Source organism: Carya illinoinensis, chromosome 5 (assembly GCF_018687715.1).
Source record: "Carya illinoinensis cultivar Pawnee chromosome 5, C.illinoinensisPawnee_v1, whole genome shotgun sequence".
NCBI classification, from domain to species: domain Eukaryota; kingdom Viridiplantae; phylum Streptophyta; class Magnoliopsida; order Fagales; family Juglandaceae; genus Carya; species Carya illinoinensis.
Window position 1 is genome coordinate 47253015 of NC_056756.1, and position 72089 is coordinate 47325103.

The following is a 72089-nucleotide window of genomic DNA, read 5'->3' on the forward strand; positions in this document are numbered from 1 at the left end:
GAAATAATTTTAAAACAAATCCTTATGCTCTAATCTTTGAAGACTGACGAATTAATGTGCAAAATTAAATAAATATTTACAAATTCGTATTAATTTAGTAGCATTCTAAGAACTTCAGGCTTGCATGTGTCATAGCATGATTTATAAATATGAGACCCACTTGTTACCTGAATGAAGAAAAAAGCTCCTCGAGGACAACCCACCAGTAATCACGTGGATTGGGATTATCTAAACCAAAATGAAGAAAAGTCAATGGTCAAGTCGTGCATTGACTTAACAGGCCGTGGGCGTGAAGAAGATGCCAATGACTTGAAAAATCAGCGCCAATAGTAATGAGCATATTTTCCACAAACCATCGATATCTTACCTCGGAAAATGTTAGGAATTTGCAAAGTTGTGTAAACAAATTGAATTCGTACGCCGTTAGACTTCACCGAATCGTCGAAAATCAATTTTTATTTGTTTAATTTTATTATCATGACGCTGTCTTTTCAACATCAAGGGGCCCGTCTTCTATATAGTGGTTGAACCCGTCTTCAATGGGACATAGATTATGCTGTCTACCCCAGCTTGCAATTAATTATAAGATTTCTGCGTTGCGTATATATTGGGATAGAAAAAAATGAAAAAGAAGATTGGCACTGTTTTCATTCCTATTTAAAAGAAAAACATATTTTATTTTTCATTCACAAAAAGTTTGTAAATCACAAAGTAATTGAAAACATAATATCGTTGTCAAATGCCAAAGTTTGTAGAAAATTTATGATTTATTGTTTTCAGATATATAGCATCATAATTTCATTGCCAAATGCGAGCCCCTATATATTGGTTTTTGCTTATAGTTAATGCAGCACAAAATAATTGGAAACATTTATTGGGTTTGTGGAGTTTGGTTTATTCTTGTGACAGTCCGATTTGATGACCCGATTTGACAATGATGTTTTGGTATTAGAGCATATCCCAACTAGAAATTGCAAGTAGGCATGAATAATCTATAGAAAATTAAATTACTTAATATTCATTAACTTAGAATTTTAATAAAGACCATTATGAATACTAAAGTATTAGACTAGTAACTACTAACATCATAAATATACTTATAATTAATTATTTTTTTAATGAATAGGTCACATAATCCACATTAAAGAACTCACTTAATTTTAATTTTATTAATTTAATTAATTTTTTTATATTAATTTATCTAACAAAAAAGAAAAGAGGAAAAAAATGTTCATAGCTCAAATGGGACCGAATCAAACCTATTGAACTAATAGCTAATGGTCCAGTTTAGTCCTTAGAGGTAATCGATTTGGTCTGGTCTGATCCAGAGAAAGGGTTAACTGAAATTTTCAGTCCGTGACCTCTCGAACTAGACCCACACCTCTACTTGTATCAAATCTTGCAACTTTTAAATTTATGAATGTGTTTTAATAATTAATATATCAACATTTCATATTCCTTATTCTCCTATGCTTATAAACTGGTGTATGGAGGATCATTTGCACAACACACAATAAATTTAAAGTGAATGATATTGAGTTCATGAAGAGCTAAGTCTATATTGCAATATTTCAATTCTCTTGCTACTCTCTCTTTATTTTACAACAATCATATCGTTTTGAAAAACAAAACAAAGAGAAGATTTTCGTAAAATATAGAAGTTAGGGATCTATTTCATAATTACGTAATATAAAAATTGCAGTATTCATTATTTACCTCTTCCCACATCACCTCTTTGGTAGTGCATGCCATAGACCCCAAATTTGTGGTATGCCCTCACAAATAAACCGATTCTTTAATTCTAAGTAGCACAAACGTTTACAGTCTTGATATTTGTAATGGAAGATAGTTGATCAACACTAGATTTTAAATTCTTTGATATAGGAATTTCAGTTTTCTGTTAAGATCTATTCTACCAAGCTCCTCAAACAAATCAATTTTCAAGTTTAGTTCTAATTCTTATTTTGGTTACTTTTAATTACATAATTTAATAGTTCAAACTCTACTGAAATATAGGGAAATATATATCTAACTCTCTCTCTCTCTCTCTCTCTCTCTCTCTCTCTCTCACACACACACACACACACACATACACATCCTTGATGCCTAAAAAATCATTTTTACAATTATCAATTTCTAAAAGATGAGAGAGCTCTTTGTATACATCTTGTAAAAGTTGAAGAAACTAAAACCTTGTCCTTTTATTTTTCATGATATTTATTGCAAACAATTCTTTTGAGATTTTATTTTGAGTAAGTTGGACAGATGAGTTATGGTCATTGTTGTAATCTAGCAATTTATGAAGGCCCATCACATATCAGTATGTCTCAAGGCCCACAGAGTAAGCCCATCCCTAGAAGAGTGTGGAAAACCTCAAAGCCTTATGTCTCTCTCACACACACACACACAAAGCCCACCCCCAATACATGGGCTTCACTACTCTTTATAGAAGAAAATTGATGGGCTTTGTTATTTAACACATCCCTAGCAAAATTACTAAATTACGGAGATCTATTAGTTGTTGTTGTCTCTTTCAATTATTTAAATGGATTTGATTAATTATTTCAGGATTAAAACTAGTTTTGATAGATGCCCACTTTAATTTTTAAATATATATATATATATATGTATACCATATTGAACAAAGAATAATAAAAATAAATTATTAAAAATTCAAAAAATATGTATGAAATATTTGTTATTTTCCATATCTCATCTTAAATATTTATTTGTCTTTCATTCCACTCCCCCACACCTCTCTTATTTTCTCTATTTTGTCCAATAAGGGAAAGTACAATTTTATTTTTTGAAAATGTATGATCGCTAATAAGAGATGAATTTACTTAAAACATAACTATTAGAAAGTAATATTTTGAAAATAAGATAAATAGAAAATGAAAAAAAAAAAGAGACGATTTTTGGAAAGAAGGAAATGAGAATGTTTATATACTCCTCCAACTGCATATATAAACAAGTTAATGCAAATCAAAGTAGTAGTCATGTGTGAGTATTATGTATGCATGATCTCTCTTTCTCTTCTCTTTTCTTCTGTGACGAGATGCCAGTGTAGGGATTGTTTTTGGGGCATTGAAAGAGACAAAGATAAGGCCTCGTGATTTTTAAGAAATATGTTTTAATTGCTAAAAAATTTTATAAAAATAAATTCATATATAAATCATGTTTTTGGATGCACGTAAGATCGTAATATAATTTTCAAATTTAATATATCATATAAGATTATAAAATTATTTTTATTGTAAAATAAATTTAATATATTATATAAAATTATGTTAATTTGTAAATTTATAGAAATAAAATTTGAAAAAAAAAAATAGCATTGCATGCAGTAGAAGCATAAGTCCAAATATAATAAAAGAAATGATATTTATAATAGTAAAGTGTTTAAATATTATATAATTTTTTTGAAAAAAATAAATAAATATAAAACTTGCGTTAAAAAAATTAATTTCCTAATAATAAACTCGATTACTTTCATTGCATGCGATTGGCCATTCTAGTACTGCTGGACTTAGCATTAATACATGATCATAAGCTGACGAAGACACACCAGACAAAACCTATCGATGAAATTTTGTTTGTTTATAAAGTAATATTAAAACATTATTTGTTGTTTGATTTGTTTGGTCTGATCAATATGACAATAAAAATTTACGGTTAAAGAAAAATAATTAGATTTCATAGTTAAAAAAGCAAAAGCCATATAATTTTTATGAAAATAATAATTCTTTTCCTATCATTTTGATTAAAAAAAAGAAAAAGAAAAAGAAAGAGAAGACTTTCGTAGAATATAGAAGTTAGAGATCTAGATATGTTTTCCTCTTCTCTCATTGCATTTTTTAGGTAGTGCATGCCATAGACTCCAAATTTGTGGAATGCCCTCACAAATGACCTATTCTCTCATTCTAAGTAGCACAAAGGTACTGATCAAATAAATCAATTTTTAAGTTTAGTTCTAATTTTAGTTTTGGTTACTTTTAATTACATAATTTAATAGTTCAAACTGTAGCAAGATATAATATATATATATCTAACTCTCTCTCTCTCTCTCACACACACAAATATATATTTAAATTTTTCAAAAAAAAAATCATTTCTATGAGCATCAATCTCTAAACGATTAGAGAACTCTTTATACACAACTTATAAAATTGAAGAAAATAAAAATTTTCAAGATATTTATATGCAAACAATTCTTTTGAGATTTTATTTTAGACCAGGTGAAGAGATGAGTTAAGATCATGGTCGTACTTATGCAATTGATGATGGCCCATCACTAGCTAAACCTATATCAATATGCCTCATGGCCCAGAGAATAAGACCAGGAAAACACAAAGCATGTTGCTTCTCTCTCTCAAGGCCCAACCCCCAATATACGGGCTTCACTAGCACTTCTTGTCTCCACTTTGTTGAATTAGGAAAGTACAATATATATATTTTTAAAATATGATCACTAAAAGGGGATGATTTGTTTTTTGAACATTAATTAATATTAGAAATTTGAAAGCAAGAAATGAGAATATTTGTATAATCAAACTATTTTCTTCAAAGCTTTTAATAGTATCAAAGTCAAACCCAATTAAACGTTCAAATCCAAGATTCCAAATGCAGCACACAAACGCTTAACATGATTTCTTGTGGCCAGTGTGAGACTCTGAGTGTATGATATGAGTATTGTGAGACTCTCCTAGTTGTGGTTTAATTATGGTGAGCTTTGTGTAATATTGCATGATTTAGGCCTACATATATACATATATATATATATATATATATATATATTTGCACTGACTCCATATATCTTTCATCTGTGAGCTGCTTCAACGTTCGTAGCCAAGCCCACCCTATCTCTTTATGCTAATCTGTATGTTATTTATCAATTAGCAATGGACACGTACAATTTTCACAACATCTTGAGCTGCATGGGTGGGTGCACGATTCATGATTTTCTTAAACCTGGCCAATTTATTTATATATTTTTAGCAATGATGCTAATATTCATTTTTTTTCAGAAACAGGAATAAACAGTACTTTATAATTTCCTGATCAATGATCTCAAAATAATTATTGAAAGTTGAATCCGATGTAAATAAAACTAATTTGCTATATATATATATATATATATATATGCCTATCCAATTACGTACCGTGTGAGGTCTGTTGGAATAGCACTGTCATATTGAGTGTCAAGGAGCTTTCGGCCACGTGCTGGGAGACAATACATTTATAGAGGTCGACCCCATCTTCTATCAACGTACGTAAAGGAGGGTAATTAATTCCAGGGCAGGTATTGGGAGAAACCTGTGTCCATGGCAGGATTAATAATTGCGAGACCCACTTGTTAGCTGGTTGAAGAAAAAGGCTCCTCGAGGACAACCTACCAGTAATAATGTGGATTGGGATTATCTAAATTAACTAAAATGAAGAAAAGTCATGATCAGGTCAATGTTTGTGATTTGTTTATTTTTAGAGATGAGATAAAATGAATTGAGATTAATATTAAAAATTAAATAAAATATTATTAAAATATATTATTTTTGTATTGGAATTTAAAAAAATTATATTGAGATTTAAAAAAATTAAATTATTTATTTTATTTTATATTAGAGTTTGAAAAAATTATAATAATTAAATAAAATAAGATGAAAAATTTAAGGAAGTGACAGGCCCAAGTCGTGCATTCACTTAACAGGTCGTGGGCGTGAAGAAGATGCCAATGTTTAGAAAAAGCAGCACCAATAATCAACATGTTTTCTACTAACCATCGATATCTTACTTGGGAAACTGTTAGGAATTTATAAGGTTGTGTAAACAAATTGAATTCGTAGGCAGTTAGACTTCACCGAGTCGTCCAAAATCAATTTTTATTTGTTTAATTTTATTCTCACGCTGTCTTTTCAATATCAAGGGGCCCGGCTTTCATATAGACTAGTGGTCAAACCCGTCTTTAATGGGACATAAAATATTATGCGGTCTACCACAGCTTGCAATTAATTACAAGATTTCTATATTGCGTATATATTGGGGTAGAAAAAAATGGAAAAGAAGATGCCAATGACTAGAAAAAGTAGCACCATTAATGAGCATGTTTTCTACTAACCATCGATATCTTACTTGGGAAACTGTTAGGAATTTGTAAGGTTGTGTAAACAAATTGAATTCGAACGTGGTTAGACTTCACCGAGTCGTTCAAATCAATTTTTATTTGTTTAATTTTATTCTCACGTTGTCTTTTCAATATCAAGGGGCCCGTCTTTCATATAGACTAGTGGTCAAACCTGTCTTCAATGGGACATAGAATATTATGCGGCCTACCACAGCTTGCAATTAATTACAAGATTTCTGTATTGCGTATATATTGGGGTAGAAAAAAATGGAAAAGAAGATGCCAATGACTAGAAAAAGTAGCACCATTAATGAGCATGTTTTCTACTAACCATCGATATCTTACTTGGGAAACTGTTAGGAATTTGTAAGGTTGTGTAAACAAATTGAATTCGTACGTGGTTGGACTTCACCGAGTCGTCCAAATCAATTTTTATTTGTTTAATTTTATTCTCACGTTGTCTTTTCAATATCAAGGGGCCCGTCTTTCATATAGACTAGTGGTCAAACCCGTCTTCAATGGGACACATAGAATATTATGCGGTCTACCGCAGCTTGCAATTAATTACAAGATTTCTGCATTGCGTATATATTGGAGTAGAAAAAATGGAAAATAAGATTGGCACTACTTTAGTTCTTATTTAAAAGAAAAATATATATATATATATATATATTTTATTCACAAAAATTTGATGAATCACAAAGTATACTGAATTTTTGCCACCGGGATAAATTTTTGACATGTTGGTGACTTGAGAATCGCTAGGAATAAAGTTTGAATAACAAATCACTTGAGCGAAGTTCATGCAGAGAATTTGCTCGACAGCCACTCGACATGTCACGTGAGAGAACATTAGATAGAGAATTCGTTTGAGGTTTGCTCAACACTTCACTTGAACAAATAACGCGATAATTAAATAATTAGGACTTTCAGAGTGTAACCCCATATATATATTATGAACAATATTACAGTTCTAAGAATTGTAATTTCCTCCCACGGTGTACTTTGACAGTATAGTAGTTCACAATCTCAACTCACTATTATTTATAAATAATTGAGTTCAATTCAACTCAGCTCAACATCCAAACGCAGCTAAACAAATTATTATGACTAACGAATGGGCTAAATATATATTTACAAATTCGTATTTTGATGTTTTTAAAATTGTTGATACAAACGCTTCTGATCATGTGCGAGTATTATGTATACATGATCTCTCTTTCTCTTCTCTTTTCTTCTATGACGAGATGCCAGTGTAGGGATTGTTTTTGGGGCATTGAAAGAGACAAAGATATTAAGGCCTTGTGATTTTTAAGAAATGTGTTTTAATTGCCAAAAAATTTTATAAAAATAAATTCATATATAAATCATGTTTTTGGACGCACGTAAGATCGTAATATAATTTTTAAATTTAATATATCTTATAATATTATAAAATTATTTTTATTGTAAAATAAATTTAATATATTATATAAAATTATGTTCATTTGTAAATTTATAGAAATAAAAGTTGAAAAAAAAAATAACATTGCATGCAGCAGAAGCATAAGTCCAAATATAATAAAAGAAATGATATTTATAATAGTAAAATGTGTAAATATTATATAATTTTTTTTAAAAAAAATAAATAAATATAAAACTTACGTTAAAAAAATTAATTTCCTAATAATAAACTTGATTACTTTCATTGCGTGCGATTGGCCATTCTAATACTGCTGGACTTAGCATTAATACATGATAAGTTGACGAAGACAAACCAGACAAAAATTATCGATGCAATTTTGTTTGTTTATAAAGTAATATTAAAACATTATTTGTTGTTTGATTTGTTTGGTCTGATCAATATGACAATAAAAATTCACGGTTAAAGAAAAATAATTAGATTTCATAGTTAAAAAAGCAAAAAAGCCATATAATTTTTATGAAAATTATAATAATTCTTTTCCTATCATTTTGATAAAAAAAAAAAGGAAAAAAAAAAGAAAGAAAAGAAGACTTTCGTAGAATATAGAAGTTAGATATGTTTTCCTCTTCCCTCATCACCTTTTTTAGGTAGTGCATGCCATAGGCTCCAAATTTGTGGTATGCCCTCACAAATGACCTATTCTCTCGTTCTAAGTATGACAAATGCTTAGGTCTTGATATTTGGAATGGAAGAATCTAAATAGCATAAAGGTACTGATCAAATAAATCAATTTTTAAGTTTAGTTCTAATTCTAGTTTTGGTTACTTTTAATTACATAATTTAATAGTTCAAACTGTAGCGACATATAGGGAAATATATATATATATATATATCTAACTCTCTCACACACACACAAATATATATATTTAAATTTGCAAAAAAAAATAATTTTTATGAGCATCAATCTCTAAACGATTGGAGAGCTCTTTGTACATCATTTGTAAAATTGAACAAGATAAAAACTTGTCTTTTTCTTTATCAATTAGCAATGGACACGTAGATGATTTTAATAATGCAATGCGTGTGAGGTTTGTTGGAATAGCGTTGTCATATGGAGTGTCAAGGAGCTTTCAGCCTGTAACTGGGAGACAATACATTTATAGTGGTCGACCCCATCTTCGTACGTAAAGGAGAAATTAGATTTTAATAATGCAACGCGTTTGAGGTCTGTTGGAATAGCGCTGTCATATATATGGAGTGTCAAGGAGCTTTCGGCCAGGTAGTGGGAGACTATACATTTGGAAAAATATAATTTCAAGTACAATTATGCATTAATCTGTACATTAATATGATGTGATTGGTCAAAAAGTAGATTTGATTGAAAATAGCGTTAATTTAAATTTTAAATATGAATAAATCAGTATTGGTACACAGATTAGTGCGCGACTATGCTTGTATATAGCAAAACTCTATACATTTATAGTGGTTGACCACCCCATCTTCTATCAACGTACGTAAAGCAGAGTAATTTCCAGGGCAGGTATTGGGAAAAAACATGTGTCCATAGCATCATTTATAAATGTGAGACTCACTTGTTAGCTGATTGAATAAAAAAGCTCCTCGAGGACAAACCAAAATGAAGAAAAGTCAATGGTCAAGTCGTGCATTTAATCGGCCGTGGGCCTGAAGAAGATGCCAACGACTAGAAAAATCAGCACCACTAATTAGCATGTTTTCTACGAGCCATCGAATCGATATCTTACTTGGAAAAATGTTAGGAATTTGTAAAGTTGCGTAAACAAATTGAATTCGTACGCGGTTAGACTTCACCGAAGTCATCGAAAATCAATTTTTATTTGTTTAATTTTATTCTCACGCTGTCTTTTTTAATATCAAGGGGCCCGTCTTCCATATAGACTAGTGGTCGAACCCGTCTTCAATGGGACATAATATTATGCGGTCTACCACAACTTGCAATTAATTACGAGATTTTTGCGTTGCTTATACATTGGGATAGAAAAAATGGAAAAGAAGATGTTGTGCGCTTATTAATTAAGCAGGCGGTTGACGGGAAGAAGATATCTATTGATTAGAAAAATCAGCACCAATAGTACTAAAGCTTGTTTTCTACGACCCATCAATATCTAGAAAATCACTTGAAACTGTTGGGATTTATAAGTATGTGCATCTAAACAAATTAAATTCATATAACGTGGTTAGACTTTAAGAGTGGTGGCTAGATGGTCTAATTTTATTGAAATACGACTTGAGTAGTTTATTATCGAGTTACATTTTATATTTAGAAATAATTTATTTATTTCTTGTTGTACGTTTGGAGTCCCTAAAAAAAAAGTATGGTGGGATAACATTCTCCTGGTTGTACATCATTCATAACCTTATAGAATCATCATTCAAGATTTTGAAATCCACAAAAAAGTAAAAAGAAAAAAAGAATTTCTACTTTATATAATTTCCTTTGTGCAATAAGTCATTTTTGTGAATATACAATGTCCTCTACTTTATGGTCTTTTTTCTTTTAAAATAAGAACGAAATAATGGTCCGTTGAATATATCTAAAAAAAATAAAATATGTTGTTTTAATAATACTACAAAAGGCTTGAATCTTTTTAAAGAGAACAAGATTTTCATGTATCGGTCTAAACTGATTTCATTTAAATGTTAATTTGAATGTAATTTTTATTATATTACTGTACATTTCACTAACACTTAGTTATATTTAAAACTTCCCTAACAAGATTACAAAAGTGATCAGACGGAAACTTGTTAGTTGTTATTATCTCTTTCAATGTCAAGGGGCTTGGCTTCTACATATGATATATAGTGGTTGAGCCCGTCTTATATGGGACGTTGATTAAGCGTAATATTTAAACCAGTGATTTCTACCTTGCATATATTGACCGGAGTAGAAAAAGAAGATTGAGACGACCGGACCGAACTGGACCGGACCGGTACTATTTATATATTAATATTATATATAATATTTTTTATATTATATATAATTTTTAATCACATAAAAAATAATCACATATATACTAATACTAATATTCTAATATAGACTATAGTTATACTCATACTAATATAGTTATACTAAATCATCAAAACTAATACTAATATATAGCTATACTAATAGTCTAATATTAATACTATTATATTGTCTAATATATTATATAGCTATAACTAATACTAATATATATATACTAATACTAATCGTCTAATATAAGATTATAGCAGATTTTTTTTTTTTCACTAAATTTCTTATTTTAGTTTTTGTTTTATAGCAGTTTTTTATATAGCAGAATTTTGTTTATATAACAGATTTTTTTTATAAAGTAGATTTTTTATATCATAATTTTTTTACATAGCAGATTTTTTTTTTATAAAGACGATTTTTTATAACAGAATTTTTTTACATAGCAGAGTTTTTTTGTAAAGCAGATTTTTGTAAATGGTAATAGATTTTTAATAAAACAGAATTTTTTAAATCAGTTTTTTTTTTAAACAGAATTTTTATGAAAAATTATATTTTATTAAAACTGGAAAACCGGACCAAACCGGACCGGTAAAACCGGAATACCGGTTTTGGAAGAAAATCGGTGCGTAATCGGTTTTAAAAAATGTAAAACCGGTGCCTACCGGTTCGGTCCTGGATTTTGTCCAAAACCAGACCGAACCGGACTGGTTACACCCCTAAACTCCGGGCATTGGGAGACAACCCGCGTCTTCTATGGGACGTTGATTATGCGCTCTACCACTTGCAATTATTACATCTCAATTCTTTATAATAATTAATAGTGGTGCTACATGATTTAATAAATTAATATTGCAATGCGTGTAATGCGTGTGAGGTCTGTTGGAATAACGACTGTCATGTGAATATCAATGGAGCTTTCGGCCAGGGAGTGGGAGACAATATATGGTGGTCGACCCCCCCGTTCTATGGGACGTTCATATCAACGTATGTAAAGGAGCTTTAACTTCAGGTATTGGGAGACAGCCCACGTCTTCTATTGGACTTGCGGTCTACCACTTGCAATTATTATATCTAGCTGATTGAAGAAAAAAGCTCCTCGAGGACAACCCACCAGTATTCACGTGGATTGGGATATTATCTAAATCAATTTTATTTTCTCTATTTTGTCCAACAAGGGAAAGTACAATTTTATTTTTTAAAAATGTATGATCGCTAACAAGAGATGAATTTACTTAAAACATAACTATTAGAAAGTAATATTTTGAAAATAAGATAAATGGAAAATGAAAAAAAAAAAAAAAAGAGATGATTTTTGGAAATAAAGAAATGAGAATGTTAATATGTATAACGTAGTCAAGAAATATCACGATTTACTATAATACCTAGGAAGAAGTAATATAATAATTATAAAGTAATGTTAATGAATACAGTTATGACTTAACAGGTTGTGAGCGTGAAGAAGATGCCAATGACTAGAAAAATCAGCACCAGTGATGAGCATGTTTCCTACCAACCATTGATATCTTACTTGGGAAAATGTTAAGAATTTGTAAGGTTGTGTAAACAAATTGAATTCGTATGCGATTAGACTTCACCGAGTCATCGAAAATCAATTTTTATTTGTTTAATTTTATTTTCATGACGCTGTCTTTTCAACATCAAGAGGTCCGTCTTCTGTATAGTGGTCAAACATGTCTTCAATGGGACAAAGATTATGCGGTCTACCCCAACTTGCAATTGATTACAAGATTTCTGCGTTGCGTATATATTGGGGTAGAAAAAAATGAAAAAGAAGATTGGCACTATTTTCATTCCTATTTAAAAGAAAAACATATTTAATTTTTCATTCACAAAAAGCTTGTGAATCACAAAGTAATTGAAAACATATATAATATCGTTGTCAAATGCCAAAGTTTGTAGCAAATTTATGATTTATTGTTTTCAGATATATAGCATCATAATTTCATTGCAAAAAGCGAGCTCCTATATATTGGTTTTTGCTTATAGTTCATGCAGCACAAAATAATTGGAAACATTTATTGGGTTTGTGGAGTTTGGTTTATTCTTGTGACAGTCCGATTTGATGACCCGATTTGACAATGATGCTTTATAGTTTTTTTGGCGGATTTTCAATGAGTCTTAAGTGCAGGCTTGGGCTAATAGACCCAAGCCGAAGCGAACATTGCAAAGCCTTGTGGGGGTCTTAGGGTAGCACCACCGAAATTTTTTTTTGACCATATTGGTGACTTCACAATCATTAGAAAGAAAGTTCATTCGACGTTCACGTGATAGATCGATCGGGCAAAGCTTAGGCAGAGAGTTTGCTCGACACTCATTCGACATGTTGCTCGAGTGAACATCAAACAGAGAATTCGCTCAAGGCTCACTCAACACCTCATTAGAGTGAATAATGTGATAATTGAGGAATTAGATTTTTTGCAGTGTAACTTCATGTATATGTTTATTATGAACAGTATGATGGTTCTATGTATTATAATTTCATGCCACAGTGTACTTTGACATTTTGCAAGATAATAAAATCCTTTGTAGTTTTGTGGACATATGTCTGTTGCCGAACAACACTTTATATATATATATATATATATGTATATTTAGCATTGATTTTAATATTCATATTTTTAGACACACGAACAAACACTTCATAATTTCCTGAATGAGCTAAAATTTATCAAAAGTTGAATTTGATATAAATAAAACTGTAGTGAACTTATAAAATAAATCACGATTTGTGCCTAATAAACTAATTTTCTATGATCTATGCGTACATATAGGGGTATAATCGGTCTAGTTCGGTCCAGTTTTGTATCTTTTTTAGATTTAAACCGGTATATAGTGGTCGACTGCTTGTATATTGGGACGACATTGATTATGCGGGTCTACGCGCGGCCACTTGCAATTGAAAAAGAAGATTGGCTGGGACTGGTAATTTGGTTCCTATTTTAAAGAAAAACATATAATTGTTTTCGCATATGTTATGAGATGAGATGAGATGAAAGTTTAAAATTAAATAAAATATTATTAGAATATAATTTTTTAATATTATTTTTGTTTTTGAGACTTTATAAACGGAAGGACCAATTAGAAGATATTCTCATAGTTTATGCAACACATAATAGTTGGAAACATGTTGTTTAAATTTCTATCAGTTCTATTGTCTACAAATAATTTTAAAGCAAATCCTAATTTTGCACTAATCTTTGAATTAAACTAACGCGCGAACGTGCTAAATAAATATTTACAAATTCGTATTAATTTAGTAGTATTCTAAGAACTTGGGGCTGGAATGCGTCCATGGCAATTTTGAAATGTGAGTCGATCCACTTGTGAGTTGATTGAAGAGAAAAAGCTCCTCGGGGACCACCGCGTACAAGTAATCATGTGGATTGGGAATATCTAAACTAAAATGAAGAAAAGTCATTAATTAGCTAGGTCGACGCTCAAGTCGTGCACTAGTGCGTGCATGGGCGTAAACAACATGCCAACGACTAGAAAAACCAGCACCAGTAATGTAGCATCATGTTTTCTATGACCCATCGATATCTAGCAGTTACTAGGAAAATACTAGCTAGGCTGAGGCTCTAACATTGGCCAGGTTTATTTATTCCAAAATCTTCTTCAAAACCTACCGCCCAATGAAGTTGTAATTGAATAGCACGGAAACTTCATGGAAATTAATCCAATTGCAATTGTAATCTAGACTACGTAATCAACATGCCAAACACGGGCCGGGATACATGGTTGCATTGACCCTGAACCTTTCAACTTGCAAACCAGTACTACCAAGTGTTTCACTTGATTTGACTAGGTTATGTTTCAACGTGTTGATGTGATTTCAGATGATTTGAATTGATTTATAAATAATAATTTTTTGTAGATTTCATTGGGGCATTGATTATGTGGCTAACCAATTCTTACCAATCAGATTTCTGCGTTGTATACTTATGTATTGGGCTAGGAAAAATGAAAAAGAAGATTAGGAGTACTGTTAATTAGGCTGCTTTATTTTATTTTTCTTTTTTTTTTTAATAATAAAACTTTCATTTGCAAAAAGTATATAAATATTCCAAAAATTAAGACGTTTATCTACCAATAATTTTAAAGCAAATTCTTATATATGCTCTGATTTTTTAAGACTGATGAAAGATAATCTGCTAGCTAGATAAAATATTTTATTAATTCACATTTTATATAATAAAGATTCTGAGAGAACGAACTAATTCAGGCAGCCTGCATGTGTCCATAGCAATATATAATAAATGTGAGACCCACTTGCATGTTAGACCTTGATCCGCCAATAATGTATAATGTGGATTGGAATTAATATCTAAACCACAATGAAGATCAAACGTCATAACGTGCGTAGATGGTCAGTGCATTTAGTAAATGAATTAAAATAAGTTGGAGTCAATCGCTAATAGCCAGCTTACAATTTTTAAAATTAACCAAATGCATAAATATCGCACTCTCGTGATTGTCATATTTTCCACTGAAATAGCCTTAAAGCAAATCGAGCTACTGCTCGGCCAATGCAGTAGTCGTTGCAAGTGATCAATATGATTTGATCACTTGCAAACCAGTAATGGAACATGTTTTCTATGACCCATCCATATCTAGAAATTACTTGGAAAATGTTAGCCTTCAGCTAGTGGTGGATGATCAACTTTTATTTGTTTCATTAATTTATTCAAACACAAGTCGAGTTAGAATTTTTTATCATTGAATTGTATTTTATATTTATGAACAGTTAATTTTTCCTACTGAGTTTGAACTTATTCGCAAGTTGTACGCTTACTTAATCAGTTTTTTTTTTTAATTTCTTTTGAAAATATTTAAGGAGTTTTTAAAAAATATAATATATATACCTTTTGTAAATATGTTTTTACACATTTGATTATATATACTCATATAAAAAATCTATAACTTATATAGATTATAGATAAATCCAGTACTGTATTAGTATGTGTCAATTATTAAAAAATAATTAATATAATTATACTATAATATAAGTTTACACTATAATATAAATAGACTAATAGTTTAATATATGTAAAGACCATATTATTACTAATATAGATAATATGTAAAACCAGAAAAAGATCAGACCATACTGAAACTGGAAAAACTGGAAGTCTCAGTCTCAGTGATGAATCAATTTGATATTGGTTCTTAAATTTTTAAAAACTGGTATACATCGATTCGATTTAAAAAAAAAATGTCCAAAAATGGACTGAACTGGACTAGTTACACCTTTAGATTTGAATCATAATTTAAAATCTATTCTCATTAGGAAATCAAATCAATCCTTAGATGGTTAATTCTAATAGCATAAGGTGAATCCATAACTTAGTATATAACAAACAACTAATCAAGAGCATTGAGTCACTGCCCTTAATGATTAATGGGTCATGTATTATCTGTTGCAACATACTATACCATACAAAATGGGAATCTTGATAGAAGAACGTGTCTACCATGAGGCTAGTGGTCAATATTACTTATTAGCCCCATCCAAACTACTGGATTTTATTTGAAACAAATATGATGATTTCAAGTTCATATAAAAAGAAACAACCTTGAATTCCTTTGCCATTGCAAAATCAAAAGTAATAATGCTCAACTACAACAAGATTTCAAAAAAAACTCTAAACAATTATACTTAATCTAATTTGGGATAACCTCCAAATCTTGACCTAAATGCGTGGTAGGTTTCCGTGCTTGAATTCTTGTAGGGCCTGGGGAGGTAAAAGGATTAGGAGGCATGATTAATTTATCTTCTTCTCCTTCCAACATTTGAACTACAAGTTTCATGGAAGGGCGATCCATTGGGTGCCATTGTATGCACCAGAGTCCGACAATTGCAAGTTTCTCTACAATTTTAGTATCTCCGTCATCTTCGATAAAGACTCTTAGCTCTTCTTTTTGGTCTAAAAGATTATAAATCCATTCTGGAAAGTAAACCTTGCTAGTGCTTTCCACTGTGACATCAACATTTCTCTTCCCTCCAACAATTTCAAGTAACAACATTCCAAAATTATGAACATCTGCTTTATAAGACACATTTTCAAAGTTTCTAGAGAACACTTCTAGTGCAATGTACCCCATGGTCCCTCTGCCCGTAGTCATAGATACTACACTCTGATCCTTGGAACACAATTTTGCAAGACCAAGGTCAGAAATTTTTGGATTAAAGTTATCGTCAAGCAAAACATTGTGGGGGTTTGATGTCAAAATGGAGGATTTGGTGGTGACATCCTTGGTGAAGATATTCAATTCCTTTTGCAACACCGATGGCAGTATCTTGCAACTTGTACGTACCATCCAAGAAAACGGTTCTTGACATTTGCTGAAAATATGAACTTCTCTAGTGAGTAATTTGATAAAAACTCATAAACTAGTGCTCGCCTAAATCCATCAGCACAAAAGCCAACAAGGCGAACCACATTAATATGGTGAATTCTACCCATTATTTCCACTTCATTTATGAATTCTTCACCATTTTCCTTGGAACTGTTGTTTAGGATCTTCACGGCAACATGAATTTGATTGGAAAGTCTTCCTTTGAATACTGTACCGTATGCTCCTTGGCCCAACTTCTCAGCAAACTGATTTGTAATCTTTTTAATATCAGCATACGAGTATCTTATTGGCTTGAAATTTCTATAATCCTCCAAGAACTTTTCAATCTTCACCCGATATTCTTTTTCTTCCATATCATTCATATAGAGACGTTGGAGAGCAAAGACCGCCAGTAGTACAAGAAATGAACCTAAGAAGGCACCTACATATTGAACAATCGCGAGTGATCAAGAAGTCCGATATATATCCCATGGTCTTGCCCGATGATGAAAACGTCATATAGCCATGGGACAACTTACCAGCAGTGACAGCTAGTTTTGTTGATGTACCTGCGAAATGGTTTAACATATCAGATTCTCATCATGCTTATGATCATTACAAAACAGAGAGAATATTTTTTTTTCCCGTGAAAGTAAGGTGTTAATATTGTTTATTAATATTGAGTGAAGTGGTGATTTCACATGATTAATCGTGATAAAACCCTTCAATATATGTGTATATATATTATATATATTTAATTTCATATTTCTTTGGTGCAAAATTAAAATTTCGTTAATGCAGAAAATTCAACGCGGCAGTCTGCAAAAGAGCCTTTGTAAGCTAGGCATTAATAAAAGTGTGAATAAATTGAGTGTAGAGGTGGAAATTAGATAGAATAGAATATATACCTTTCGCTTCATCTAGTGGATCATCGTTGGATACCAAATGAGGTGGAATCGATCTAACGTTATAAATCTTTATACAAGGGGGTAAGGGAAAGCGGGTGATGGAATCTTCAGTCCGGTTTTAGAAAAAAGAAAAATTGGAACCGGACCGATTTTGACCGATTTAAAGAAAAATAAAACCGATACCAGATAGAATCAAACGAGAGACCGGATCGATCCCACCGGTTTGGTCCGGTCCGGTCCGGTTTACCGGTTCACCAGTTTTTTTTTTTTTTTATGCCCCTATTCGTATCCCTTTGGGCCAGGCTCCAACGACTCGGGTCTTTAGTCTTAGGCTGCGGACTTAGAGAAAACACTAAGAGTTGGGAGCCTTGGTGGAGGCCGGGTAATCTCCAATGCTTGAGGCAATATTACCTTAGTAGAATAGAGAGTTTAAAGAGTGTTTTTCGTACCTGGGGATTAGTTTTTATACTAGGTTTCTTGAGTGAATCATCCATACCCCATGGTAGGAGTATACGTCCCATCAATTGTTATTTTAGTTAGATTCCTTTAATATGACATGACTTCTGAAGTGATGCCACTAATACAGCATGGCTTCCTGTCCTTTTTATCCTATAGGTGCACGCCGCCAGGCTCCTCATCCCTTGCTGTCAAAAGAATAAGGTCTCTCCACATTTCATGCCCACCTGCCCATACAATGTTTCCTATGGCTAGGCATTGTAGGGGAGTGCCGGTGCAAAGTGTCCCCTCCTTCCTTGCATTTTTGGACTTGTCGTGTAATTATGGTCATGGGCTAACCTCAACTTTGAGGTTGGCACCCTTAGTGGGCCAAGGGGCCGTCCAGCTGGATTGGGATCCCATGATCTGGGCTTGCCTTATGAGCCTGTGGCCCGAGTGGAAATATCCGCTTACAACTAGAAAGTCGTCAATGAGTCTCATTGCTCCCAAGAGAACCAACATGACCTGCATTTGTTTACGTTGTCGCCATTATTGCTACATATAACTTATCATAGCTGATCGAGTTAACTTGTGGAAACCCTTAATGAATCATATGTTATTGGAATGGCTGCATGTGAAACCCACTCTTCTTAATGAGATCATTGCTCCCGCATTTCTCTTCTCAAACCATGCCCTTTATGAACTTCGCTCCTGTTATCCTTGTAATGCCCCATTGCAATACTAAAAGACCTAATATTCAATCTTGGGTGAAACTTCAAAAAACAAAAACAATATAACAACATTGGGCCATTGGTTGCTCATGAAATAGCTCAAAGAAATCTCATTACCCTTTTTCCAATCTTAGTAGCAAATCGTTCATCCATCTCAATAGCTCATGATAAGCTTACAATTGGAGAGAAAATTAACCAATCCGAGTTAAATATTTATGAAATTTACATTTTATACAGTCTTTTTTCTTCCAAAATAAAAACAAAATAATGGTCCGTTGAATATATATAAAGCAAGAAAAAAATGTTGTTTTAATAATAACGCAGAGGGCTTGAATCTCTTTAAAGAGGGCGGGATTTTCATGCCTCAGTCCAAATTGATTTCATTTAAATGTTAATTTTATTGTATTGTATAGTTCACTAACACTTAGTTATATACTTAAAACTTTCATAATAAGATTACAAAGTGATCAAACGAAGACCCATTAGTTGTTATTATCTCTTTCAATGTCGAGGGGCATGTCTTCTACATATATAGTGGTCGAGCCCATGAAGTTGATTATGCGGTCTACCACTTGCAAAATTTACACCAGCAAGATTTCTCATGCGTACGTTGCGTATATATTGGGGTAGAAAAAAAGATTGGGATTGCTTTGGTTTTTTTTTTTTAAAGAAAAATATAAATTTTTTTCATTGATAAAAAGTAAAAAGATATTCCAAAAACTAAGGCGTTTATTGAAAACCCATTTTTTTATAATATAGAAAATTAATTTTATGTTTTTAGATAACATAATATCGTTTCCAACTTGTATAGATATATTGTATGTGTGCATGCTCCATAGCAATTTATAAATGTGAGACCCACTTGTTAGATGATTGAAGAAGGAAATCCCTTGAAAACTGTTGGAATTTATAAGTGTGTGCATGTAAACAAATTGAATTCGTACGTACGTGCAAGTTAGACTTTAGGATCAGTGGTGGATGATCTAATTTTATTCAAACAAGACTTGAGTACTTTACTATCGAGTTACATTTTATATTTAAGAATATTTTATTTATTTCTTGTTGTTTGGAGTCTCTAAAAGAAAAGTATCATAGGATAACCCTCTCCTCGTTGTGCATCTTTCCTGACCTTATAAAAATATCACCCAAGAGCTTGAAATCCCTCACGTAGAAAATGAAAAAAAAAAAAAAAAGGAAAAAAAAACAGTTTTTACTTTATACAATCTCCTTAGCATAATAGCCATTTTTGTGAAGGCTACATGTCCTATTAATTGTCGAAATCCTTCTCGATCGGCTACCGTGGATGAATCATGTTGTTTTATGATGTTTATATAATTTTCTAAGTTTAGGCCATGTTAATTATATTTTGTATAATTTCTTTGTAACTAAAGTATTTTCCTATATTATAATGCAATGCGTGGATAATTATCAATTATGATAATCAACATGAATCCATGTGAGGTCTAAATTAAACAATTCGTTAGGAGAGAAGTCTTTTAAGAGGGTCATCTTCTGTGATGTTGATTAGAACCTAAAATCCATCTATCAACAAAAATAGCGACAAGCTTTAGTGCAAGTAGTCTATTGAAATGATGCTCGCTGTGATCTTTTCAATGTCAAGGAGCCCGTTTCTATATATATATATATGAGACATTGATTATGTGGCCAACCAATTCTTACCAATGAGATTTTTGCGTTGTATACGTACGTATTGGGCTAGAAAAAATGAAAAAGAAGATTGGGATTGCTTAGGCTACATGCTTTATTTTCTTTTTCATTTTTTATATAAAATTTTCATTTGCAAAAAGTATATAAGTATTCCAAAAATTAAGACGTTTATCTACTAATAATTTTAAAACAAATTCTTATATATGCTCTGATTCAAGACTAACGAAAGATAATGTGCTAGCTAAATAAATTATTTATAAATTCACATTTTATATAGTAGAGATTCTGAGAGAAAAAACTAATTCATGGAGCCTGCATGTGTCCATAGCAATGTATAATAAATGTGAGACCCACTTGCATGTTAGACCTTGATCCGCCAATAATGTATAATGTGGATTGGAATTAATATCTAAACCACAATGAAGATCAAACGTCATAATGTGCATAGATGGTCAGTGCATTTAGTAAATGAATTAAAATAAGTTTAAAAATTAACCGAATACATAAATATCGCATTGTCGTGATTGTCATATTTTCCACTAAGATAGCCTTAAAGCAAATCGAACTACCGCTCAAGTATAATTCAGTTGGTGTTGCAAGTGAATTATGATTTGACTTGCAAACCAATAATGGAACATGTTTTCTATGACCCATCAATATCTAGAAATTACTTAGAAAATGTTAGGAATTATTTTATACAAGGTTGTGTAAACAAATTGAATTCGTATGCAGTTAGCCTTCAACTATATGCCATATAATAATTAACTTTGTGCATTTTCAACTTTCTTAAAACCTGTGTTGGCACTAGAGTTTACAATAATTAGTCTGCAGCTTTTGATTCATTCATTCAAACAATTCGTTCAACTTGATTTTGATTAATTCCTTGAAGGATACGAGTAATTCAAAAATTAAACAATTAATTGGAAACAAGCTAGTTATTTGTAATGGCTTACATTCAGTTAAAATTAGCTTGAGATTCTTGTCGTAACTATGTATTGAAATAGGCTTATTCATAAAGTAGGTGGCATGCATAGTGAGAAGTTTGAATATTCACATAATAATATATTATCCGTTAAGAATGAGATAGGAGGGGTCTAGATGGGATAGCCATAGTGGCCGCTAGCTCCATTAATCAGATTTGAGTAGGGCCGTAAAAATAAACCAAAAAACCGGTCGAACTAACTGAACCCACCAACCAGCCTGTTCCAGTTTCGATTTCTAAAAACAAAAAAACAACCGGTTGGAATCAATCTGGTACCGATTCTCGCATTTTGAAAACCGGTTTTATATATATATAACTTTATCTTATATATGAAATATTTGTTATATAATTCTTTATGTTGTATATAAGTTTTTATATTATATTATAGGTGTAAATTGCTAATTAATATAAACTAAAATTTTTACTTAGTGATTAAAAAAATACTTTTTAATCAGTTTCTAATAATTTCTTTTTAAAAAAATATAATATATATATACTTTTTGTAAATATGTTTTTACACATTTAATTATATATATTCATATAAAAAATCTATAACTTATATAGACTATAGATAAATCCAATACTATTAGTATATATAAGTTATAGACTATAGTATCGGATTTATCTAATTATTAAAAAGATAACTTTATCTAATTATTGGTATGGTGGGAGCCAGATATATTTGTACTGTCAATTTGATTGATGCAAATAATGATAAAAGATATTTTGGAACAAACAGAAAGAAAGACTCGCATTTTTAGGACCCAGTCAATTATTTGGTTCTCATTATGTGACGCATGTGCTTACGTCTAAGTATATACACTATTAATTACATGCTTGTTTACAGCGGTCCTCTCTCATAAATTCATAATCCCCTTTTCTGGCTCTCTCTCTCTCTCTCTCTCTCTCTCTCTCTCTCTCAATGACGAGATCAGGTGTGTCGCTCCTCCCTGCAGGACTCACCGCCGTTATTGTTCTAGTACTGCTAGTCCATCAAACTTTCGGCGTTAAGGACGGTGATCATGACTGTGCTACTTCCTGCGGCAACATCCACAACATAAGTTTTCCGTTTCGATTGAGAGAACAGCCAGCAAACTGCGGCGACGAAAGGTATAATCTGTCATGTGAGGACAATCAAACTGTGCTATACTTACTTGGCGGAAAATATTACGTACAGGAAATCGATTACAGTAACGAAACAATACGAGTTGTGGAATCGGGTATTCAGAAGGATAATTACTCCTCTATCCCTCGTTATTTTCTTAATGACGATAAATTATCTGCTTCCGATACTCCATATTATCCGTCCTCTGATCTGAACTGGAGTGCGGTGGCTTTTTTGATGTGTGAAAAACCAATGAATCCTGGGATCTATCTGAACAAATCTACTTGCTTTGAGAGTGGAGTGTATTCCGCGTCCAACTCTCCTAATAATTTGACCCAATCCAAGCTGGGGTTTGATTATGTTACATATGGGTGGACGAAAGCAAGCGATGTTGTGGATGAATCGTGCCAAGTAGAGCAGATTGTTTGGACATCGGAGCAAGGCCAATTACCAGATGATGATGAAAGAAACTTCTCCTGTACAGACTACCACAACAAATTGGCCTATGGTTTTCAGCTTAAATGGTTCCCTATGGATTGTATTAATAGGTGTGGCGAAACGGTTTATTGCAGCGTTGACCCGAATGGCACATTAGTCTATAGAAACGTCGGATCTTGTATTGGTGAGTACGTAAAGAATGCGTGCTCCGATTTCTAATCCAATATTATTTATGTTGAATTACACAAAGAATTATAAATAATATTGATTGAAGTTTCCAAACGCTAACGCTATTCCTTGTTTTGTGAAACCAGGACTCCCTAAAGAACTATTTTGGTTATACAAAGGTGAGGTTTTTATCTCTCTATATATATAGGCTCATGATGTTTATAATGGCTTTGATGTTTATAAGTTGATTTCTAAGGTACCATGTAACTTCTATATATTCTTTTCTTTGTCAAATTAACAGGATTCCGCGGCATACTACGTACTTTATACCAGGGTGAGGTTAATCTCTTTAATTAATCTCAAAAAGATATTGTTTCAAGTATATATATGATATTAGTATTCAGTCTTTCACTTATTAATAATTTTTTTATTCATTTTTGTCAGCATATATAGCTATTCGAGTAAAGTTTTTCCATCCGCAGACAGACGGCGGTAAGAATCCATAACTCACTTTTATTAATTTTCCTTATAATTATTTTTTGTCTTCAGTTGATTATTCTCTTTTTCATTTTTTAAGGTACATGTAAGTGAATCATATATATACTGACACATGCCCCTAACTAATTAAAAACAGTTACAAAAATAAACTCATGATGAACCCCTTGCCGTATCTTTTTTTTTATTTTTTATTTTATTTTATGAGAACGGCACCTCCCGCGCCTTTTATTGAATAGAACCTCACTTAAGGCAGAGGAAAACTCTTGCCGTATCATTCATATATAGCCCGCGTTAATGTTAAACGTGATATATATTAAGCAGTTCCAGCACTTAGAAATTGAATACGCTTATTATAATGACATGACTTTCATGAAAATTATAACATGAAATGCTATTAATGACACTTAATAGAAAGCTGATTGATTGTGAGTTTCCAAATGCCTGATGTTAACGTTCTTCTTTTCTTCATCAATGCAGTATACAATTATTATAATGAAGGCGATTATCAGCTCAGAAGTTATTTATATAGACGTGACAGAGGTGAGGTTTCTATATATCTATATATAAATTAAAATGTTGTTTGAAGGATATATGATTGAAAGACACATGAATTAATGACCTAGAATTGGATCTGTTGTGTCCGATGATGATAATACAAGTAGATGATCATGATCAGGATAATAACCGATCGAAGTGTCTACCCAATGATGGATTTGATCTTGTTTTTTGCATCCGAAACCTCGTTTATAATAACAAGCCTCGAATATTATGAGCAAACTATTCACCCTTAGCCACAGGATATAGCTCAAGAACGTCGAAAAGCTGGCATATATAGAATCTCGAGCTCAACTCAATTTATAGAACTTATTTATGCAATTTTCTTACGCCTTGAACTTTTAAATTTGTCCTAGTCTCTTGATACTTAGTTTATTCTTTCATATTCTTGCAGTACTTTCAGTCCAACTAATGATCATTCTCATCGACTTCGGTAAGAACCTGCATCTTTCCTTTGGTCTTCATTATTTTTTTTAATTACATTTTTAGCAAATCATTCTTTAGGCTATAAAGAATGGAAAACATTAATGAGTTTTTGACAGAAAAACTAATAGTCACTATATATGCCGATTAGTTTCAAGATCAATTTGACAGTTGTGCAACTACACAATTTTTTCTCTTATATATGATCTATTTTGGTGATGCCCATCCATATATATATAGGACTATTCCATGGAGCAAAAATTATACTGGCGACTCCATTTGTGCTTGCATTCTTGATATATAAGTGGCGTAGGAGACATTTATCAATGTATAACGCCATTGAAGAATTTTTGCAAAAACACAACGATCTCGTGCCAATAAGGTACTCTTACTCAGAAGTAAAGAAGATGACCAAAGGTTTTAAGGATAAACTGGGTGAAGGTGGTTATGGCACTGTCTTTAAAGGAACACTTCGAAGTGGCCAACTTGTAGCTGTAAAAATGTTGGGTAAATCCAAAGCTAATGGCCAAGAATTTATCAGCGAAGTTGCTACCATTGGAACGATTCACCATGTTAATATAGTGCAACTCATTGGCTTTTGCGTTGAAGGATCAAAGCGTGCTCTTGTATATGAATTTATGTCCAACGGATCTCTCAATAAATACATTTTTTCACAAGAAGGAAGTATTCTTCTAAGCTTTGAAAAAATGCATGATATTGCTCTTGGAGTAGCTCGTGGCATTAAATATTTACATGAAGGTTGTGAAATGCAAATTTTGCATTTCGATATCAAGCCTCACAACATTCTTCTCGACGAGAATCTTACACCTAAGGTCTCAGACTTTGGCTTGGCAAGACTTTTTTCAGTAGATGATAGTATTGTTTCTTTGACTGCTGTAAGGGGGACATTGGGATACATGGCTCCCGAGTTGTGCTATCAAAATATTGGGGGCATCTCATATAAAGCCGATGTTTATAGTTTTGGAATGTTATTGATGGACATGACAGGTAGACGAAGGAACTTGAATACATTTGCAGATCATTCTAGTGAAACCTACTTCCCTACTTGTGTCTATGATGAGTTGCACAATGAAAATGATATAGAAATAGAAGATGCCATCGACGAGGAAAAGAAAATGACTAAGAAGATGATCATAGTTGCATTGTGGTGTATACAAATGAAACCTAATGATCGTCCTTCAATGAAAAAAGTCATAGAAATGCTTGAAGGAGATATTGAATGTTTACAAATACCTCCAAAGCCTTTCTCAGCATTATCAGAGAGATACATACAATCAGACATTGAAGAAAGTTCAAATCAGTCTTGGTCATCAATTCAATCGAGCGAATTGAGTCAATATACACAATCGTCAATGCAATTTAACTGATATGTTAGTTTGTTGATTTAGTTGCATAAAAAAGCTAGTCTCCCTAGCTAAGGATGGCAATCTTCTCATACTTCACAATTCAAAGGTTCTTCATATTATTATATATGTAACAAATAAGTGTTAGCTTTCCTTCTTCCTATTATCATTTATTTCTGAATTCAGTTTGCTTATGCTAAACTATTGAATGGGTTTTTAGTTAATTTTTGACGAGGTATGGCGTTAATATTGAATTCTCATTGGTCGTTTCCACTAGCTTGTTGAATTTTGGATATTCTATGAGACCAATCAATTTAATTTAGTTGCACTTATATAAATGTGTAGACTAATTTTGGGCTAGCTAAGTACTAGCTAGCGTATCATTGAACATGCAACTATTATTAAGAGACTTAGATGCAATCACCTTACACAGCTCCACCCCATTTAGAAAATATAGCACTATATATATATATATATATAAACTCATGCATGCAAAAGAATATATCAATATATATACATATTTATGTGTATATAAATGCAATTTATGCATATATGTCTCTGTATGTACATAATGCTTAAAGCACCCATCAAAGTTATAAAGTTAGAAAAATTAAAATGCTATAAAATGAAAGGAAAATGCTATCTACAATACCATTATCTCACTATGTTGATTTATCATTTTGAATTCCTTTTTTTTTTTTAAACAAAAAAAAAACAAAACAAAAAAAACAAAAAGAGGATCCAAAGGTAATGGAAAGTAGCACATTTTCAAGTACAATAAAATTTGAAGAGGAGTGCATTATATAACATTGCTCAAAATGAATTCCAAATATTAAATATAATAACGATATAAATAAGGAAGATACCTGGTAGTCATGTTTCATTCTTACAATTACATAATAATGTGATTGGATTATTATGTAATCACAAGTAAATATTAGGTTAATTAGAGAATAATACAAGTTAAAAGAATAGGTTCAAAATAAACATGATTTATCATGCTTCAATATCAACTATCATTTAGGGCTAGGACTATTAGAGTATATAATCTCTTTTGCATGTAGACCATTGGTTAAAAAATTATGCATGCCATGGTGCCATCATAATTTCCTTTAGCGTTTGACGATTAAAAAAACAGTGCAAGTCCATGTACAATTGCAAATAGGGCTTAAAACACTCCAAATGCCCTTTTTCATCTTTTCTTATCAACCGTTGAGCTGCAACAAAATGTTTTTTTCCATCCAGAGGATGAATTATTTTTTACAAATGTCGATCACGAAGCATATATACCATCGGCAAGATAATATCCCATTGTGTAGTTATTTTCATTGATTGAGTAGTTGACCTTTGGTGCACATTATTGAGCAAGCTCTCTAAATGGAACATTCTTTCACAATTCTCTTGAGAATTTTATTTCACAATTGTTGAAAATGAATATTCTTGTAATATATTTTGAGAATATTCTCATAATATATTATATTTTTTAATATTTTGAATCAATTTAAATTTTGGTTTGGCTTATAAATTTGGATTAATCTAAACTAGGACATAATTATATAACATTGTATATGCGTAGATATTGCAAATATCAAAAGATACGATAATATGATTGGTAGTTAGAGTAAATATTTAAAATGAATAAAAAATATTAAATTATAATATTTAAATGACATAAAGAAAAAAATAGATAAGCTGATGTATGTATAATATATTGTAAAAGTCAGTATGTTAAAAAAAGATTTTTATGATGTACTTTAAAGGATAGGATAAAAGAACCATTGGGAATGGTGTTAGCTGACCTCAGCAGTGAAATCAATTATCTATCATACCCATATCTAAATAGCCTTAGCCAACATTTTTTTAAGCAAACAAATATATAATTTAGATACAGAAACCGAGATACATGAGAAGAGTGTGAGATTCTCCAACAAACACCACATTACAATAACCATAGCACAAAAGCAAAATAAAGAAAAAAAAAAAAAAGGTTTTGGGACCAAAATCTTGGTCCCTACCTATACCCTTCCATGAGGGTATCATCTTAAATGATGGTTATTAGCTGTTTGCACACCTATGGGAACTGTGATCCCACCGTTAAAGGGGATGGATGTTGAAGGTGCACTGCATTTTGTTGTCTTGAGATATTTTATGAAAGGACCCGTTTTCCCTTCCTCAAGATCATCAATTAGGGAAAGCGGAAACATAGTAGGAAGACCGACATCAAATGGCCGACTGCGGTTTACTGAGTTTTTGGGGTGGGGCGTGGAGACCACGTGCTAGTGATTGTGGGATGGGTTAGGTTAGATTTGGAATATCTTGAGGTGGTGAGTCTACTAGTACGATGTGAGATAGCCATGCTTGAAAGAAACAGCATGTGAGTATCACATAGCGAGATTTTCCCCGTGGTTCTGCTTTGTCTTAATAGATCAACAGTTGGGCAGTTGCGTGATGGGGCACGTGCAGGTTGTCAATCATCGAAGTACGGTAGATTTGACCAAAACCGAGCCAGTGGAAATGAGGGGTTAAAAACCCTAGAAGAGAAACTTTTGCACAGACAAAGACTGGAAAATGAGTGGAGTGGAGGATGGGAGCCAAGACTTCATCCTCCTCTCACTCCATCCTTCTCTCCGATGGAAACACTGATGAGAAAGGGTTAGTAACTTTTCTAGAGAGAAGTGGGAGTTTCTCTTTCTAGAAAGAGCTAATCCAACCGACTAGTACCTGAATCTTTTAATTGATGCATCAAGCCATCGACATGAACAAATTCTATGGTATTGTGAAACGATAAGTGGTCTTGTCTTGACCTTGTCCTCATAATGGGCCATTATTGCCTCGCTTAGTCTTTATGATGCCAAAATTATTGTACTAGTCCATACAACTGCAGCCATGAAGTCCATCCTAATGTCACACTTTCGTAAACTTATGGTGACCAAGCCCACAATCTCATCCATCTTTCTCCACCTATTTCCTTATTTGTGCTGAAACTAACTTGTCATCACAAAGGCAAGACATTGATCAGTAGGCTATCCAAATATGATGTGGCAACGTTGTGACGTCCTTAACTCCCATGTACTGAAATGCCGGAATCAAGGTGTTGGGATGATGATAACACAAGTCACACATCCCAACGAAAAGTACTTAAGTGTGTGCAACATACAAAAAGTGTACAACAAAAGTCGCAGCGACTAATTAGAAGTTAGCCAACTAAGTACCTGAAATTTAAATATAGATTTCAAAATAAAATGGCTTTAAAAGTTATACAGTTATCCAATATAAATATAATACAAACCAATTATATAGCCAAAAAGTGGGAGACAAATCCCAATACACGAGCAAGTGATCCCAAATCACTTCTCTGACAGAGCTAAATTCTCAGGCTCTACATCAATATCATCTGCATCAAAATCTACGGTACTGCAGGGTGTCAAATACCGTCACATTGTGAATCTCAGTAAGTAATAAACCAAATAGCCTAAGAGATGAAAATACATTTATGCAACAACAAATATGCATGCATATGATGAAATATGCATGAGACCCAAAAATTACAAATTTTCCCTAAAATGAGCATTTTTGCAATTCAAGCCAAATATCCCATTTGACCCAAAGCATACCATTAAATACCATTCGCCATTTTTTCAGAAAATGGTCTAAGCACAAATCCACAATTTTTTTCAGAAAACGGTCCTCATATCCATTAAATCACAAACTGCCATTTTCTTATAAAATGGTCTAACATATCCATTTATCCAATCACTGTAGGCGGGAATCACAGTCAGGACTACCACCATCCTTGCTTACTACCATCTTTACAGCGTGCACCTTAGGAGGGAATCGTAGGCAGAAAGAAAAATGAAAGGAAAGAAATGATGTCCAACCCTTTCAACTTGGGTCACAAAACTGATCCAATGAAAATAATTTTCAAAACAGCCAGTTAAATAAATTAATTTAAATGTAGTGACTACATAAAATAAAATAATAAATTCCAACAACACAAAAATTTTAAAGCCCAAAAACTAATTTAAATCAAAAAGCAATTTAAATGCAAAACAATAATTAATATTAAGAAAGCACATCAAAAATAAATTCTACAACTTAAGAATCACAAAATATATCCAATGAGAAACATATTAAATTTAAAACAAGAGAACCAATATTTAAATGAAGCAAAATAATCTTTCAATTAAAATACACTAAAATACGGGATATCACAAAGCGTCATAATATATGTCATCTTATACCGCTTATATGGCTTCTATTCTTGAAAATTTGAACTAGCCTAAGGTACACCATTCATGGTCATGATTCAGTGGTGCTTGGACTTTTGCACAGATCTCTCAACCAATTTACTTATAGAAGACAAGATAAAAATTGAAAAACATCTTACCAGTTTATAAAACCTGTAGAAGAACAAAAGGGAAGCCGAAAAGAACATGTATAATGGAGAGGAAAATAGTTTGATTGGTAAAATTGAGCTTTTTACTACTTAGAAAGCCGTCAATGAGTCTCATTGGTCCCAAGAGAACCAGTGCAACCTACATTTCTTTACTTTTTCGCCATTATTGCTACATATAAGTTATCATAACTTATCAAGTTAACTTGAGGAAATCCTTAATGAATCATATATTATTGGAACGACTAAGAAATCCACTCTTCTCAATCATACCATTCCTCCCGCATTTCATTGCTCCCAAGAGAACTAGCGCAACCTATATTTCTTTACGTTTTCGCCATTATTGCTACATATAACTTATCATAACTTATCGAGTTAACTTGAGGAAATTCTTAATGAATCATATATTATTAGAACGACTATGAAATCCACTCTTCTCAATCATACCATTCCTCCCGCATTGCTCTTCTCAAACCATGCCCTTTATGACCTTCTATTATCCTTGTAATGCCCCATTGAAATACTAGAAGACCTAACATTCAATTTTGGGTGAAACTTCAAAAAAATATCTATAGCCCAAAGACATCTCATTACCCTTCTGCCAATCTTGGTAGCAAATCTCTCATCCATCTCAATAGCTCATTATAAGCATACAATTGGAGAGAAAATTAACCAATCCGAGTTAAATATTAACGAAATTTACAATTTATAGTCTTTTTTCTTCCAAAATAAAAGCGAAACAATGGTCCGTTGAATATATATAAAGCAAAAAAAAGAAAAAACATTTTTTTTGCAAAATAAAAGTAACATGCAAGAACCAAAGTATTATCCTTGTAATGCCCCATTGAAATACTAGAAGACCTAACATTCAATTTTGGGTGAAACTTCAAAAAAATATCTATAGCCCAAAGACATCTCATTACCCTTCTGCCAATCTTGGTAGCAAATCTCTCATCCATCTCAATAGCTCATTATAAGCATACAATTGGAGAGAAAATTAACCAATCCGAGTTAAATATTAACGAAATTTACAATTTATAGTCTTTTTTCTTCCAAAATAAAAGCGAAACAATGGTCCGTTGAATATATATAAAGCAAAAAAAAGAAAAAACATTTTTTTTGCAAAATAAAAGTAACATGCAAGAACCAAAGTAGGATTTCTGTTCAATTACTTCTAGCAAGAGAATTGTTGATAAGAAAAGTTACAATAAACGTTGCAAAGAAGGAAAAAACATGAGACTTAAAAGAGAGAGAGAGACAGAGAGACCTGAAGCAAAGGATTTAGGTGTCTTTGTGGGAATCTAATGCGTGGAATCCTCTTCAAGACGTGCTAATTCTCCACCCATTATCGCCCTCTTCAACTGTACGTTTCTCTTTCTCTGATGCGATTGCAGAATTTGTTTTGTGGTTGTTCTTTGAGGAAGCCTAGTACGACATGATGGCAAAATGTGACCTTTACACATGCATGTTTAATTTTGGGGGGCGTGTTTGGAGCTCTCGTAAAACAGCTAAGCTATTTTTGGATAACATTATTTGTTGTTTGATTTGTTTGGTCTGATCAATGTGACAATAAAAATTCATGGTACAAGAAAAATAATTAGATTTCATATCTAAAAAAGCAAAAGCCATTTAATTTTTATGAAAATAATAATCTTTTCCTATAATTTTGATTAAAAAAGAAGACTTTCGTAGAATATAGAAGTTAGAGATCTATATATGTTTTCCTCTTCCCTTATCACCTTTTTTAGGTAGTGCATGCCATAGACCCCAAAATTGTGGTATGCCCACACAAATGGCCTATTCTCTCGTTCTAAGTATCACAAATGCTTAGGTCTTGATATTTGGAATGGAAGAATCTAAGTAGCATATAGGTACTGATCAAATAAATCAATTTTTAAGTTTAGTTCTATTAATTCTAGTTTTGGTTACTTTTAATTACATAATTTAATAGTTCAAATTGTAGCGACATATAGGGTAGTGTATATATATATATATATCTAACTCTCTCTCACACACGCACAATATATTTAAATTTACAAAAAAAATCATTTCTATAAGCATCAATCTCTAAACAATTAGAGAGCTCTTTGTACTCAACCTTTAAAATTGAACAAAATAAAAACTTGTCCTTGTCTTTTTCAAGATATTTATATGCAAACAATTCTTTTGAAATTTCATTTTGGACTAACTGAAAAGATGAGTCAAGATGATCGTACCTATGCAATTGATGATGGCCCAGCACCAACTAAACCCGTATCAATATGCATTATGGCCCAGAGAATAAGACCAGAAAACCTCAAAGCATGTTGCTTCTCTCTCTCTCTCAAGGCCCAACTCCCAATATATGGACTTCACTAGCACCTCTCTTCTTGTCTCCACTTAGTTGAGTTACCAAAGTACAATATATATATATATATATATAATAGTAGAGGCAACGTCCTTTGGACGTTTGCCTAGTGGGGGCACAATTTAGACTCCAAAATAAATCTTCATACTGTTATAATTTTTGACAAAATAAAATTTGAACATTTGCCTAATGCTGGAGCGTAAGTTTGGTTATTAATAAAAGAAAATTATTAAAATAAAAAATTGTATAATCTTTGACACTATGTTAATAAAATAAATATTAACAAAAAGAAATCTAAGAATTTTTGTTGGACTAAAAAACCATAAATATTAAATCTGATGTTTTCGATAAAAGAAATAAAAGCATAGTAGACCAGCAACCTCCAAAGTGATCAAAATGTACCTAAATATACTTATTTGTACAAGCAATTAAGCTCCAATCAAAATTGAATTCATCTTCATTTAGATAATTAACCTATAGAAGCATTTTTTTAATATTTATTGAATAGAATGAGAAAAGAATTGAAAGAAAGATTTTTTTTTTTTAATAACAAATGGTTATGAATAAACCTGATTGGTCAATATTGAAGTTGATGTATTGTTATGGATATTAATTTCAGAAAAGTTAATATTCGAAAACGATCCAATTTCTCTTATACAAATGCCTTCATTATCGTTTGAAGAAACAGAGAGAACATTTTGAAATTGTCTTTACCTTCGTATTTTATTATGTTGAAGATTTTTCAACTCAGCATATCTCTTTTTTTTTTTCGACGGATCTCTTCTTTTTTTTTTTTTTTTCATTTGATTAGATACTATACCAATTTCTTCTTGGTAGATCGTTTTTACTCTTTTTTGGATTTATTCATAAAAGAAGTTAGATAAAAGAAAAAAGAAATAGTGTTAATAATGTTTTAAATATATTTTTGCATTTAATAATATTGTCTTACCAGTCGGCATAAAGTTATAAAAAATTGTAAATTCTGTATCAATTTTCGAGCGTAATCTAAAAAAAAAAATTGAAAATATATCAAAGATGTGATTAGATATATACATATGGCAATATATATGCATAAGAAATATCATAAACACTTATAGTAAAAGCAAAAGAAGAAAATAATTTCCCACAGATCATATTAAATGGATCAAACAAGATAACAAATCTTAGAATAAAACAAATGTATGAAAAGAAATGAATATGATGAAAAAAGCAAATATTCACATAACAAGAATATAATATCATCAATTTATCCTAATTATAAGTGCACTTATATGAACATAAAAAATTGAATAATATTTTTTCAAATGAGATAGAAAATAACATACCTGAAAATGGAGGACAAATAGAGGAAGAGTGTGAACATAACAAATTGATAACAACCAGATTGATGAAAAGCCAAGTAAAAACAAAAGCAACAAATCTGTAAAAAGAATTTACATAAAAAAAAATATCCTAACAATAATGAGAAATGATATAAATAAATTTAGTATTTACAAAAAAAAAAAAAAAACTTACAAGCAAAGAATTAATGCATTAAATGAAATTTATTATCAAAAATGTTCTTAATAAGACATATAAAAAAATAAAAACAAATAGAAAGCTGTAAAAAAATCAACAACCAAAAAAAAAAAAAATGAAAATGCTACTTTTTTTAATTTTTTGTTACAATGTTTGTAATAATCACCTACTGTTTACTAAACTTTTGAATTTTTTCTAACAAATTTTGAATATAATGAGACTAAATACTGGACCTATGTATAATGTGACGCCCCCAAAATCCCCACGCCCGAACACGGGGAAATTGAGACGTCCGGATGGTGACACCCCGGGTCACCATCCCATCGACGGGTGCCGAGTGTGTGCAAGGCAGCAATTGTGTACAGAGAGACACGCAGCGGATAAGAAAGTCATAACTAAGTACCAGAATTTTTCTTAACGTAATACAAGCTGTTTAAAACATACATAGATAAAATATTACAAGAAACACAAATACAAGTTTGAAAACAGATAAAAAGCACAGCATCAGCAACACGGCGGAGCCGCATCCTCGGGCTCAGCCTCCTCCTCCTCTTCCTCGAACTCTGCACCAAAAGCTACGGAACCAAGAAAGGTTCCGCAGGTAAGTATGACCCAAACACTACCAGATGAAAATACATATAACCCAAACAACAAGAAAGCAAGATCAAACAAACAAACACCCCGCAACACATATATATTTTACCACGCACGCCAAGACCCAAAAGGCCCACCAACCTCCATAAAGCCACACCTCGCCATTATCCCAGATAATGGCCCAAACCACCATTTTTCCCAGAAAAAGGATCATAACCGAAAAAACCATACCACAACCCGCTCCGTATGCACCATGATCTCCCCTAGGGATCATCCGCACACCCTGGCTCAGTGCCACACCGTAGAGAACGGCTACGCGTGCGACACCTAAACGAGCGATGCCCAGACTCGTGCCATGCACGTACCGGGCCGGGCCATCCTCTAGCCCTCGCCAGCGAAGGGCCACGGGATCGGTGAATAGAGCGATGCCTGGACTCGTGCTCAGCACGTACCGGGCCAGACCCATCCTCTAATTTCCGCTCCCGGAGTCAGTGAGTAGAGCGATGCCTGGACTCGTGCTCAGCACGTACCGGGCCAGACCCATCCTCTAATACTACTCCGTCATCGCGCAGGGCCTCAGAATCGGTGAATAGAGCGATGCCTGGACTCGTGCTCAGCACGTACCGGGCCAGACCCATCCTCTAGTACCGAACTCGTCAGCGCCCAGACGACTACTCAGGGGATGTCACTCAGTATTGACCGCTCCCGAGTGATCAGAGGAGCTCCACCGTGATAATAACCCATCACGGCTTGGGCTCGTGAGACACACGCACCCAAACGCCAAAACGCCGATAAGCATGATGCACATGCACGCGATATGCAACGCACACAAATAAAATGCAACGCACGCCACACGGCCCAATCAAAACAACCAAACACAACCAACCAAACAAACACTCCGTCCTCAATCCATCCGACCCCCGAAACTCCTCGGACTCAGTCCGGAATCAACAACCAACAACAAACAATTAAATATATAATTAATTAAATAAAACCATTGAATGAGCAATATATATTAAAATCTGAAAATAGGGTTTGGAAAATACTTACAGCGCTATACGGTATTTTTAGAAAGCTCACGGTGTTGCAAACGGCGGAAAAACAGCAACGTCACAGTGAAAATTCACTGTGGCCGTGGGTCCGAAAAACCCACTTTTGAACGGGGACAAACTAGGACACGAGATTGATAGGGTATGGTCTAGAGGTGGTTGTGAAGCTATAGGAAGTGACGGACGGCCGTGGGTGGCGGCGGAATGGCCGGAAATGGCCGAAAATGGCAAATCGGAAAACAAGCTCGTGGGAGCTGCTCCGGTGGTCGATGGAGGCCGGAAATGGGTGGGTTAGGACGGCAAGAGGTCGGTGATGAAGTGGTGAAGAAATGGTGGCCGGAGGTGGAGCGACGGCGGCGGATCGGAGGAAAAACCGTGGAGGCTTTGGAGAGCTTTTCCGGCCAAACGGCCGGCCGGATGGGGGTGATTTTCGGTGGGGAGGTGCGCCGGAGGTGGACGAACCGAATGGCACCGGCGGTGAGCCGCACGGTGGCCGGACGGCGGTAGATCGGGGGCAAGACCAGTCCGGCGTGAGGGAGAGGGAGGAGAGAGAGAGAGAGCTCGGGGGGGGGTGAGCCGATCGGGGAGAGAGAAAGGGAGGGAAAAAAAGAAAAGAAAAAAAAGAAAGAAGAAGAAAAAAGAAAAAAAAAGGAAAAAGAAAAAGAAAAAGAGAGGAAAAAGGGAAAAGATGTAGGGAAAAGATGAGGTCCAAACCTCATTCCGGAAAGCAAAACTAACCCGCCAAAAAGATTAAAAAAACACAAAACAACTAAATAAAACACAACACCAAATAAAATAAATTAATTTAAAAACCAACATTAAAAACGCAAATAAATTAAAATAAATAGCTAATATATTAATTAAAATAAAAACAATTATTTCAGCGAAAATACACTCAAAAACGGGTCATCACATCCTCCCCTCCTTAAAAACAATTTCGTCCTCGAAATTGCAAGATCACCACCAACTTAAACCAAGCCACACAAACGCACATGAACCAACTGAGACCAAGATTAAAATACATACCTTCATCATTCAAACAAATATGGATACTGCTCCCTCATGTCCGCCACTCGCTCCCAAGAGAAGTCTTGTGCTAGCGGATCTCCCCAAGCCACTTTAACCAACGGTATCGTCTTGGACCTCAATTGTTGCTCCTTCCAATCCAAAATCTGCGACGGAACAACTTCATAAGTGAGATCCGGTTGCAACTGAATACTTGCTGGGTCGACGAAGCGTGGCTCTTGCTGTCCAAAGCTTTTCTTCAGGGATGATACGTGGAAGACATCATGAACATCCCCAAAATAATCTGGCAAAGCAACTCTGTAGGCGACGGACCCTACTCTCTCCAGAATCTGAAAAGGGCCGACATACCTTGGATCTAGCTTCCTCTTTTTACCAAAACGCTTGACACCTCTCATGGGAGAGACTTTAAGATAAACCCAATCACCAACTTCAAATGACAATTCTCTCCTCCTGGTATCAGCGTAGCTTTTCTGGCGACTCTGAGCTGCCGCCATTTTATCTCTGATGATCCGGACTTGGCTTTGCATCTCTTGAATTATTTCGGGTCCAATCACCCTACTCTCCCCAACCTCATCCCAACACAAGGGCGACCTGCACTTTCTCCCATAAAGAGCTTCGTAGGGAGCCATCTGAATGGTCGCATGGAAGCTGTTATTGTAGGCAAACTCAATGAGCGGCAAATGATTTTCCCAACTCCCTTGGAATTCCATGACACACGCTCGCAGCATGTCTTCCAAAGTCTGAATGGTGCGTTCTGACTGGCCGTCTGTCTGTGGGTGATAGGCAGTACTGAACTTCAATTTAGTACCCAAAGCTGCCTGTAAACTCTTCCAGAACTGCGATGTGAACCTCGGGTCCCGATCCGACACTATACTCTTTGGTATGCCGTGTAGCCGCACTATCTCCTTGACATACAAACGGGTTAACTTACCCAAAGAGTCGGTGTTATTAACAGGCAGAAAAATGAGCACTCTTCGTTAATCGGTCCACAATCACCCAAACAGAATTCTTCCCACTAGGCGTTCTCGGCAAACCCACAACAAAGTCCATCGTGATGTCATCCCATTTCCACTCAGGAATAGGGAGGGGTTGGAGCACACCTGCAGGTCTCTGATGTTCGGCCTTTACCTATCGGCATGTGTGGCATTTTTCAACATGTAAGGCGATGTCCTTCTTCATTCCATCCCACCAGTAATTCTTCTTCAAGTCCCGATACATTTTTGTACTGCCTGGATGAACAGAATAAGGGGCCGCATGAGCCTCCGCCATGATCCGCTCTTTGAAATCTGAGTCCTTTGGAATCACTCTGCGATCTCGGAACCGTAAAATCCCATCACTATCCAAGCTATAGTGCAACGGCCCTCGAGACTTTCGAACTCTTTTCCTGATGTTCAGCAGCTTCGAATCCTTTCTTTGGAGAGCTTTCAATTCTTCAAAATCGGTTACCCGAATATCAAGAACTGATGATAAAATCTCCACTTGCTGCGAACTCTCTAGTAGGAGCCTTCTCATCCCACAAAGTAACGAATCCACTTCCGACGGCTCAGCTTCATCTTCCAAATGTAACTTACGGCTCAAAGCATCAGCAACTATATTAGCCTTTCCTGGATGGTACTTGATCTCACACTGATAGTCACTGATTAGCTCCAGCCACCGCCTTTGCCTCATATTTAAATTTTTCTGGGAAAACAAATGCTTCAAACTCTTATGATCAGTAAATACCTCACAAGCTTCCCCATACAAGAAATGCCGCCAGATCTTGAGTGCAAAAACAATCGCAGCCAATTCTAGATCGTGCGTCGGGTAATTCTTTTCATGGTTCTTAAGCTGACGAGATGCATAGGCTACAACCCGTCCTTCCTGCATAAGGACACAACCCAACCCAAACTTGGACGCATCGCTGAAGACTACGAAAGGCTTATGCGGTTCAGGGAGTGCTAACACTGGTGCCGTCGTCAACCTGTTCTTTAATTCCTGGAAGCTTCTCTCACATTTATCTGACCATACAAATTCTGTATTCTTCCGAGTCAAGGCTGTGAGAGGTCCGGATAGGCGAGCAAAACCTTCTACAAATCTTCGATAATAACCGGCGAGCCCCAAGAAACTCCTGATCTCCCGTACTGTAGTCGGGCGTGGCCATGACAAAATGGCTTCTATTTTACTAGGATCAACTGCCACCCCGCCCCTGGAAATTACATGCCCGAGAAATTTAACTTCTTCCAACCAGAACTCACACTTGCTAAGCTTGGCATAAAGCCGGTGTTCTCTCAATCTTTCAAGTACCAGACTAAGATGATACACATGCTCTTCAACATCTCGAGAATAAATCAGTATATCATCAATAAATACCACCACAAAAGAATCCAGATAAGGTTGGAATACCCGATTCATTAAATCCATGAAAGCAGCAGGAGCATTAGCTAGCCCAAACGGCATCACCTTAAATTCATAGTGTCCATACCTCGACCTGAAGGCAGTTTTAGGCACATCCTGCTCTCTGATTCTCAGCTGGTAGTATCCCGACCTCAGATCAATTTTAGAGAACACGGCTGCTCCCTGAAGCTGGTCAAATAAATCATCTATCCGCGGGAGAGGATATTTATTTTTGATGGTCACCTTGTTCAACTCCCGATAGTCAATGCACATACGAAGAGTTCCATCTTTCTTTTTAACAAATAAAACTGGGGCACCCCACGGCGATGTACTAGGCTGAATAAATCCCTTCTCTACTAATTCTTGCAACTGAGTCTTCAACTCTTTCAATTCAGCCGGTGCCATGCGGTAAGGAGCCTTATGCACAGGAGCCGCTCCAGGTTCCAAATCTATAACAAACTCCATCTCTCGCACGGGGGGTAGTCCGGGCAAATCATCCACAAACACATCGGGGAACTCTTCCACAACTGGAATGTCTGCCAAGGACTTTTTCTCAGACGGCGTGGATACCATCTGGACCAAGAATGCATCCGCTCCCCATGCAATTTCTCTTCTTGCCTGTATCCCCGATATAATCATCGGTTTTTCTTTCAATTTACTCCCTTGAATTCCAGACAATCACCATCCGGAAGCTGAAAGCTAACTGTCCGACTTCTGCAATTAATAGTCGCAGAATATCGGTATAGCCAATCCATCCCGAGTATGATATCAAAGCCCAACAGCTTGAACACTACCAGATCAGCATCCAAAAACCTTCCCTCAAAATTTAACGGGCATCCCAAAGCAACTTTGGAACACCACACCCTCTCACCATCGGGTAGGGCCACTACCATAGCCTTCGGCAACGGTTCCATGACCAAGTTACACACCCGAGCAAACGTGGAAGACACAAACGATTGTGAAGCACCGGAATCAAACAAAGTACAAGCATAAAACTCATACAAACGAACTCTTCCTGAACCAAACACACAACCCATGAAATCCAAAAAACAAAGAAAGAGCCAAATGCACCAAAAATTAAATCCAACTTAAAATTAATTTAATCCATACCTGTGATTACTCCAGCATCATGGGTCGCTGGTGCCTCATCATCTACCTCTCCGGGTGTGACAGCATAAACCCGGGCTTGCACTGGTTGTCTCGGGTTGGTTCTTCCACCGCACCTACCTGCACGGTTCCCTTGAACCATTCTTGGACATTCTCGGGAAAAGTGGCCCGGCTGGCCACAAGTAAAACATCGAGCTCCACCAGAAGAGCACTCGCCCGCATGAGCTCTATTGCAAATTCCACATACAGGTACACGTCCTCCCATGCGAACACTTGAGGATGCTTGCGATCGAGTCCCGGACCGCTGAACAAACTTCTGGGGCGAACCCGAGCTACTTCCTTCACCAGAAAAACTCCGCCTCTTTTGTCCTGGAGGGGAGCCCATACCCAGATTATTTTCCCGCTCTATAAGGGTGGCCACATCCACTAACTCCTGAAAAGTGGATATCCGGTGGCTGACCACCAAACGGCGTATATCAGGGCGTAGTCCCTCCTGGAAACGCTCTGCTCGCAACTCCTCAGTGGCAACAAGATGAGGAGCGAATTGCTCAAGTTCTATAAACCTCCGGGCGTATTGTTCCACTGTTGCGCCCCCTTGGATCAAATTAGAGAATTCTCTTGCCTTTTGTTTTCTTACTGAGGCGGGAAAGAAGCGGTCATTGAACTCCTTCTTGAAACGCTGCCAGGTCACTGCAGCGAAAGATCCCAACTCAGCTTCCAGCATCACCCTCCTGGTACCCCACCAATCAGAAGCGATACCCTGCAAAAGATAGCTGGCGTAGAGTACTTGCTGAGCTTCAGTGCATCCACACACCTCAAAGGTTTTCTCCAAGTCTTTGATCCATCTTCCAGCCTGAAGAGGATCCTCATTTCCAGTGAAGTGTGGAGTCCGATGCGCTAGGAAGCGCTCATAGGTGCATCCGGCTTGCACCATGCTACTTGACCCGCCCGGATACATCCAAGGCCCTCCCTGATATGGCCAAGGACCTCCTGGTTGTGGCCAATACACTCCCTGTGGCGGACAAGGCCCTCCGGGTGGTGGACAAGGCCCTCCTTGTGGTGGCCAAGGACCTCCTTGTGGTGGCCAAGGCCCTGCCTGTTGTGGCCTAATATTCTGTTGCATAAACTCCGTCATCTGCCTTATTGCCTCGGCTAAGGAGTCATCTCTGGAGGTATTGTCTTGCGGTTCCTGAGTATTTTTCCTTGGTCTTCCTGGTCTTCCCATTTTCCTGACACAACACCACACTTGACCCTCCTTTAAGAAAACAAATAAAACCATCACAAAACCAACATAAACAAAAACAACACAACACAACAAGAAACAAAAGAAACCGGCATGTTAAAACATAACTAAATAAATAAAAACAAGCAAACAAGCTCAAACAAATAAACAAATAAAACAACTATACTTAACATAATTTTTAAAACACAACTTTAAAACATTCTGGTACTACCTACGGGACATGTGGTTTTACCCAGAGCCAAACTGCTCTGATACCACCTGTGACGCCCCCAAAATCCCCACGCCCGAACACGGGGAAATTGAGACGTCCGGATGGTGACACCCCGGGTCACCATCCCATCGACGGGTGCCGAGTGTGTGCAAGGCAGCAATTGTGTACAGAGAGACACGCAGCGGATAAGAAAGTCATAACTAAGTACCAGAATTTTTCTTAACGTAATACAAGCTGTTTAAAACATACATAGATAAAATATTACAAGAAACACAAATACAAGTTTGAAAACAGATAAAAAGCACAGCATCAGCAACCCGGCGGAGCCGCATCCTCGGGCTCAGCCTCCTCCTCCTCTTCCTCGAACTCTGCACCAAAAGCTACGGAACCAAGAAAGGTTCCGCAGGTAAGTATGACCCAAACACTACCAGATGAAAATACATATAACCCAAACAACAAGAAAGCAAGATCAAACAAACACACACCCCGCAACACATATATATTTTACCACGCACGCCAAGACCCAAAAGGCCCACCAACCTCCATAAAGCCACACCTCGCCATTATCCCAGATAATGGCCCAAACCACCATTTTTCCCAGAAAAAGGATCATAACCGAAAAAACCATACCACAACCCGCTCCGTATGCACCATGATCTCCCCTAGGGATCATCCGCACACCCTGGCTCAGTGCCACACCGTAGAGAACGGCTACGCGTGCGACACCTAAACGAGCGATGCCCAGACTCGTGCCATGCACGTACCGGGCCGGGCCATCCTCTAGCCCTCGCCAGCGAAGGGCCACGGGATCGGTGAATAGAGCGATGCCTGGACTCGTGCTCAGCACGTACCGGGCCAGACCCATCCTCTAATTTCCGCTCCCGGAGTCAGTGAGTAGAGCGATGCCTGGACTCGTGCTCAGCACGTACCGGGCCAGACCCATCCTCTAATACTACTCCGTCATCGCGCAGGGCCTCAGAATCGGTGAATAGAGCGATGCCTGGACTCGTGCTCAGCACGTACCGGGCCAGACCCATCCTCTAGTACCGAACTCGTCAGCGCCCAGACGACTACTCAGGGGATGTCACTCAGTATTGACCGCTCCCGAGTGATCAGAGGAGCTCCACCGTGATAATAACCCATCACGGCTTGGGCTCGTGAGACACACGCACCCAAACGCCAAAACGCCGATAAGCATGATGCACATGCACGCGATATGCAACGCACACAAATAAAATGCAACGCACGCCACACGGCCCAATCAAAACAACCAAACACAACCAACCAAACAAACACTCCGTCCTCAATCCATCCGACCCCCGAAACTCCTCGGACTCAGTCCGGAATCAACAACCAACAACAAACAATTAAATATATAATTAATTAAATAAAACCATTGAATGAGCAATATATATTAAAATCTGAAAATAGGGTTTGGAAAATACTTACAGCGCTATACGGTATTTTTAGAAAGCTCACGGTGTTGCAAACGGCGGAAAAACAGCAACGTCACAGTGAAAATTCACTGTGGCCGTGGGTCCGAAAAACCCACTTTTGAACGGGGACAAACTAGGACACGAGATTGATAGGGTATGGTCTAGAGGTGGTTGTGAAGCTATAGGAAGTGACGGACGGCCGTGGGTGGCGGCGGAATGGCCGGAAATGGCCGAAAATGGCAAATCGGAAAACAAGCTCGTGGGAGCTGCTCCGGTGGTCGATGGAGGCCGGAAATGGGTGGGTTAGGACGGCAAGAGGTCGGTGATGAAGTGGTGAAGAAATGGTGGCCGGAGGTGGAGCGACGGCGGCGGATCGGAGGAAAAACCGTGGAGGCTTTGGAGAGCTTTTCCGGCCAAACGGCCGGCCGGATGGGGGTGATTTTCGGTGGGGAGGTGCGCCGGAGGTGGACGAACCGAATGGCACCGGCGGTGAGCCGCACGGTGGCCGGACGGCGGTAGATCGGGGGCAAGACCAGTCCGGCGTGAGGGAGAGGGAGGAGAGAGAGAGAGAGCTCGGGGGGGGGTGAGCCGATCGGGGAGAGAGAAAGGGAGGGAAAAAAAGAAAAGAAAAAAAAGAAAGAAGAAGAAAAAAGAAAAAAAAAGGAAAAAGAAAAAGAAAAAGAGAGGAAAAAGGGAAAAGATGTAGGGAAAAGATGAGGTCCAAACCTCATTCCGGAAAGCAAAACTAACCCGCCAAAAAGATTAAAAAAACACAAAACAACTAAATAAAACACAACACCAAATAAAATAAATTAATTTAAAAACCAACATTAAAAACGCAAATAAATTAAAATAAATAGCTAATATATTAATTAAAATAAAAACAATTATTTCAGCGAAAATACACTCAAAAACGGGTCATCACATCCTCCCCTCCTTAAAAACAATTTCGTCCTCGGAATTGCAAGATCACCACCAACTTAAACCAAGCCACACAAACGCACATGAACCAACTGAGACCAAGATTAAAATACATACCTTCATCATTCAAACAAATATGGATACTGCTCCCTCATGTCCGCCACTCGCTCCCAAGAGAAGTCTTGTGCTAGCGGATCTCCCCAAGCCACTTTAACCAACGGTATCGTCTTGGACCTCAATTGTTGCTCCTTCCAATCCAAAATCTGCGACGGAACAACTTCATAAGTGAGATCCGGTTGCAACTGAATACTTGCTGGGTCGACGAAGCGTGGCTCTTGCTGTCCAAAGCTTTTCTTCAGGGATGATACGTGGAAGACATCATGAACATCCCCAAAATAATCTGGCAAAGCAACTCTGTAGGCGACGGACCCTACTCTCTCCAGAATCTGAAAAGGGCCGACATACCTTGGATCTAGCTTCCTCTTTTTACCAAAACGCTTGACACCTCTCATGGGAGAGACTTTAAGATAAACCCAATCACCAACTTCAAATGACAATTCTCTCCTCCTGGTATCAGCGTAGCTTTTCTGGCGACTCTGAGCTGCCGCCATTTTATCTCTGATGATCCGGACTTGGCTTTGCATCTCTTGAATTATTTCGGGTCCAATCACCCTACTCTCCCCAACCTCATCCCAACACAAGGGCGACCTGCACTTTCTCCCATAAAGAGCTTCGTAGGGAGCCATCTGAATGGTCGCATGGAAGCTGTTATTGTAGGCAAACTCAATGAGCGGCAAATGATTTTCCCAACTCCCTTGGAATTCCATGACACACGCTCGCAGCATGTCTTCCAAAGTCTGAATGGTGCGTTCTGACTGGCCGTCTGTCTGTGGGTGATAGGCAGTACTGAACTTCAATTTAGTACCCAAAGCTGCCTGTAAACTCTTCCAGAACTGCGATGTGAACCTCGGGTCCCGATCCGACACTATACTCTTTGGTATGCCGTGTAGCCGCACTATCTCCTTGACATACAAACGGGTTAACTTACCCAAAGAGTCGGTGTTATTAACAGGCAGAAAATGAGCACTCTTCGTTAATCGGTCCACAATCACCCAAACAGAATTCTTCCCACTAGGCGTTCTCGGCAAACCCACAACAAAGTCCATCGTGATGTCATCCCATTTCCACTCAGGAATAGGGAGGGGTTGGAGCACACCTGCAGGTCTCTGATGTTCGGCCTTTACCTGTCGGCATGTGTGGCATTTTTCAACATGTAAGGCGATGTCCTTCTTCATTCCATCCCACCAGTAATTCTTCTTCAAGTCCCGATACATTTTTGTACTGCCTGGATGAACAGAATAAGGGGCCGCATGAGCCTCCGCCATGATCCGCTCTTTGAAATCTGAGTCCTTTGGAATCACTCTGCGATCTCGGAACCGTAAAATCCCATCACTATCCAAGCTATAGTGCAACGGCCCTCGAGACTTTCGAACTCTTTTCCTGATGTTCAGCAGCTTCGAATCCTTTCTTTGGAGAGCTTTCAATTCTTCAAAATCGGTTACCCGAATATCAAGAACTGATGATAAAATCTCCACTTGCTGCGAACTCTCTAGTAGGAGCCTTCTCATCCCACAAAGTAACGAATCCACTTCCGACGGCTCAGCTTCATCTTCCAAATGTAACTTCCGGCTCAAAGCATCAGCAACTATATTAGCCTTTCCTGGATGGTACTTGATCTCACACTGATAGTCACTGATTAGCTCCAGCCACCGCCTTTGCCTCATATTTAAATTTTTCTGGGAAAACAAATGCTTCAAACTCTTATGATCAGTAAATACCTCACAAGCTTCCCCATACAAGAAATGCCGCCAGATCTTGAGTGCAAAAACAATCGCAGCCAATTCTAGATCGTGCGTCGGGTAATTCTTTTCATGGTCCTTAAGCTGACGAGATGCATAGGCTACAACCCGTCCTTCCTGCATAAGGACACAACCCAACCCAAACTTGGACGCATCGCTGAAGACTACGAAAGGCTTATGCGGTTCAGGGAGTGCTAACACTGGTGCCGTCGTCAACCTGTTCTTTAATTCCTGGAAGCTTCTCTCACATTTATCTGACCATACAAATTCTGTATTCTTCCGAGTCAAGGCTGTGAGAGGTCCGGATAGGCGAGCAAAACCTTCTACAAATCTTCGATAATAACCGGCGAGCCCCAAGAAACTCCTGATCTCCCGTACTGTAGTCGGGCGTGGCCATGACAAAATGGCTTCTATTTTACTAGGATCAACTGCCACCCCGCCCCTGGAAATTACATGCCCGAGAAATTTAACTTCTTCCAACCAGAACTCACACTTGCTAAGCTTGGCATAAAGCCGGTGTTCTCTCAATCTTTCAAGTACCAGACTAAGATGATACACATGCTCTTCAACATCTCGAGAATAAATCAGTATATCATCAATAAATACCACCACAAAAGAATCCAGATAAGGTTGGAATACCCGATTCATTAAATCCATGAAAGCAGCAGGAGCATTAGCTAGCCCAAACGGCATCACCTTAAATTCATAGTGTCCATACCTCGACCTGAAGGCAGTTTTAGGCACATCCTGCTCTCTGATTCTCAGCTGGTAGTATCCCGACCTCAGATCAATTTTAGAGAACACGGCTGCTCCCTGAAGCTGGTCAAATAAATCATCTATCCGCGGGAGAGGATATTTATTTTTGATGGTCACCTTGTTCAACTCCCGATAGTCAATGCACATACGAAGAGTTCCATCTTTCTTTTTAACAAATAAAACTGGGGCACCCCACGGCGATGTACTAGGCTGAATAAATCCCTTCTCTACTAATTCTTGCAACTGAGTCTTCAACTCTTTCAATTCAGCCGGTGCCATGCGGTAAGGAGCCTTATGCACAGGAGCCGCTCCAGGTTCCAAATCTATAACAAACTCCATCTCTCGCACGGGGGGTAGTCCGGGCAAATCATCCACAAACACATCGGGGAACTCTTCCACAACTGGAATGTCTGCCAAGGACTTCTTCTCAGACGGCGTGGATACCATCTGGACCAAGAATGCATCCGCTCCCCATGCAATTTCTCTTCTTGCCTGTATCCCCGATATAATCATCGGTTTTTCTTTCAATTTACTCCCTTGAATTCCAGACAATCACCATCCGGAAGCTGAAAGCTAACTGTCCGACTTCTGCAATTAATAGTCGCAGAATATCGATATAGCCAATCCATCCCGAGTATGATATCAAAGCCCAACAGCTTGAACACTACCAGATCAGCATCCAAAAACCTTCCCTCAAAATTTAACGGGCATCCCAAAGCAACTTTGGAACACCACACCCTCTCACCATCGGGTAGGGCCACTACCATAGCCTTCGGCAACGGTTCCATGACCAAGTTACACACCCGAGCAAACGTGGAAGACACAAACGATTGTGAAGCACCGGAATCAAACAAAGTACAAGCATAAAACTCATACAAACGAACTCTTCCTGAACCAAACACACAACCCATGAAATCCAAAAAACAAAGAAAGAGCCAAATGCACCAAAAATTAAATCCAACTTAAAATTAATTTAATCCATACCTGTGATTACTCCAGCATCATGGGTCGCTGGTGCCTCATCATCTACCTCTCTGGGTGTGACAGCATAAACCCGGGCTTGCACTGGTTGTCTCGGGTTGGTTCTTCCACCGCGCCTACCTCCACGGTTCCCTTGAACCATTCTTGGACATTCTCGGGAAAAGTGGCCCGGCTGGCCACAAGTAAAACATCGAGCTCCACCAGAAGAGCACTCGCCCGCATGAGCTCTATTGCAAATTCCACATACAGGTACACGTCCTCCCATGCGAACACTTGAGGATGCTTGCGATCGAGTCCCGGACCGCTGAACAAACTTCTGGGGCGAACCCGAGCTACTTCCTTCACCAGAAAAACTCCGCCTCTTTTGTCCTGGAGGGGAGCCCATACCCAGATTATTTTCCCGCTCTATAAGGGTGGCCACATCCACTAACTCCTGAAAAGTGGATATCCGGTGGCTGACCACCAAACGGCGTATATCAGGGCGTAGTCCCTCCTGGAAACGCTCTGCTCGCAACTCCTCAGTGGCAACAAGATGAGGAGCGAATTGCTCAAGTTCTATAAACCTCCGGGCGTATTGTTCCACTGTTGCGCCCCCTTGGATCAAATTAGAGAATTCTCTTGCCTTTTGTTTTCTTACTGAGGCGGGAAAGAAGCGGTCATTGAACTCCTTCTTGAAACGCTGCCAGGTCACTGCAGCGAAAGATCCCAACTCAGCTTCCAGCATCACCCTCCTGGTACCCCACCAATCAGAAGCGATACCCTGCAAAAGATAGCTGGCGTAGAGTACTTGCTGAGCTTCAGTGCATCCACACACCTCAAAGGTTTTCTCCAAGTCTTTGATCCATCTTCCAGCCTGAAGAGGATCCTCATTTCCAGTGAAGTGTGGAGTCCGATGCGCTAGGAAGCGCTCATAGGTGCATCCGGCTTGCACCATGCTACTTGACCCGCCCGGATACATCCAAGGCCCTCCCTGATATGGCCAAGGACCTCCTGGTTGTGGCCAATACACTCCCTGTGGCGGACAAGGCCCTCCGGGTGGTGGACAAGGCCCTCCTTGTGGTGGCCAAGGACCTCCTTGTGGTGGCCAAGGCCCTGCCTGTTGTGGCCTAATATTCTGTTGCATAAACTCCGTCATCTGCCTTATTGCCTCGGCTAAGGAGTCATCTCTGGAGGTATTGTCTTGCGGTTCCTGAGTATTTTTCCTTGGTCTTCCTGGTCTTCCCATTTTCCTGACACAACACCACACTTGACCCTCCTTTAAGAAAACAAATAAAACCATCACAAAACCAACATAAACAAAAACAACACAACACAACAAGAAACAAAAGAAACCGGCATGTTAAAACATAACTAAATAAATAAAAACAAGCAAACAAGCTCAAACAAATAAACAAATAAAACAACTATACTTAACATAATTTTTAAAACACAACTTTAAAACATTCTGGTACTACCTACGGGACATGTGGTTTTACCCAGAGCCAAACTGCTCTGATACCACCTGTGACGCCCCCAAAATCCCCACGCCCGAACACGGGGAAATTGAGACGTCCGGATGGTGACACCCCGGGTCACCATCCCATCGACGGGTGCCGAGTGTGTGCAAGGCAGCAATTGTGTACAGAGAGACACGCAGCGGATAAGAAAGTCATAACTAAGTACCAGAATTTTTCTTAACGTAATACAAGCTGTTTAAAACATACATAGATAAAATATTACAAGAAACACAAATACAAGTTTGAAAACAGATAAAAAGCACAGCATCAGCAACCCGGCGGAGCCGCATCCTCGGGCTCAGCCTCCTCCTCCTCTTCCTCGAACTCTGCACCAAAAGCTACGGAACCAAGAAAGGTTCCGCAGGTAAGTATGACCCAAACACTACCAGATGAAAATACATATAACCCAAACAACAAGAAAGCAAGATCAAACAAACACACACCCCGCAACACATATATATTTTACCACGCACGCCAAGACCCAAAAGGCCCACCAACCTCCATAAAGCCACACCTCGCCATTATCCCAGATAATGGCCCAAACCACCATTTTTCCCAGAAAAAGGATCATAACCGAAAAAACCATACCACAACCCGCTCCGTATGCACCATGATCTCCCCTAGGGATCATCCGCACACCCTGGCTCAGTGCCACACCGTAGAGAACGGCTACGCGTGCGACACCTAAACGAGCGATGCCCAGACTCGTGCCATGCACGTACCGGGCCGGGCCATCCTCTAGCCCTCGCCAGCGAAGGGCCACGGGATCGGTGAATAGAGCGATGCCTGGACTCGTGCTCAGCACGTACCGGGCCAGACCCATCCTCTAATTTCCGCTCCCGGAGTCAGTGAGTAGAGCGATGCCTGGACTCGTGCTCAGCACGTACCGGGCCAGACCCATCCTCTAATACTACTCCGTCATCGCGCAGGGCCTCAGAATCGGTGAATAGAGCGATGCCTGGACTCGTGCTCAGCACGTACCGGGCCAGACCCATCCTCTAGTACCGAACTCGTCAGCGCCCAGACGACTACTCAGGGGATGTCACTCAGTATTGACCGCTCCCGAGTGATCAGAGGAGCTCCACCGTGATAATAACCCATCACGGCTTGGGCTCGTGAGACACACGCACCCAAACGCCAAAACGCCGATAAGCATGATGCACATGCACGCGATATGCAACGCACACAAATAAAATGCAACGCACGCCACACGGCCCAATCAAAACAACCAAACACAACCAACCAAACAAACACTCCGTCCTCAATCCATCCGACCCCCGAAACTCCTCGGACTCAGTCCGGAATCAACAACCAACAACAAACAATTAAATATATAATTAATTAAATAAAACCATTGAATGAGCAATATATATTAAAATCTGAAAATAGGGTTTGGAAAATACTTACAGCGCTATACGGTATTTTTAGAAAGCTCACGGTGTTGCAAACGGCGGAAAAACAGCAACGTCACAGTGAAAATTCACTGTGGCCGTGGGTCCGAAAAACCCACTTTTGAACGGGGACAAACTAGGACACGAGATTGATAGGGTATGGTCTAGAGGTGGTTGTGAAGCTATAGGAAGTGACGGACGGCCGTGGGTGGCGGCGGAATGGCCGGAAATGGCCGAAAATGGCAAATCGGAAAACAAGCTCGTGGGAGCTGCTCCGGTGGTCGATGGAGGCCGGAAATGGGTGGGTTAGGACGGCAAGAGGTCGGTGATGAAGTGGTGAAGAAATGGTGGCCGGAGGTGGAGCGACGGCGGCGGATCGGAGGAAAAACCGTGGAGGCTTTGGAGAGCTTTTTCGGCCAAACGGCCGGCCGGATGGGGGTGATTTTCGGTGGGGAGGTGCGCCGGAGGTGGACGAACCGAATGGCACCGGCGGTGAGCCGCACGGTGGCCGGACGGCGGTAGATCGGGGGCAAGACCAGTCCGGCGTGAGGGAGAGGGAGGAGAGAGAGAGAGAGCTCGGGGGGGGGTGAGCCGATCGGGGAGAGAGAAAGGGAGGGAAAAAAAGAAAAGAAAAAAAAGAAAGAAGAAGAAAAAAGAAAAAAAAAGGAAAAAGAAAAAGAAAAAGAGAGGAAAAAGGAAAAAGATGTAGGGAAAAGATGAGGTCCAAACCTCATTCCGGAAAGCAAAACTAACCCGCCAAAAAGATTAAAAAAACACAAAACAACTAAATAAAACACAACACCAAATAAAATAAATTAATTTAAAAACCAACATTAAAAACGCAAATAAATTAAAATAAATAGCTAATATATTAATTAAAATAAAAACAATTATTTCAGCGAAAATACACTCAAAAACGGGTCATCACATATAAAAACTTAGAAACCATAACTTTGAAGTGATTAGTGAGTAAAGTAGTCTTTTGATATTTGCTTCCAAACAAACACCATCATGATTATGTTCAGGATTAACTTAAAAAATATTTTAAATTTCATTTTTTTTATATTTTATATTCTTAATACAATTTTATGTAAAATTGATATATTAAATGAAAAAATTTAAATGAACTATGTGCTAATAGCTAGCTAAGTAACGAAAAGTTTTTATAAACATTATTATTAAATTTGCAATAATTATTAATGTATAAATTAAAATAAATCAAATTAATATCATAAATTTATCCTAATTACAAGTACACTTATATGAACATAAAAAATTTGAATAATATTTTTTTAAATAAGATTGAAATGAACATACCAGGAAGTGGAGCACAAACAGAGGAACAACATGGACACATCGAATTGATACCAACCAGATTGATGAACAATCAAATAAAATTAAAAGCAACAAATCTGTAAAAAAAAAACATACATAAAAAAAATATTCTAACGATACAAAAAATGATATTAATAAAATATATAAAACAAAAAAACAAAAATAAATAAAAGGCTATAAAAAAACCACAAAAGCAACAAATCTTAAATGAATCAAACAAGATAACAAATCTTAGAATAAAACAAATGTATTAAAACAAATTAATATAATGAGAAAAGCAATTATTCACATGACAATGATATAATATCATCAATTTATCCTAATTGCAAGTGCACTTATATGAACATACAAAAATTGAATAATATTTTTTCAAATCAGATAAAAAAGAACATACCAGGAAGTGGAGCACAAACAGGGGAACAAAGTGGACACAGCGAATTGATACCAACCAGATTGATGAAGAGCCAAACAAAAGCAAAAGCAACAAATCTAACAAAAAAAAACATACATAAAAAAAAATAAAAAATTCTAATGATAAAAAAAAAAGAAAAAGAAAGATGATATAAATAAATTCACTATTTACAAAAAAAAAAAAAAAAAAGCTTACAAGCAAACAATTAATGTATTGAATGGAATTTATTATCAAACATATTTTTAATAAAATATATAAAACAAAAAAAAAATAAAAACAAATAAAAGGCTATAAAAAAACCACAAATAAATGGAAATGCTATTTTGTTTTATTTTTTTATTATAATGTTTGTGTTAATAAGTTAATGTTTATCAAATTTTTAAAATTTTTCACACAAATTTTGAAAATAACAAGACTAAATACTATATTTATGTATAAAAACTCAATAACCATAACTTTGAAGTGATTAGTAAGAAAAATGGTGTTTTACTATTAATTCCTAACAAATAGTTAATTATAAGAATTCATCAACTTTCTTATCAGTTTTGTTTGTTCATATAAATCTCTTGTTAATCCGCCTGGATCATTACTTTGTTACTTGATTTAAAAAAATGTTTATCATTTTTTGTTTACAGATAATTTATAAAAATGATAGCATGAATAATAATAAAAATAAAATGATAGTAAGAAAAAAAGAATATGATGCGCATATTAATCAAAGACATTAAAAATAGAGATGAATTTTTTTGTCAACATTTTTATACAAACTATCACAAATCAATTACGGGATCAACAGTCTAAGAAGCCTCTAAATTTGCATATAAATATAATAATTAACAATAATAAAAGATAATATAAATAAATTTAATATTTATAAAAAGAAAGCCTATAAGCAAATTTATGAGAAATTATCATATTAATTTTAAAAAGATTTGAACACAGTTGAACTGAATAGCAATATTATATATATATTTAAATATATATATACACTTATCGATATGAACGTTTTTTTTTTTTTTTTGGTGAAAAGTTTGTATTTAGCTTGTGAGTGAAGTTTTAAGATTTGGGTAACTGAAAGATAAAAGCCATTTTCTAGGTTTGAAATATGGAACACGCTTTAACACATTTCTCAAAGTAGTAATATTTTTGCTGTCCTTTCTAGCAAGACAGAGATAGGGCCCGTAGTAAATTACTACTAGTAATAAAAGAAAATTAATTTCAAATATCAGAAATCTAGCATGCAATAGCCTACTTGTGGGGTCTTCAAATATTTTTGCTATCCTAACCCTAACCCTACGCCCATTGATATAAAAGCATCCTTATGCATTCAGCACTCCTTTTGGCCGCCCCCTTCTCTCTCTCTCTCTCTCTCTCTCTCTCTCTCTCTCTCTCTCTCTCTCTCTCTCTCTCTCTCTCTCTCTCTCTCTCTCTCTCTCTCTCTCTCTCTCACCTTTCTTCTTCTCGTTCTTCCATCTTTCTTCTATCATCTACGCCGTTTCTCTTCTCTCATCTACACCATCTCTATTTCCTTCTCCATTTTTTTTAAACCTCCCAAATTTTAATTTCTATGTCTCAGATATGCCTAATTTTCTTTTTTCCTTTCGTTCAACGTATATTGCAGTGCAAGTTCTTGTTTCTTTCATCTATTTGTGCTGGGATTTATTTAGTTGTTGGTTTGTGGTTCGATTTTTTTGTTTCTTACTCGTTTGGTTTGATGCTCATGTTTTTGTTTATTTTTTTTTCTGCGTTTAAATCTGTGTTCTTAACGTTTTTTTGGTTTATTTTCTTGCATTTATTTACAGATCTGAACAGATTCTTGCGTTTGTTGTTACATTAATGTAGAAAATTTTTTTTCTTGCGTTTCATGTATATTCTTAACGTTTATTTTCATTGCATTTCAGATCTGTAGAAGATTTTTTTTTTGCGATCTGTGTTCTTGGGGTTTTTCATTTTGAAGAGATCGGTTCTTAGTTTATTTTCTTGCATATATTTAGAGATCTGAACAGATCTTCACAGTTCTTAAGATATTTGTTTGTTCTTCCATCTCTTCTAATTTTTGTTTCTTGTAGAAATTTTATTTTTTAAAATGTTGCGTTCGTTGTTACAGTCATGTAGAAATTTTTTTTTCTTGCGTTTAATGTATATTCGATTCACGTTATTTTTTTCCTTGCGTTTCAGATCTGTAGAATAGATTTTTTTTTTTTGCGATCTGTGTTGCTAGGGTTTTTCAGTTTCCATTCCAAGTTAGTTTTTTTTTTTCTTGCGTTTGATTTCTTCCACTTTTTTTTCTTGTTCATCGCCCTTTGATATATATTACCTTCCACCTCTGATATGTAATTATATATATTGAAATATTTCATTCATGCAATACCGAAAGAATAAAGAATAAGAAGCATACCTTCAATTGTCGGAGATTGACGAGTAGCACCAATCGGAAAGACACGGGCAATTTTTTTTTTATTTGATAAAGTGAGAATACAGAACATAAATGAAATGAAATGCAAATATGAAGTTTTAAATTTGTGGCAGATGATAAGATCTTAAGTGTAAAAAGACAATAATATTTAGTCGGTGAAGTAAAACGGCAGCAGGCATAACGAACTAAGCAATAGAACGTGGGGGCAAAGTCGGAAATAAAATAGAGGAAAAAAGGTACGGCAGTAAGAATGTACACAGACTGAAATAACTATCGTTAAAATAAAGGTAAAATGTAAATTACCGTAATTATCAAATAAAATTAGGGTAAAATAGAAAAAAAAAAGTTAAACGAAAATACTGTAGATAAGCGATTTGCACTTTATATATTATTAGTATAGATATATTTAAAATATGATCACTAAAAATGGATGATTTGTTTTTAGAAATTTAAATATTAGAAATTTGAAAACAAGATTAATAGAAAAAAAAAAAAAGATAATTTTTGAAAAGAAAGAAATGAGAATATTTATATAATCAAACTATTTTCTTAAAAGCTTTCAAATATCAAAGTCAAACCCGATTAAAAGTTGAAATCCAAGATTCCAAATGCACCACACAAACGCTTATCGATCGTGATTTCTTGTGGCCAGTGTGAGTGTATGATATGAGCATTGTGAGACTCTCCTAGTAATTATGGTTTAATTATGGTGAGCTTTGTGTAATATTATTGCATGATTTAGGCCTACATATATATATATATATATATTTGCACTGACTCCATATATCTTTCATTTCATCCGTGAGCTGCTTCAACGTACGTAGCCAAGCCCACCCTATCTCTTTTATGCTAATTTGTATGTTATTTATCAATTAGCAATGGACACGTAGATGATTTTAATAATGCAATGCGTGTGAGGTCTGTTGGAATAGCGCTGTCATATGGAGTGTCAAGGAGCTTTCAGCCTGGTACTGGGAGACAATACATTTATAATGGTCGACCCCATCTTCTATCAACGTACGTAAAGGAGAAATTAGATTTTAATAATGCAATGCGTGTGAGGTCTGTTGGAATAGCGCTGTCATATGGAGGGTCAAGGAGCTTTCGGCCTGGTACATTTATAGTGGTCGACCCCATCTTCTATCAACATACGTAAAGGAGAGTAATTTCCAGGGTAGGTATTGGGTGTCCATAGCATCATTTATAAATGTGAGACCCACTTGTTAGCTGATTGAAGAAAAAAGCTCCTCGAGGACCACCTACTAGCTAAATGAATCAAAATGAAGAAAAGTCATTATCAGGTCAATGTTTGGGCTGGGCCTCATTTATTTTTAAAGATAAAATAAGATGATTTGAGATTAAAATTAAAACTTGAATATAATATTATTAGAATATATATTATTTTAATATTATTTTTATATTGAAATTTAAAAAAGTTATATTGAGATTTAAAAAAGTAACATTGTTTATTTTATTTTGTATAAAAATTTAAAAAATTATAATAATTAAATAAGATGAGATAAAAAATTTTAAAAAATAACCAGGCCAAGTCGTGCATTGACTTAATAGGCCGTCGGCGTGAAGAAGATGCCAATGACTAGAAAAATCAGCACCAGTAGTAATGAGCATGTATTCAACGAACTATTGATATCTTGGTTGGGACAATGTTAGGAATTTGTAAGGCTGTGTAAACAAATAGAATTCATACGCGGTTAGACTTCACCGAGTCGTCGAAAATCAATTTTTATTTGTTTAATTTTATTCTCACGCTGTCTTTTCAATATCAAGGGGCCCGTCTTCCATAGACTAGTGGTCCAACCCATCTTCAATGTGACATAGAATATTATGCAGTCTACCACAGCTTGCAATTAATTACAAGATTTATGCGTTGCATATATATTGGGATAAAAAAAATGGAAAAGATGATTGAAATGTTGTGCATTTATTAATTAAGCAGGCGGTGACATGAAGAAAATATACAATGATTAGAAAAATCAGCATCAGTTGTACTAAAGCTTATTTTTTACGATCCATCGATATCTAGGAAATTCCTTAAAAACTATTGGGATTTATAAGTATGTACATGTAAACAAATTGAATTCATATAACGTGGTTAGACTTTAAGAGTGGTGGCTAGATGGTCTAATTTTATTGAAATACGACTTGAGTAGTTAACTATCGAATTATATTTTATATTTAGAAATAATTTATTTATTTCTTGTTGTACGCTTGGAGTCCCTAAAAGAAAAGTATGGCGGGATAACACTCTCCTGGTTGTACATCATTCATAACCTTATAGAATCATCATTCAAGATTTTGAAATCTACAAAAAAGTAAAAAGAAAAAAAGAATTTCTACTTTATACAATTTCCTCTGTGCAATAAGTCATTTTTGTGAATATACAATGTCCTCTACTTTATGGTCTTTTTTCTTCTAAAATAAAAACGAAATGATGGTCCGTTGAATATATCTAAAGAAAATAAAATATGTTGTTTTAATAATACTACAAAAGGCTTGAATCTCTTTAAAGAGAACGAGATTTTCATGTATCGGTCTAAACTGATTTCATTTAAATGTTAATTTGAATGTAATTTTTATTATATTACTGTACATTTTACTAACACTTAGTTATACTTAAAACTTCCCTAACAAGATTACAAAAGTGATCAGACAGAGACTCGTTAGTTGTTATTATCTCTTTCAATGTCAAGGGGCTTGTCTTCTACAAATGATATATAGTGGTTGAGCCCGTCTTATATGGGACGTTGATTAAGCGCAATATTTAAACCAGTGATTTCTACCTTGCGTATATTGACCGAAGTAAAAAAAAAAGATTGAGACTACTTTGGTTCTTGTTTAAAAGAAAAATAAAATGTTTTTTCATTCAAAAAAATAAAAAGATATTTTTAAAACTAAGACGTTTATCGAAAACCCATTTTTTAATAGTATAGAAAATTAATTATAGGCTTTCATAGTACATAATAACGTTGCCACCTCGTATAGATATATTGTATCCTAGCAATTTATAAATGTGAGACCCACTTGTTAGGTGATTGAAGAAAAAAGCTCCACGGTCGAGAGGACCTCCGCCAGTAATGTGGATTGGGATTATCGTTCTAAATCTAAATGAAGAAAAGTATGATGTTGATGGTCAAGTCATTAAATTTGAAATGTCGTGCACTGATTAATTAAGCAGGCGGTGGACGTACGTGAATAAGATGTCCATTGACTTGAAAAATCAGCACTAGTACTGAATTAAGCATGTTTTCAACAACCCATCAATATCTAGGAAATCCCTTAGAAACTGTTGGGATTTATAAGTGTTTGCATGTAAACAAATTGAATTCATAAGTATGTGGTTAGACTTTAGGAGTGCTGGATGTATGATCTAATTTTATTCAAACATGACTTGAGTTTACTATCAAGTTACATTTTATATTTAGGAATAATTTATTTATTTCTTGTTGTACGTTTGGAGTACCTAAGGGGCTTTGTGGATAGGGAGATGAGATGGTTTTAGATAAAAGTTGAAAGTTAAATAAAATATTATTTCTTAATATTATTATTATTTTAGAATTTGAAAAAATTGCATTGTTTATTATACTTTGTGTTAGAATTTAATAAAGTAGTAATAATGAGATAAGATAAGATGAGATGATTTTTGAATCCAAACAACTCTTAAAAGAAAAGTAATGTGGAGGTAACACTCTCCTTGTTGTACATCATTGATACCCTTGTAAAAACATCACCCAAGAGTTTGAAATAAATAAAAATAATAATAGAATAAAATAAATAAAAAAAAGAGATTTTACTTTATATAATTTATAATAAGTCATTTTCGTGAAGGCTACATTTCCAATCAATTTCGAGATCCTTCTCGGCCACTAACGCAGATGAATGCTGCATGTTTCATAATGTACATATAATTTCATTCTTTTAAGCCATGTTAATATTTTTCAAGACCTACGAAAGATAATGTGCTTACTAGATAAAATATTTATAAATTCACATTTTGTATAGTAAAGATTCTAATTCGGAGAAAGAACTAATTCAGGCAGCCTGCATGTGTCGATACCAGTATATATGTGAGATCCACTTGCATGTTAGGCCTCGACCTGCCAATAATGTGGATTCAAACGCGGCCAGTGCATTAATTAGTAATATAATTAAATGAATTAAATTAAGTTTAAAATTGTTGGAGCCAATCTCGGCCAGCTTATGATCATCTAGTGGTTTTGTAATGGCCAAGTTTCCTTTTATATTATATTTATTCCAAAATCTTCTTCAGTAGAAAAAATCAAGCGGTATATATAGCATATAGAAAATTAATTTAACGAATGATATATAGGAATTACAATTTTAAAAATTATCCGATTAATGCATAGACATGGCACTCGTGATTGTCATATTTTCCACTGAGATATAAGTCTTGCTTAAAGCAAATCGAGCTACCGCCCGCCCAATGCAGTCGTTGCAAGTAGTGAATATATATATATATATATATGGTTTGACTTGCAAACCAATGTGATTAATTGACTAAATGTTTACGACTAGAAAAACCAGCACCGGTATTATTGGAGCATGTTTTATATGACCCATGATCAATATGATCTAGAAGTTACTTGGAACATGTTATTGGGATTAGCCTTCAGCTAGTACCGGTGGATGGTCAAATTTTATTTGTTTCATTTTATTTAAACATGACAAGTCGAATTAGAAATTTTTATTATCGAATTATATTTTATATTTATGAACATTTTATTTTTCCGAGTGAGTTGGAATAAGAGGCAAGGTGGGGAAGGGGTTGTTAGCAACTTAGCATAAGTATGTGTTTTTTTAACTATTTACAATATAATGACTTCGTGCATTTTCAACTTTCTTAAAACCTGTGTCGGCAGGGTGTACAATTAGTCCGCAGCTCTCGTTAGTCTTGGTGGGTGTAGCAGCATCTTTTGAAAAAATAAATATAATATATATAATCTTTTTGTAACTATACTTTTACACATTTGATTATATATATTTATATAAAAAATTTATAACTTAAATAGATTATAGATAAATCCAATACTATACTAATATGTATTAATTATTAAAAAATAAGTAATGTACTTATACTATAATATAAGTATATACTATAATATAAATAGACTAATATATAGTTTAATATATGTAAAGATCATATTATTATTAACATAGATAATACATAAATCAAAAAAAGGGGATTAGACTAGACCGAAACTTAAAAAACTATAAGTTTCGGTCTCAGTGATGAATCTATCTGATATCGGTTCTTAAATTTTTAAAAACAAATATACATTGGTTTGATTTTTAAAAAAGGTCCAAAATTAGACTAAACTGGACTAGTTACACCATATATTTGAATCATAATTTAAAATCTATTCTCATTAGGCTAATACTAATATCATAAGGTGAATCCATAACTTAGTATATAACAAACAACTAATTAAGAGCGTTGAGTCACTGCCCTTAATGACTAATGGGTCATGTATAATATGTTGCGACATACTATACCATACAAAATGGGAATCTTGACTAAAGAACGTGTCTACCATGATGGTACTTGTCAATACTGATTAGCCCCTTCCAAACTACTAGATTTTATCTGAAACAAATGTGATCATATCAAGTTCGTACAAAAGAAACAACCTTGAATTCCTTTACGATTGCAAAATCAAAAGCAATAATGCTCAACTACAACAAGATTTCAAAACAAAATCTAAACAATTATACTTAATCTGATTCGGGGATAACCTCCAAATCTTGACCTAAACGCGTGGTAGGTTTCCGTGCTTGAACTTTTGTAGGGCCTGAGGAGGCAAAAGGATTAGGAGGCATGATTAATTTATCTTCTTCTCCTTCCAACATTTGAACTACAAGTTTCATGGAAGGGCGATCCATTGGGTGCCATTGTATGCACCATAGTCCGACAATTGCAAGTTTCTCTACAATTTTAGTATATCCATCATCTTCGATAAAGACTCTTAACTCTTCTTTTTGTTCTAAAAGATTATAAATCCATTCTGGAAAGTAGACCTTGCTAGTGCTTTCCACTGTGACATCAACATTTCTCTTCCCTCCAACAATTTCAAGTAGCAACATTCCAAAACTATAAACATCTGCTTTATAAGACACATTTCCAAAGTTTCTAGAAAACACTTCAGGTGCAATATACCCCATGGTCCCTCTGCCCGTAGTCATAGATACTACACTCTGATCCTTGGAACACAATTTTGCAAGACCAAAATCAGAAATTTTTGGATTAAAGTTATCGTCAAGCAAAACATTGTGGGGTTTGATGTCAAAATGGAGGATTTGGTGGTCACATCCTTGGTGAAGATATTCAATTCCTTTTGCAACGCCGATGGCAATATCTTGCAACTTGTCCCATCCAAGAAAACGGTTCTTGACATTTGCTGAAAATATGAACTTCTCTAGTGAGTAATTTGATAAAAACTCATAAACTAGGGCTCGCCTAAATCCATCAGCACAAAAGCCAACAAGGCGAACCACATTAACATGGTGAATTCTACCCATTATTCTCACTTCATTTATGAATTCTTCACCATTTTCCTTGGAACTGTTGTTCAGGATCTTCACGGCAACATGAATTTGATTGGAAAGTTTTCCTTTGAATACTGTACCGTATGCTCCTTGGCCCAACTTCTCTGCAAACTGATTTGTAATCTTTTTAATATCAGCATACGAGTATCTCGTCGGCTGGAAATTTCTATAATCCTCCAGGAACTTTTCAATCTTTGCCCGATAATCTTTTTCTACCATATCATTAATATAGAGACGTTGGAGTGCAAAGACCACCAGTAGTACAAGAAATGAACCTAAGACGGCACCTGCATATTGAACAATCGTGAGTGATCAAGAAGTCCTATATCTCATGATCTTGCCCGATGATGAAAGTGTCATGATATAAACGAGGGACAACTTACCAGCGGTGACTAGTTTTGTTGATGGTGTACCTGCGAAATGTTTTAACATATCAGATATTCATCATGCTTGTGATCATTACAAAACAGAGAGACTATTTATTATTAAGTAATGCTACATACAGTCACTTTTACATACTCCCTGCGCACTCCACTGATATGATTGGCTGGACTAATTTTTTTTTAATATCCAACCAATTATATCACTGGAGTGCATAAAAGAATGCAAAAAAATGACTGCATATAAAATTTTTGTTTATTATTAAGAGAATGGATGATTTCACAACTGGCATCGGTTTTTATTTATTATTATTTTCTAATTTTAGTTTTCTTCCAAATTTTAGGAATAACATTCAGGATAAACACTTCAATATATGCGTGTGTGTGTGTGTATATATATATATATATATATTTAATTTCATATTTCTTCGTTGCAAAATTAAATTTTTGTTAATTAATGCAGAAAATTCGCCGCTGCAGTCTGCAGAGGAGCATTAATAAAAGCGTGAACAAATTGAGTACAAAGTTGTAAATTACATAGAATAGGATATATACCTTTCGCTTCGTCTAGTGTTCTGGACCAATTCATGTAAATAGTTTCGCTGTATACCAAAGAACGTGGAATCGATCTAACGTCATAAATCCTTCTACAAGGGGGTAAGGGAAAACTGGTGATGGAATCTTCATAAGCCAAGGCATGAACTTGGTGGTTAGGGCCACTAAGACAAGAAATCCAGGTATAACTGTATTCATCCTCTTTCGTTTCTTTACGGGAACAATTGAAAAAGGCATAGTCAACTAAAGTGTAATCTGGTGTGAACTGGAAAGGCGAGGAAGATAAATTGAGATGCGGAATATCTCTTAGAAAGCAACGGTGTGGATGATACAATTGGATTCTCTGAGATTTGTAGTCAATGTTTTCGACAAACAGTTCTACTGAATCCGGTAGGTGGAGCACCGTTTGGTTTTTATCAGTGCAGGACAGAAGAAACCCAGGCCGACAGCCACAGTGGTCTGGGTGTCGGTCTTGAAGTCGGAAAGGAGATCGGACGGCTGGGCCGTGGCTTGCACACCGTGAATCAGCACACTCATTTCGGCCTTGTACGTGGGCGGGTAAGATGAAAATTACCACAAACAAGAAGAAGTAGGAGATGATCATCATTGCCATTTCATATAAGCAAATATTTTGTATCTGTTTTATGGAAGGAAGGTTTCTCAGCCTCTCAAAGGAAAACAGATATATTTGTACTGTCAATTATTTGGATTTAAAAGATATTTTAAAACAAGCAGAAAGAAGACTCACATTTTTATGACTCAGTCAATCATTTGGTTCTCATTATGTGACGCATGTGCTTACGCCAAAGTATACACGGCCAAAGATTTCCAAAATGAAGGAATTTCTTAAAGGCGTTTCTAATTAACAAAAAATAATTGTTCAAAACCTCAATTCACCCAAATCTTATTTCTCTGAATAGATAGTTTAATCTCAGGATTTTTTGCAATAGTTGTGATGCCATATTCGCAAATTCTGGGCCAAATTAGGAGACCGTAGAAATACATATTACTTTATAATTTTATATGCATACAATTCTTTTGAAATTTTATTTTGGACAAATCGATCGGAGAGATGAAATATGCCCATGGACGTACCCTAGCAGTTGATGATGGCCAATGCATGGGCTTCTCTGTTTCAAAAAGTCCACGCCCCAATGCATGGGCTTCACTACTCTTTATAGAAGAATTGATGGTCTTAATTACTTAAAACTTCCCTAACAAAGATTAATAAAGTTATCTCTTTCAATTATTTAAATGGATTTGATTTTTTTTTAGGATTAAATTCTAGACGGCTTATATAAATTGAGACTTAAAGAAAAATTTTATTTATTTTTAAATTTTTAATATAATAATAGGATGCAAATTGTATTTTTAAATCTATAATTTTGAAGCTTCTTTAAAAATCATTATTCTAATTTTTGAGAGACAAGAAGGTTGTAATAGAAATAAAAATATGCCAAAGAATGAAAAAGAAAATGAGATAAATTATGATTAGAGAGTTGTGATAATGTCATCTGTTTTCTCAAAAAAAAAAAAAAAAAAACAGTTTTGAGTCTTTTTTTATTTATTATATTCTTTTTATGCACAGTTTACATACTTTTCTTTAGGTTTTCTATTTTATTATTATGTTGCCACTTTTTGGCAAAAATGTATAGGAAAATCAATTTGAGGGGCCTTTGCCTAAGTCATCTGCCCCTTGAGCGGTCCCTTATTAAACCTAGTTTTGATGGATCATGCCAACCTTAGTTTTTAAATAAATTTATATATGTATACCATTTTAAGCAAAGAATAATAAAAATAAAAATACAAAAACTATATCTGAAATATATATAAATATTTATAGTCTTTCATTCCCTCCGAAGCACCTCTTCTCTCCATTTTGTCCAATTAGGAAAGTACAATATCATTTAAAAAAAAAAAAGATATATGATCAATAAAAAAGATCAATTTTTTAAAACATAACTATTAGAAAGTAATATTTTAAAAATAAGATAAATAGAAAAAGAAAAAGAAAAAAGATAATTTTTAAAACAAAGAAATGAAAATATTTATACAATCAAACAACTTTTTTCGAGGATTTTGTATATTTTGTATAAAACCAAAATCATATATATTTTGTATAACCCCACATTGGATTAGTCAAAATAATAATATAATATTATTTTTTAATAATAATATTGTATTATTTTTTTCATATTTTGCAACTACATTTACTATATGTTAATTGTTTAGAAAAAACTATATGTTAATTAATAATTTAATTTTTACTTAAATTATTTGTTTCCCAATTATTATTTTTTCTTAACCTATTTTTTTCATCTTCAATTATTATTACTTCCTCTATTTTTGCAAGAGATACAAGGTCAGTTGGATATTAAAGTGGAGCTACGATTGTAATAGTGATTTACTAGTTCGACATTAGTTTGTCAAGTGGTGGAACATATTTCCTAACACAAAATGTTATTGAGGAATTTTCATCTGCTAAACATATAACTTTGCCTAAATATCCAAACAATCAGGCCATTACTTCTGCTAAATCTTAGAAATTTTTTGGAAGACTCAGTAAAAACTACTAAACTTGATTTAAAACTGAAAGGTGTTTTTACCTTCTCTCATGTTACTCTTGCTTATTATACTATCAAGGATATTGATGTATACAAAGGTAAAGCCATAAAAGAATAAGCTGATTAAGAAGAAGAAGATACTTCATCTCTATCTCTAACAGTTTCAGATATGGTTGCTCCTATTCATCACAACTAGCTTACTATAATTAATAGAGTTTTTGAAATTGATTTAATTGCTTTATATAACGAATATATTGATAGCAATGACTTTATAATTTCTTGAATGAGCTCAAAATTATATTATTCAAAGTTCAATCCGAAATGAAAAAAACTCTAGTCATGAACTTATAAAATTACAAAAGGGCAAACTGGTATTTAAGCAATATTTTGAAATACCTGACTAGCCTGTAAAAGCACTTCACTTATCCTTATTCCTTTCCCTGCTGCGTTTTGACTCTAAGGTTTAAGGTAATGGGCCGATCCTACCGTAAAATACTTGCATTTTCCTCATGGGCCTCGAGAGAGACAAAATGACTGATAATTGTGATAATTTATCTTATCGGTTTCCCAATTCTTTCTTTCTTATTTTGTTGCTTTCAATGTCATTCTCTTTTTCACGAAAACAATTTGGGTCGTTTATTATTTTTCTTCCCTTCGGTGTCATATTAAGAAAATCAATTTGTGGGGCCTTGACTAGGGGTGGAGCCTTCGACAATTGCCTAAGTCACCTGCCCGTTGAGCCGGCCCTAATTAAATGTTTCTTAAAACCTGTGTCAGCAAGGTATTCAATTAGTCCGCAGCTTTTGATTCATTCATTCAACCAATCCGTTCAACTTGACTTTGATTAATTCCTTGAAGATGCGAGTATTTAAAAAACTTAAACAATTAATTGGAAACGAGCTAGTTACTTGTAATGGCTTACATTTGATCAGTTAAAATTAGCTTGAGGTTCTTGTCAAAACTATGTAGTGAACAAATTCTTATGCTCTAATTTAGGGCTGAGCACCGATTCAACCGGAGTTTGGATTTGGCCTCCTCTGACTCTGACTCCGACTTTATCGGAGGCCGAATCCGACCTCCGACTCCGACTCCGACTCCGCTTACACCCCACTCCGCTCCGACTCCGACTCCGACTTGTCGGAGCGGGGTCGGAGTTGGGCTTTTTTTTAGACTTTTTTCTTTGACCCAATTAACATTTCAATTTTACAATTTGTAACTCTAATCGGATTTAGGCTTCTATATCAATTTTTTTAAAAAATATAATTTGAGATTTCTAATTTATCTAATCAAAATTATCACATTAGAAAATAAAACTAAATTCAAAATCTATCACTATAAAAAATAAAACTAAACTCAAATGTGCAACCAAAATTAAAAACTAAATTAAAACTAAATACACGTTAAAATTACATAACCAAAATGACAACCTAAAATTAAAAATACATAACCAAAATTAAAACCTAAAATTAAAAATACATAACCAAAGGTCCAAATTACAACCTAAAATTAAAAATACATAACCAAAGGTCCAAAAAATGTCATTTTTCAACTTGTGCCTAAAAAAAAAGAACAAAATTAGTAAAGAAATAAGACACCATATAAATTTATAAAAATAAAGAAAGCAAAATTGAAATAAGATACCAGAAACAAGATTGTCAATCCTCTTCACGAAGTATGCTGGCCATAGAATTGGCTAATTCTGCATTAAGATGTTAAAGTATAGGAAATTAGTATTACAAAATGTTAAAATCAACTCATATAACAACTTAAAAAAATCTCTAAATACATTACCTGAGTCTAGCTTATAGCTCTCTGCATCATCAATGGCTTCAGAATAATTTTGACTCAAGCATATGGGAGTAGACTTCAACCAATTTTGCGAGCACACGAGAGCTTCTACAGTTCTAGGAGCCAAAGAGCCAAAGATCCAGGACACGGCCTCCTGTGCTAAATGCTGACTCAAATGCAACGGTGGTGATAGGAATGACCAATATATCTCTTGCCATTAGAGCAAGAACTGGATACTTGGTGGAGTTGACTTTCCACCAATTTAAAATATTAAAACTCCCCGTAGGAATCTCAATGTTCTCCAACAAATACCGCTCTAACTCCGACTTACAATCCATCAAGGATACTGTATGCTCTTTATGGAACTCCCTCAAAAAATCCAAGGGATCATAGTCTGTAACTGTACTACTACTCCTCATTGATGCACTAGCTTCACCGCTTTGAGTTTTGTTAGCACCAGTTACGCACCCACCACCAAACTCTACATATGCCTCATACAAATATTCCATATCCCTCTTGAGGAGTGCAACAAATTCCTCACCCTTCTCCTCACCCAATGTTTTCTTGAACCAATATGCTTGAGTAACCAATTTGAACTGCGGATCAAGAATAGCAGCAATAAACAACAACCGATTTATTTTTTCAAGATCACCCCAATATTTATTATACTTTGTCTTCATTCTGAAAGCCATTGAACTCAAACGTCGATTACTATTGTCACAAAAAATATTCAAGTGTTTATGAATGACAATAAGCTCTTGGACATAATTATTTGATGTGACATATAGTGTACCAGAAATGCGCAATGTAACACCATTAAATATTTGAAGAAACTTCGAAAAGTTTCTTATGGTCTCCCAATCATCCGGCCCAGGAGCTCCTAGACCCTTTTCCCATGTCCATCCTCAGACAAATAAACTCGTAAGTAGGGATCTTCATCAAGCAAAAGTTGGAAGGCTTTTTGATACTTCTCAGCCACGTCCAACATAAGAAAAGTCGAATTCCATCTAGTAGGCACGTCAAGAGTCAAAAAACTAGAGTATTGAACTTTTGATCTATCAACACAAGACTTGAAAGTGGCAAGTCTTTGGGGAGAAGACTTCACATATTTAATCAAATTTCGGACCCTTACAATTGAGTCATCAACATCTTTCAAACCTTCACTCACAATAAGGTTTAAGATGTGTGCCGTACATCTCATGTGAATAAACTCGTGACTTGCTATACAATCCGCACTTCCTATTTCCCTTGTTCTCAACCAATCAATAGCGGAGTCGTTAGAGGTAGCATTATCCACTGTAATTGTGAGGATTTTGTCAATGCCCCAATCAAGCATACACTCCTCCAACTCCCTCCCAATCGTTGCCCCCTTATGGTCGCTAATCCAAACAAATGAAATGATCCGCTTATGCAACTTCCAATTATTATCAATAAAGTGAGCGGTCACACACATGTAATTAATATTTTGGATAGAAGTCCAAGTGTCGGTGGTCAGGCATACTCTTTGTTTGGTGGTCAAAAACATTTTCTTCAAGCTATCATTCTTTCTCAAGAATACCCTCATGCAGTCACGCATTACGGTAAATCGAGAAGGAATAGGAAACCTCGGATCAAGGGCTTTAACAAATTCCTGAAACCTTTCTCCCTCAACAAATCTAAATGGTAGCTCATCCACTATCACCATCCTAGCAAGGGCAGCTCAGTTTTTTTTCTCATTATATTTGGCCATCCCTAAGGTCTTCTCCCCTTCCCTTCCTTCACTTCTTGCTTCCGGGACCAAGAATGTTTGACTCTTGTCCAATTTACTCTTACGGTTTTTGGGGCAAAGTTGGATGTGTGTTTTCATGGCCGAAGTGCCTTGCCTTTTGGGATGGCATTTCCATTGCCTATGACAATGATTACAAGTAGCTATAGGCTCTTCGGGATCACAATCGGGCACTCTTGTGAAGTGGGACCATACCTCAGACCTATTCTTAATATTTCTACTACTAGGTGGAGGGCGAGGGGTAGAATGAAAGGCACTAGGAGTACCTACCGAAGAGCCTATTGGTCCGCTAGACTCATCAACTATTGGACTGGGAATATCAATCGGTTGTTCTGGGGCTGGAATGCCAGGACAAGATGCACCTGTGGATGTAGGAGTGTTTGTGCCTTCCATATCCATGATTTAATAACTAGAACTGTAAAACACAACAAATAAGATGCACATAAACAAAATAAATTCATGAACTAATGTAAAGATTACTTAAGTAACTTATATGATATACATATATAGTAGTAATGAGAAAAAATGTCCTATGAATCTATAAATGTGGTTGCATCGCTCGACCCTCGCTTATCAAGGAAGATCCTACAGCCAACTCAACGCCAGCTCACGTTCAACAGATATAGTAAAATCAGCAAAGATTTGTGGAAGCATAATTCTAGGATCAGTTTCTTATTTGGTTGTAACTTTCTGTAAATATAGAATTTACGTTACTGCTTTCCATAGTTAGATTGTTCAAATGCTTTGTATAAAAACCTGCTATGTACATCAATATATTTCAATGAGATTTAGAATTCTCAAAAGCCAACAGCCGTGTTAATCCTTTACATGGTATCATTGAGTCGGTCTCTAACGAGATATACTTTCCTTCCGAAATGAATACACTTCCTGGGTCCTCCTCTGTCAATCCGATTATTACCATCAACGCTTCCACTACCATCAATGAAAAACTTACGCCTGCTACCTTCCCTCAATGGAGAGCCCAATTCGAAGCACTGTTAATTGGCTACAATCTCATCGATTTTGTTACCGGCAAGCTTACATGTCCGGTCATAGATGCAGAAAATTCTGCCACCTCCAAAGCAGCGAATTCCCACTGGATTCGCCAAGATAAACTAATCCTCCATGCTCTCCTTGCGTCCACTTCCCCTGCCATCACTCCACTTCTTGCATCCTGTAAAACCTCCCATAATGCTTGGACAACACTCACTCGTCTATATGCAGGAAAATCCAGAACCCGTGCGATGCAACTCAAGGAGAATCTTACATTGCACACTCGTGGCAGTCGTTCGGTCACTGACTTTCTGCATGCAGTCAAGATAATCGCAGATGAGCTTGCGATTATTGATCATCCCATTTCGGATGATGATTTAACTCTCTACATCTTAAATGGATTGGGTCCCGAGTTCCGTGAAATCGTTGCACCAATTCGTGCTCGAGAATCCTCTCTAAACTTTGAGGAACTTCATGATCTCCTTGTTGGTCATGAAAATTATCTTCGGCGACTGGAAACCAACTCGGTCTGGAGGAACAAACAACAATGAAAGCCAGCATCGTTCATCCTCCACCAACAAAAGCCGAGACAACAAAAAAAGGTGGGCTTCGAATTCGGGTCCCATAAAATTCAAACCCAAGTGCCAACTATGTGACCAAGTGGGCCATACGGCCAAAACTTGTTCCAAACTTGGATCCAGTCCTGTCACTGCCAACTGTGCAGCGTCCAATACGTCCAAAGATCACAAATGGCTGGTTGATTCCGCCGCATCTCACAACATGACAACGGATCTTTCCAATCTTTCGATTCACTCTGAATATGATGGTACTGATGAAGTAGTAATTGGAGATGGGTCAGGTTTGCCTGTATCTCATGTTGGTTCATTATCTTTTACATCGTCTAATCGTATTTTTCATCTCAAAGATACTTTATGTGTTCCCACCATCAAAAAAAATTTAATCTCTGTTCATAATTTCACCAAACATAATGATGTTTATCTTGAATTTCATCCCTCTTATTTTTTGGTGAAGGATCGGATCACGGGGGCGACACTACTTAAAGGCGCATGTGAAGATGGTGTGTACTCCTTGCCGGAGAAGCTAGCTATGGCATCCAAAAAAATCACAGCCTATGTTCATGAACGTACCACCACAGATGGTTGGCACAAGAGACTTGGTCATCCATCTTCTAAAATTGTTAATCATTTAATTCGGGCTTTTTCATTACCTACCAATAAAAATGCCAATAAAGCTTTATGCAATGCGTGTTCCCAAAATAAAGCCCATTGTCAACCGTTTCATTCTCATGGTTTAACTAGTCAAGCACCACTTGAGTTAATTTATACGGATGTTTGGGGTCCCTCACATGACATTGGTCTTGATGGCTCAAAATATTATCTCATTTTTATTGACCATTACACAAAATATATCTGGCTCTATCCAATGTCTACAAAATCGAGTGTTCAAATTATTTTTCCTCAATTCCGACATCTTGTGGAAAATAGATTTAACACTCGCATCAAGAGTCTATACTCTGACAACGGAGGTGAATACATTGCTCTAAAATCCTATTTTTCGGTTCATGGTATTGGTCACTACACAACCGCCCCTCATACTCCCCAACGAAATGGCATGTCTGAAAGACGACATCGACATCTTGTTGAAACCGGTCTCACTCTTCTCACAGATGCAAATTTACCTCGCTCATATTGGCCTTATGCCTTTCAAACAGCTGCGTATCTAATTAATAGAATGCCCACTGCAACCTTGAATAACCGAACTCCATTTGAGAAGCTTTTTAATCAAACTCCAGATTATCTCAAACTCAAACAATTCGGTTGTCTTTGCTTCCCGTTGACCCGGCCATATAATAAACACAAGCTTGAGCCCAAAGCCAAGCCGTGTCTTTTTGTGGGCTACTCACTCTCTCAAAATGCATACCTATGCCTAGAGCCCACAACCCATCGTGTATACCACTCACGGCATGTGCTATTCGATGAAAGCAAATTCCCCTTTGCTGAACTGTGCCCTAAATCCCGTGAGAACCGGACCACTCCACCATTCTCTGCTGAAATTGATCATCCCGTATTCCTCTATCTGCCGACCAATCCGTCCCAATCCCTGCAGACCAATCAGCTCCAATCTCTGCCGACAAACACGCCTCAATCTCTGCCGCATGCTGCTCCTCCTGCATCGGGTACTCACCAGATTTCGGCGCCTCTGATGGACTCGTCTCCTCCACCGATTTCTCACCAGGTATGTGTTCCTCCCTCCTCTTTATCTGATTTGCCTATTATTTCTCCCATAAATAATCCACCCCTATCCGGTTCTGAAATACCACCTGTGACCCGAAGCCATAATATGGTAACTCGTTCTATGAATAATATTTATAGACCGAAAAGATCATTTCTGGTCACTAGGCATCCGATCCAACCCTCCTTGGAACCA

General features: G+C 35.9%; 2 protein-coding genes and 1 pseudogene across 2 annotated transcripts; 1 reads left to right on the plus strand and 2 right to left on the minus strand.

Moving 5' to 3' along the window:
* Positions 1-16200: 16200 nt before the first annotated feature.
* On the minus strand, positions 16201-17463 carry LOC122310419 (annotated as a pseudogene).
* Positions 17464-22466: 5003 nt separating this feature from the next.
* Positions 22467-26397, plus strand: LOC122310756 (LEAF RUST 10 DISEASE-RESISTANCE LOCUS RECEPTOR-LIKE PROTEIN KINASE-like 2.8). The gene is made up of 7 exons (XM_043124891.1): positions 22467-23326; positions 23457-23489; positions 23612-23644; positions 23755-23802; positions 24286-24348; positions 24758-24796; positions 25027-26397. Exons 1-7 carry the CDS (start codon positions 22522-22524, stop codon positions 26172-26174), a joined length of 2169 nt encoding a protein of 722 aa, XP_042980825.1. The 5' UTR covers positions 22467-22521; the 3' UTR covers positions 26175-26397.
* A 34273-nt stretch (positions 26398-60670) lies between these two features.
* LOC122311462 (rust resistance kinase Lr10-like) lies at positions 60671-63222 on the minus strand. Its single transcript, XM_043126017.1, has 3 exons — positions 62532-63222; positions 61980-62009; positions 60671-61883 (listed from the first exon to the last, which is right to left on the minus strand). Exons 1-3 carry the CDS (start codon positions 63142-63144, stop codon positions 60766-60768), a joined length of 1761 nt encoding a protein of 586 aa, XP_042981951.1. The 5' UTR covers positions 63145-63222; the 3' UTR covers positions 60671-60765.
* Between the last annotated feature and the right edge of the window lie 8867 nt (positions 63223-72089).

Bases quoted from the DNA above. Each gene is read 5' to 3' on its own strand.
- LOC122310756 (XM_043124891.1), top strand. From the start codon at position 22,522: ATGACGAGATCAGGTGTGTCGCTCCTCCCTGCAGGACTCACCGCCGTT. The intron at 23,803-24,285 runs GTAAGAATCCAT...TCATCAATGCAG, and splicing joins CCATCCGCAGACAGACGGCG to TATACAATTATTATAATGAA. The intron at 24,797-25,026 runs GTAAGAACCTGC...ATATATATATAG, and splicing joins GATCATTCTCATCGACTTCG to GACTATTCCATGGAGCAAAA.
- LOC122311462 (XM_043126017.1), bottom strand. From the start codon at position 63,144: ATGGCAATGATGATCATCTCCTACTTCTTCTTGTTTGTGGTAATTTTC. The intron at 62,010-62,531 runs GTATATATCCTA...AACATTTCGCAG, and splicing joins AACACTAGACGAAGCGAAAG to GTACACCATCAACAAAACTA. The intron at 61,884-61,979 runs GTAAGTTGTCCC...TTCAATATGCAG, and splicing joins AACAAAACTAGTCACCGCTG to GTGCCGTCTTAGGTTCATTT.